A 72089-nucleotide genomic window follows, 5' to 3' on the forward strand; every position below is an offset into this window, starting at 1 on the left:
CAGAATCAATTAATTCAATGCAGTCCTTGTTTTTACCTTTTGACACTTTTGTTTAATAATTCAGAACCTCAAACGTTCACTCAACTTTTTAATCAGTTACCAACTAAATAAGTATTGTCACAAGCAATGAATTAATCAACAACACTCGCAGTAGCACAGTGATTTCAAGAGTAAACTAAAGTAGTACAGAAGCAGAAGTACAAATTTGAGCGCCAACCCAGTTTCAGTGGTGAATTATCTACTTCAAACTAAAGGTTCTGCTTACTGCATTTATGGGCTCTTCCTTCATCATGGCATTGTCTTTGAGGTCCAGTTCTTAAAATTTCTGTGTTTACTATTTTTTTAGAAGTACTCTAATCCCATGTTTCTCTCTCTTTTTTTTTTTTTTTGCAGTACATCTTAACAGATGAGCTGAGGTATTATGAATGATGATGACTTTTAAAGGTCCTATATTGTACACATTTCTGGAGGTTTATTTTAGTTGTTGATGTCCTTAAGAATACTGTATATATTTGCGGTATAAGTGCCAAAATCCATCTCAATACATTTTTACAGCTGCTTTTTTATGAGCTCTGTCAAAAACAGGTCGATTTTGACCATCTAATTAATATTCATGAGCCTCTCTTCTGATTGGCCTGTTGTTTTCTGAGTGACGCACAGCCAAGCCAACCACAAGTAACTACGGTCATGTATATAGGGCTGTTCGATTCTGAAATTTTTGGAATCGATTCCGATTCCGATTCCAATTTGGATTTGGGGCAGCTGTGGCCTATTGGTGAGAGAGTTGGGCTGGTAACCTAAAGGTTGCTGGTTCGATTCCCACACCGGCAGGAATTGAAGGTGGGGATTGTGAATGAACAGCACTCTTTCTACCTTCAATACCAAGGGTACTTTTCATTTCTTATTTTTGCATCCTCGTTTCCTTTCCTTGCTTCCTTTCCTTGCTTCCTTTCCTCGCTTCTTAGCTCCACCCCCTTAGGATACCAGGGAAGGATTTAAGGAAAGGAGATGAGGACGGAGGAATCAAAGGAGGAACATTGGAATATTCTTGACCACTCAAGCGTCAATTCAAAGCGTCATCAGCTGCGCTAAAGAGATCTGCCCACATGTTGTTAAAGTTCGTTATTTAAGGCATTCATAATTATTATTAACAAAGCAAGATGCCCTGTTTAAAGATACAACATTATTTACACTGCAAAGGTAAAATATAAATGTAAATTATTATGATATATCTGAAGGGGGAGGAGTGCGTCACGTTTAGTCGATAAAACACTTCCGCATAGGATACACCCATGTATCCTCGCTCAAGACTCCTCAGGAAGCCTCCTCACTCCTCGATCCTTGCCTCCTCACAGTGCAATTAAAGAATTGAGATGTCCTACAAGATGGCTGAGCTCGATCGGTTTCCGGGTCATAGGATGGAGGACGGAGGAGCGAGGAAACGAGGAGGGATATTGAAAAGCACCCCATGACTGAAGTGCCCTTGAGCAAGGCACTGAACCCCCAGTTGCTCCCCGGGCGCTGGAGCAATGGCTGCCCACTGCTCCGGTGTGTGTTCACAGTGTGTGTGCGTGTGTTTGTTCACTTCTCACTGCTGTGTGTGTGCACTTGGATGGGTTAAATGCAGAGGGCCAATTTCGAGTATGGGTCTCCATACTTGACAATACGTCACGACTTTCACTTTTCTTGGTTCAGGAATCGATTGGATTCGATTCCAGAATCGATTCCTCACTGTTGTTTTCGATTCTTGTTTTTAAGATCGCAATGAATGCAGGATGTAATGGTCATAGAAAGTTGCCTTCTCACAATATGAAGCTTCATTTGAAAAAATAAATAAATCTGTAGCTCTGTCTGATTTTAAATTGTAATTTTGTTGCATTGCCCATGAAATTAGTCATAATCCACAGCTCAGCAGTGGACATGCATTTATTGCATGAATAAAACAAGACATGACATGTCTAAAATTACAAAATTAGCAAACACTGAAACAAAATAAACAGAACTTTAACAACAACACTGATATAAGATCTTGTGGCGTAGCTGTCAATCAGATGCGCTCTCGGCCACTGATATCATGCACTCTCTGCGTTTTCTTTCATTTGCTGATAGAACGGTTAAAATAGCATTTATTCTAGATGTAAATAATATCAAGGCCCTCGATCACGTCATGATCTATTCTGTCGTGCAGCGCTCAAAATTATGGACAACATGAGCCAGTTCCCTGTAAAAAAAAACTTTGGAATCGTTTTTTTGAACTGGTTCATTTAAATAATCCATCCAAATGATTTTTTTTTTTTTTCGTGGAAACGAATCAGACTTATAATAACTATTAGCGAGCAAGAGGCAAATTGCATGCATCCTTGAACTCAGACGAGTTTAGAAATGACTCGTTTTTATTGGTGACCGAGATTTGCAGCCTTAATGGGATGTTTTGCTGAAATGAAAACGGCTCTGAATGAGGAGTCAATGCCTCGGAATCGATTCTTTTTGGAATCGATTCCCAGCCCTATGCTGTAGCCTAGCCCAGAGCCTAGCTTGCTGTGGCTTGATGATACTCAACAGGATATTTCTGAATGATCATTAATGTTTTTTTCTTTTTCAAACACCGAATGCAGTAAGCTACGTAACTGTTGCTTTAGTAAAGCCCCTTTCACAATGCGCGCTGATTCTGGAAAATTACATTTTACATTTTTTTTTTGAAAGGTTCTGCATTTGAAAGGTGTCATGGATGTTCAAGGTTCTTCATAGAACCATTGATGCCAGTAAAGAACCTTTATTTTTAAGAGTGTACATTATAATAATACGGCAAGACATACCAGTTTGCAATATCAAGCAGAAAAATAAGCTGTTTTATACAGCTAAATTGCCATTTCTGAAGGATCATGTGACACTGAAGACTAGAGTATGACTAATGATGCTGAAAATTTACAATAGAAAATTTTTAGATTTTAATATTACTGTTTTTACTTATTTTTTACTTATTATTTTTTTAATCAAATACATGCAGCCGTGGTGAGCAGAAGAGACCCCGAATGAGAACAAATAATATGTTTACCAAGGGATCTAGAAAACTTCGGATTGTGATTAAACTATAGATAATAGCAAAATAAGCAAAATTAGGGGCAACAGCACAGAGCCATGAGGTCACAAAACTCTGGACTATTGATAGCAAACATATATCAACGTCCACTAAAGGAAGTTGAGCTTATTTGTATTTTACTCCTAAACTTTGAAATAGCCATCCTGATAATGTTTGGGGCTCATACACACTCTTTTAGTATAAATTTGATTAAAATACATATTTTTAGCTAACAACACATCTCATAACCTTGCAGTCCAGTTAAATGTGAAGGCATCTTGTTTTGTTCTGAAATAATATGAACAGCAGCTATGCTAATCTTTCTTCTTCCTGTTTTTTTTATCTCAGGATGCCCATCCCAAGGTTATTAGAGATTAGGCTAGTTCCAGTTTGGATCCAGACTCACTTTTAGTCATCCCAGCGACAAACAAACAGGGGTCTAAAGAGTTCACGAAAAGCATTGTAAACCTAAGTTTAAAGTATAGCTCAATTGGTGACAATGGATTTACGATAATCTTAGTCTTACAATGTTTTTTTGGGAACAAGTTGATCGCCACCCTTTTCCTCCAGGCAAACAAGACAGGAATCTTTTAATACACTCCATATTATTTGAAGGAATGTCTTTGTTAGTGATCAACTATTGTCTTTATTTGTCTTCAGGCCATTTAAAGAGTGTGTTGTTTATAATGACAATCTGTAATTGTCACATAACTTATTAACATATTAAACATATTAAAAAGTAAATTCCATGAAAAATCATTACATAAACTTAAACAGAAAGCAGAAACTAGATGACATGTTCCTTTAAAAATGAAAACTTAAATATAACACTTCTCTTTTTTTTTTTCTCCGAGTAGTGCTACGGAAGAAAGAGGTTTCATTTTATATTTATATTTTTTAAGGAACATCGTTTCCGCTTTCTTTTTTAAATGTTAAAGATTATCTCATTATGTGATCCAGGGTGGGAAAACATGTCAGCTAAATTTAAACTTGACAAGGCATAAAACTATGAAAAAGGTTATTTTCTTAACATTACTCTTTAATGAACTTGATTTTTGTAGATGCATGTCAGTTGTCTATATATGTTTTTAAAAACCAACAACATGAAAACATTTGTTGCAACCATCTGACAACATTAACTCTGAAGAAGTCACTCTGAACTTCAAGTAGATGCAAAGAAATAAAACCAAAAACTAAATAAAAACAACAATGCAGTTTATATGGTAATGATGGTTATTGGCCATTTTATTCAAAGAGAAAGCAATTCACCTCAAAAGCAGATTACAGACACTCAAAATCAGATTGATGTGGAGAATTAGTGACACTTTTAGATTCTTAATAATGATTCCACAAAACAAGTACAAACATGACAAGACTGATGGACCTTATTTCTCACAAATCCCTTTTTTCATCTCAGAGCAGGAGACATCATTCCAGTTCTCCAGGACAGAATCTGACGGTCTCATTTCAATACAGTCCTCATCATTACCACGATAGTTATTCGGCTCACCTACGACCCAAAACCTGAATAAAATGTGTCAACGTTTTCATTTATTTAGCAGCTAAATGATGATTGTCACAAGAAATTTATTCAAACAACACATGCTCTAGCACAATAGTTTCCTGAATAAACTAAAGTAGTACAGAAGCAATGGTAGTATAAAAGAGAAGATAGACTTATTTTTTAAAAATAAGAATAAAAAGCTTAAACCCACAGTAGTTTTCTTTGAGAGTTTTTGCACTTACCCTTGTTTCATTGGTGAATTATCCACCCATTTCATGTTGCCTTCGTTCTCCGTGTCAGACAAACCAATCCACATTCTCTCCTTGACGAATAAAGATATGTGCCTCTGTAAGTAAAAACAGGAATAAGTGTGATTCTTCACATTCAGTAACAGACACTCACACAAACTCACCTGCTTCTCTTCACTGTCGATAATGATCAGATCAGCACCACGATCTCTACAGTACTGCCTGCTGTCAGACCAGCTCTTCAACTCATTGCATATGAACAAGCCATCTGGACCCCACAGATATCCTGCCAAGGACAGAGTTTTTAAAACTATATAAATAAAAGAATATAAGTAAAAATAAGGAAAATGAAACTACTTGCACACAAGGTATTTGTTCTAACCTTGCTTAGAAGTGGTCAGAAAGTGCTGCAGTAGGATGACAGCAATCAGAAGAAGACAAATGATCCCAAGGCACACAATGATTGCCACCAAACATCGACTTCCTCCTGTCAGACAGGAAAAAGGCACAACAATATTTATTTATACACTTCATATTATCAGGATGTACATTTCAAAAATACAGTATTGTTTTATAATGACGAAAGTCTGGAATTAAATATGCAAACAAAAATATAGAATTTAATATAAAGGAAAATTGACAATATTGTTCTTCTTACTGCGACTTTGAGCTGTTTCTTCATAACTGCAGTGTCTTTGAGGTCCACTTGTGTCCATAACATTATTGCGTTTAGCTTTCTTATACAAGTCCTCTAATTCCATTTTCTGTTCCTGTGTCTTGTAGTACGTCTTTACAGAGGGGATATGGTCTTTAAGATCACGCCTGCTCTTGTTTTAATAGTGCTAAATCTACACAGGAAGTGATTTTATCAGACACTGGCATTCCTAAAAAAAATATTGACTTTCAGTATGAAACTCCTCACACCCAAACTATGACTGTGTCTTACATTTAAACATTAAGGTGAAAGTGTAACATGGATAATTTGTTATAAATCCTTTTTTTTTTCTCCAGTTTAGCATTTTGTGTGTGAAGACAAAAATAAATCTGGAACTGCTACAGTACACCATAAAATATGTAACCACAGCTTCTTAAAGACATAAATAAAAAGATAGTTATCAGTTCATATATTAAATGTAAAAGCAGAAGCTTTGAGAAGTTGTTGCTAGAAACCAACTATTAAACTTTATTGAACAATTTTCAGTTTCTAAAACAAAGTTTATCCACAGGCCAACTCATTTAGAAACATTCTTTCAGAATTACACAAATCCGTTTATTTAATCTACATTTGCATTTTCTGACTGAAAGAGTTGAAGTTGAAATATCATCATTTTCATTTCTACACAAGTCTTCCTCACAGCTTTTGTGTGTGAGACACATACAACCAGGGGCTTTTTTCACTTGTTATATAACTTTTGGCAGCCTGTAGACTCCACATGTTTTTCCCGACCAGACCATTAGTACAGAGCTATTTTTATAGTGCAAAATCTACACAGAAAGAGATTTCATCGGACACTGGCATTCGTGAAGAATACTGACTTCCAGTATGAAACTCCTCACACCCAAACTATGACTGTATCTTACATGTAAACACAAAAGTAAAAGCATAACATGAATAATTTCTTACAAATCCTTTTTTTTTTCCAGTTTAGCATTTTGTGTGAGAAGACAAAAATAAATATAGAAATTGCTACAGTACACCATTAAATATGTAACCACAGCATCATAAAGACATAAATAAAAAAATGTTATCAGTTCATATATTAAAAGCTTAAGCTTTGATAAGTTGTTGCTAAAAAAACAACTATTAGAACTTTGAACAATTTTCAGTTTCTCAAATAAAGTTAATCCACAGACCAACTAATTTAGAAACATTCTTTTAAAATTACACAAATCAGTTTATGTAATTTACATTTGTGTGTTCTGATTGAAAGAGTTGAAGTTGAAATATCATCATTTTCATTTCTACACAGGTCTTCCTCACAGCTTTGTGTGTGTGTGTGTGTGTGTGACATACAACCAGGGGCTTTTTTCTTGTTATATAACTTTTGGCAGCCTGTAGACTCCAAATGTTTTTCCCGGTCCGACCATTAGTCATTCAGCAGCAATTATCAGCGAAATATGCGAGTTTCGTTCAGTTCAGTGGCATTGTTGACGTTCACAGCCGCCAATATGGTGATTGTGTCTTTTTGAGGAAGTTAAATAGTCAAGTCACCTTTATTTACAGAGCGCTTTGTACAATACAGATAAACAGGAAAATAACGATAAGAGGAATTTAAACGAACGCGGTTCATGGTTCGGATGGGAAGCGTGCTATCGCTTTCTTATGCACCATGTTTGTTTCACTTTCGCTTTTAACATCGATCGGAGGAGGGGTAGAGGGCACAAAACCTTGTGGGAGAATCATCTTTGGGCCCTCTAGCGTATGAAACTTTCTAGCATCGAGCTACATCGGTGGTCCTTTTATTTGACACATGAGCTGCCTCTAATTACTTCAATAGTGCATTATTGGTTTCCTTTGATTACTTACATTTTTAGGCTTTCTCTTTAGCATGGGTTGAGGACTTTCTATACCTGGAAAAGATTCAAAGCCTCCAAGACAACAGCGCCATCTGTTGGTGCTTAAAACTTACAACAACATTAGATACTGGACAAATTGTAGATATTTGACCTGATTCTTTTTAGCAGATGATACTTGTATTGTAAGTATATACGCTTTGTAAGCTTTCGTAACAAAAATCCCTCTCACTAAACACCAACACTAAACTACACTTAACAATCCACAGCTCAATAACTCACAGCTCATGTGGGAAAAAAAACCTGAATAAAATGTGACAGATCTTCAGTAATACAGAACCCCAAATCTTTAGCCCAAAGTTTTTCTGTATTAAATAACCAACTTGGATTGTGCACTTGAAGTGGCACATCTGTGAGGCCCTCCCTCCAGCAGTGATGTTGTGCATGAAACAGTTACCTGCTGCAACATAATCTACTACTAATGCTGTCTTCATAATTGCATAACAGTAATGAATGTTGTGAATTGTCATTGCATTGATGCATTTGATGTTTTTATTGAACAACATTATATAGGCTATATAACCTAATGTGCGGAATTGATATTGATGTTTAGTCAGAATGTCCTTACAGGAATAAATACTTAGTGTATGAACTACTTCCTCCTGACAAACACAACAAAACAGCATTTTAATGACAATGATCACTACATATTATTAGATATAACATCTCAAATCAACCTTTACAATTAATTACCTTGGTCGGTAGATAAATGATAAGCCTTTTTAAAGAGCATTCTATATTTTCTTTTATATTCTCATCCTCTCAGACATTAGCGAAACTACAACACCGTCTCTACTTTAAAATAAATGTTCTGTCTACTTTGCATTCAAGCTTTTCCTTCATCCTGACATTGACTCTGTGTTTGAGTTCCTGATTCCATGATGTGCTATTTCTTACAGTAGAGTACAGTCTGTGTGCACAGATGAGCTGAGATCTTTATAATGTGTACCGTGTTTTTAAATAGTGCAAACCCTACACAGGAAGTGGTTTCATTAGTTCAGACTCAGAAAAATCTAGACTTTCATTCTCATTCAAACTCTCTGTAGACTCATATTACGATATAATTGAATATTTATTGCATATTTATCATGTGTGTACAGTCCTTATTTGCATGTGTCATTTGGCTCATAATCCATGAATTAACAAAACTGACTGTCAGTTTTGTTAATTCATGGATTACACAGTTTTGTTAACTCACAGTAGAGTCTTTCCCACTGATCTCCCTGTTGAAAAAAAAAAAAAAAAAAAAAAAAAAAAAAACCGGCATATACTGGTTGCGTAGGTCCTGAAGCATGGATGCTGGTTTAAGATGGTCATGTGCTGGTCCTAAACTGGTCCTAAACAGAAGCTAGTTGCTTAGGCCCAGTTTAGGACCAGCACATGACCAGCATCCATGCTTCCAACCCTACTCAACCAGGATGTGCTGTTTTGTTTTTTTATTTAGCAGAAAAAAAACACACTTGAGCATCACTTTGGAGCTCATATTTATCTATTTTCCTGTCTAGTCACATCAGTTTGCTAAACCTGCTCTCTGCTGTGTCCTGCTGGCCTGGAGGAAATCTCTCCATAGAGAAATTAAGCAGAAACTCAAGAATGAAGTATTAAATGAAAACAAAAATGCCAAGTTTACTATGGAAATGATGGTTAATTGCCATTTTATTTGAACAAAAAGCAATTAAACTCAAAAGCAGTTTTACAGACATTCAATATCAGAATAACAAGGTAAATTAGGGCAATCTGGACACTTTAGACTTCTGTAGTTTACTGTGATTGCCACCTCAACACTTCAGATCAACAAATGAGACTCATGATAACAGCTAGAATAAGAGCTGCTTGTGATGGGGCGGTATAATAGCTAAAAGCGGACTCCCCTTGTTTTGTGTGAATCCTTGATATTACTAACTGACTCGATCCTAGTGATCTGAGTTGTCTTTTGGGTTTGTATTCAGTGAGCATATCTGCAGTGTATTTAGGTCCTAGGCCATTGAGTGCTTTATAAACGAGTAAAAGTACTTTAAAATCGATCCTAAACATAACTGGAAGCGAGTGTAAGGACCTGAGGACTGGTGTGATATGCTCTGATTTTCTGGTTCTAGTCAGAATCCTGGCAGCAGCGTTCTGTATGAGCTGCAGCTGTCTAATGGTCTTCTTGGGAAGGCCGGTGAGGAGACCATTACAATAGTCTACCCTGCTGGTGATAAAGGCATGAACAAGTTTCTCCAAGTCTTGACGGGAAACAAAACATCTAATTCTTGCAATGTTTTTGAGATGATAGTATGCTGATTTAGTTACTGCTTTGACATGGTTACTGAAACTGAGGTCTGACTCCAGAATCACACCCAGATTCTTGACTTGATTTTTTGTTTTTTTGACCCCTAGTGTCAAGGTACGCATTTACCTTATGAACCTTCATCTTTGTTTCCAAATGCAATGACTTCTGTTTTCTCCTTGTTTAACTGAAGAAAGCTTTGGCACATTCAACTGTTAATTTCATCAATGCATTGGCAGAGAGAGTCAATGGGGCTGAAGTCATTTGGCGATAAGGCTAGGTAGATCTGGGTATCATCTGCATAGCTGTGATATGCAATTTGGTTCTTTCTCATTATTTTACTTTGTGGGAGCATATGCAGGTCGAACAACAGTGGCGCTAGAATTGAGCCTTGTGGGACTCCACATGTCATGGATGTCCACTTAGACTTATGTTCCCCAATACTCACATAATAACCTCTCCCTTCTAAGTATGACCTGAACCATTTAAGTACCATCCCAGAAAGCCCAACCCAGTTTTTCAGTCTCTCTAGAAGAATGTTGTGATCGACAGTATCAAACGCAGCACTGAGATCTTTTGACACATAAACACATCTATAAATTAGTAGAAAAACACTTGAGGAGCCAACACTTGAGGAAATGCTGTAAGTTTACTATAGTAATAATGGTTATTGGCCATTTTATTCAGACATATCATTATAATAGGGTGAATTAGGGCAACCTGGGACACTTTACACTTGTATTTTCAAGAAAATCATAAAATGCATCTGATATCAGGAAAGCACAGTTGATATAAAATGAAAGCGGGGGACTGTTTTAAAAGACCTTAATCAGAAATGTAGCTGATCACAATTGATCCCATACAATAATGCAATAAAAAACACAAGACGGGATGAACCCTATTTCTCACAAATCCCTTTTCTCTTCTCTGAGCATGGCAGATCATCCCAGCTGTTCAGTATGGTCTTTGAAAGCACCACTTCAATACAGTCCTCATTTCCACTTTTGTCATCCGGCTCACCTTTAATCCAAAACCTGAATAACATATAGAAGTTTATCTGTTAATTAACAAAACAAAACTAAAAAACTAAAAACAGCAAATTGAAGTTATAGAACCTACAGTAGTATTTTTACCCTTGTTTCAGTGGTGAATTATCTATCCATTTCATGTTGCCCTCATTCTCTATGTCAGACAAACCAATCCACACACCCTCCTTGATGAATGAAGATATGACCCTCTGTGTGAATAAAAACAGGAGTAAGTGTGATTCCTCTCATTCAGTAACAGACACTCACACAAACTCACCTGCTTCTCTTCACTGTTGATAATGAGTAGATCAGCACCACGATCCTTACAGAACTTCCTGCTGTCAGACCAGCTCAACTCATTGGACATGAAAACCCAACCTGAACCACACAAACATGCACTTTATGAAACTGTACATGAAAGATACAAAAGAAACAACAACCTAAAAAACATGTGCACTGACCTTGTTTAGTTGATTCTTTCTTCACTTCCTCACTCAGAGATGTGCCATTGATTTCTAACTCCAGGTTTCTCTGAGTCAAAGAGCTGAAGTTGTTCTGCAGTTGGTGTTTTTCAGTCATTAGATCAGTGTAATTGTCCTGTAGGCTGTTGATGGTTTGATTGAACTCTTCAACTGTGTTCTTGTAACTCTTTATCAGGTCTCTCTCTGCTGTGATGGTGATGTGCTGCAGTATGATGAAGACCAGCAGAAGAGCACAAATGAGCCCGAGACTCACTGCCATCAACACCAAACATCTACTTCCTCCTGACAAACACAACCAAAACACACAAATATCAATTAATACCATTCATATAATTAGAAATCAAGTCTCAAACTAGCCTTTAAGACAGTGGTCGCCAACCCGTAGATCGCGATCGACTGGTAGATCTTTATCACTGTCCCGGTAGCTCCCGAAAATAAAAACGTTTTGCAAGCATCTGTATTTCTTAATCCAACTGCTTTATTTTCAATGAAGTGACCAATCAGATAAAAGAAGAGCACCCGTAAATTAACTGTCGCAAACGTCAATATGGATCTCCATGGTGATAGCCCGCGCGAGGTAACATACTACAAACTAGAATGGCGGAGGCTCCACGAAAGAAGGCAAAAACAGGAATTTCTGTTTACCTTGGTAAAAGAGAAGTGTGCATGTATGTTGTGCCACCAAAAACAAGCATTATGTAAAAGAGGGAATCTGGAGCGGCATCACAATACCAACCACCCGAAATTTAAAGACCGCTACCCGCAAAAGAGCGCGATTCGTGCACGGAAAGTTGACAAGCTGAGATCTGAGTTGAAGGCCCAGCAATCACTTTTTACAAAATCTGCTGATCAAAATAAGGCTGCTACTGAAGCATCGTTTCGTGTAAGTCACTTTCTGGCTAAAAACAAAAAGCCTTTTACGGATGGCGAATTATTTAAGGAAGCCATGGCCATTACTGCAGAGACTATTTTCAAGGATTTCAAAAACAAAGACGACCTAAAAGCCTCACTCCGTGCTGTGCCTCTCGGCCCTGCATCAGTGGCAAGGAGGGTCGAGTCACTGTCAGAGGACGTGGATCGACATTTGTTAAAGGACTTGTCACTCTGTGAATATTTTTCACTGCAGTTCGACGAATCTCTGGATGCAGTGGACATAGCTCAGCTTGTTGTTTTTGTCAGAATGGCTTTCCAGGATTCTACAACAAAACTTCCTCACTCTTTTGCACTTAAAGGAGAGAACGCGAGGTGAGGATATTTACACTGAGTTTAAAAAATATGTAAGCGAAAATGATATCCCCATTCATAAACTGGTAGCAATTACCACCGATGGAGCACCGGCGATGTGTGGCGTGCGCCTGGCTTTCATAGCACTGTGCCGTAATGACCCTGATTTTCCCGAGTTCAAGAATTATCATTGTGTCATTCATCAGCAGGCCTTAGCAGGGAAAGTCGTAGATTTTTCACACGTAATGGCATTGGTGGTCAAACTGATAAACTCGATACGAGCAAAAGCACTTCAGCGTCGCTTATTCAAGGCATTACTGGATGAGCTCGATGCCGCGTATGGAGACCTACTACTTCATGCTGATGTGCGGTGGTTGAGCCGCGGGAAAGTGCTCCAGCGGTTTGTTGACTTACTGCCTGAGATAAAGACACAAGGAACTGTCAGATGATGCGTGGCTGTGTGACCTGGGGTTTCTGACAGACTTGACCGCAAAGCTGAATACACTCAATAACGAGCTCCAGGGAAAAGACCGACACCTGCCACACATGACCAGCGCAGTGAATGCTTTTAAGTCTAAGCTTGGTGTTTGGATCACACATCTTAAAAACGGGAGGCTAACACACTTTCCCAACCTGGAAAAAAGTGTCAAAGAGCATTAAAGACAAGGACGTTTTTCACCCTGAGGAATACTGTGCTCACCTGGACAAAGTTGCAACAGAGTTCAATATGCGTTTTGGTGAGTTAAACGAAATGGAATGCATTGCTACATTTGTCTCAAACCCATTCATGCTCATTGATATAGAACAGGTTGCAGCCAAATTCCAGCAAGTATTTTCTTTGTCAAGTGGAGTTGACATGGAGATGGTTGATTTGCAAAATGACATTGAGCCGAAAGCCAGATCAAGGGACAGTGACTTTTGGGCACTTGTCAACAGAGAAAAGTTTCCGCTCCTCACTGCATGTGCACTAAAAGTGAGTGCCTATTTTGGATCAACTTACCTCTGTGAAATGGCATTTTCACAGATGAAAATAATCAAATCAAAATACAGGAGCCGCCTTACTGACAGACACCTCACAGACTGCCTCAAACTGGCTGTCTCTAGCTATGAGCCAGACTTCAGAGGACTCACAGAGAGTGTTCAGTCACAGCCATCACACTGACTTGAGTGAATAACATTACTTCAGCAGTTTTGCCTTCTGGTGGCATTGAGAAAAGTGATGTTGCATATGATGGGACATAACTACACTTAGCTTAATTTGAGATTGTTGATAATTTTGTTGATAAAACAGTTCATTTATAAAATGTTAAGGGTAGGTAGTACCGTCAAAAACTTCAGTGAATAAGCACTTTACTGCTGACAATGGCATTTTTCTTGAGTTCAGTGCCACTTCATATGATCTGATTATATGATGGTTGCTTCCGAGTTAAGTAAAAAAAGAAAAAGAAAAGAACATTTAATGTATATTAAATTCAAATACAATTCAAATACTAAATAAAATGCCTCAAGTTGGAAGTACAATCTGGGTTGTCTTTTTCTATCTATTCTTCGATAGGTAGATCTTGCCTTTCATTAAGGCCGAGGTCAGGGATCTTCGGCTTGAAAAGGTTGGTGACCACTGCTTTAAGACAATCTATCTTTCTCTTTGTCTCTTTTTTTTTTTGATAATGCTGTAGAGCTTTTATATTCTTTTGTAAGACACACAGTGCTATGCAGTAACAATGTTGCTATACAGTAAAATATCCAAACAAAATATGTTTAAAAAGTAAATAAAAATGGTACATTTAATATAAATGCAAAACATTAACATATTCTTCTTAGAATAAATATTTTAAATGGCATGTAACCGTTCTCATTTCCTGACACCATTAAAAACGCCTTCTGCGACACCATTTCTGCTTTAAGTAATTTTTTCTTACTGTGCATTAGATCTTTTCCTTCATCCTGGCCATGACTCTGAGTTTGAGGTCCAGTTGTCTTCCTAACATCTTTGCATTCAACATTTCCATAAATGGCCTCTACTTCCATTATTCACTTTCTTACAGTACGTCTTCACAGATGAGCTGTGCTCTTTAAAATGCTGATTAGTTTTTTTTCAAGAGTGCTAAATATACACAGGATGTGGTTTCATTTCACACTGGCCTTTGACGAGAATAAAGTCCTTCAGTCACACTTAAAAACTCACTGCAGAGCGGTACATTCAAACACGCTTCAAAAGCCAACAAGAGGAGTCTGTGAACACGCAAATGGACTCAAACAGCTTTAAACAGACCAAACTGGATCTTTATATTGATGATCCAGGAAACACAGCAACAAGTGCTCTGGATCTGATGTTTGTCTTCCTCTCTGATCACTTCAATCCTAAATAAACCTGCTTTCTACTGCATCCTGCTGGACTGGAGGAAATCTCTCCATAGAGCTATAATGGAGATACACCCCTTTTAGACTTGCACTAACTAACTGCTTGTTTTCAACAAAAATTACAGTACTAAATGACTACGGACTTGTGGTTAACATTTGAGAGGCTGGTGTTGGCCTATCCGAAGGACATTGCTGGACCCTTATTGGACCTCCTGCAGTTTGCTAACTGAGCAAACAGGTCTTTGGATGATGAACATGGGACTGTATTATATTCTACAACACCTTGGCAAACCAGGGATGGAGGATCCTGTTTGTGGACTTCAGTTCGGCTTTCAATACAATCAACCTAACATTACTGCAGACTAACTCAGCTTTCTGTGTAGCTCTATCTGTCAGTGGACCACCAGCTTTCTGACAAAAACAGCAACAGCTAGTGAGACTGGGGAAATTCATGTCATGCAGCTGCACCATCAGCACTGGCACCCCTCAGGGTTGCATCCTCTCCCCACTGTTCTTCTGTCTGTACACTAACGACTGCACGTCTACTGACCCCTCTGTCAAGCTCCTGAAGTTTGCATATGACACCGCAGTCATCGGTCTCATCCAGGACAGTGATGAGTTGGTAAAAGAAGTGAGGTTGAGCAGTGGGTTGTCTGGTGTAGTCTTAACAAACTGGATCTCAACACCCTCAAAACAGTGGAGATGATTGTGGAATTCAGGAGAAACCCACCTGCACTTCCCCCACTCACCATTATGAAGAGCACTGTGGCAGCAGTAAAGTCATTCAGATTTATGGACACCACCATCTCTCAGAACCTGAAATAGGTCAATCACATTGACTCCATGGTTAAAAAGGCCCAACAGAGTACTTTCTTCGCCAACTGAGGAAGTTCAACCTGCCACAAGAGCTGCTCGCACAGTTGGTAACTGTCTAGTTTGTCTCAGTTACAAAGTCAAGACTACAGAGGATGGTTCGGACTGCTGAGAGGATCACTGGTGCTCCTCTGCCCACCCTTCAAAAAACTGGATTATTTCAAAGGGCTCAGAAAATCACTCTGGCTCCCTCATATCCAACCCATCTCCTATTTGAACTTTTGCTGTCTGGTTTTCCCCCAGGCAATCTACCTCATAAACAGTCAAATGTTCTCCCCTACTGTTCAATAAAAATATGTGCCACTTTTATTTACTTTATTTTATATATATGAATAGTTAATTTGCAAAAAGGTAACTCAGTTTTTAACAATTTTCAAAAATCATGTTTTTTTCATTGTGCATTCCAATTCTCCATTCTCAATCAAACTGCAGTTTTTTTTTTTTTGTTTTTTGATTAGGTAAAAAATAAATAAATAACTCTTCATTTATATACAGACCAAAATCCATATCTGGTGTGACCACCATTTGCCTCACGCAGTGCAACACATCTCCTTCACATAGAGTTGATCAGGTTGTTGATTGTGGCCTGTGGAATGTTGGTCCAGTCCTCTTCAATGGCTGTGTGAAGTTGCTGGATATTGGCAGGAACTGGAACACACTGTCGCATACACCGATCCAGAGCATTCCAAACATGCTCAGTGGGTGACATGTCTGGCCATGCAAGACATGTGATGTTATCAGCTTCCAGGAATTGTGTACAGATCCTTGCAACATGGGGCCATGCATTATAATTCTGCAACATGAGGTGATGGACGTGGATGAATGACACAACAATGGGCCTCAGGATTTCGTTATGGTATCTCTCTGCATTCAAAATGCCATCAATAAAATACACCTGTGTTCGTTGTCCATACCATAACCCCACTGCAAACATGGGCCACTTGATCCACAACGCTGACATCTGCAAACCGCTCACCCACAGGATGCCATACACACTGTCTGTCATCTGCCCTGTACAGTGAAAACTGGAATTCATCCGTGAAGAGAACGCTTCTCCAAAGTGCCAAATGCCATCGAATGTGAGCATTTGCCCACTCAAGTCGGTTACGACGACAAACTGCAGTCAGATTGAGACCCCGATGAGGACGATGAGCAAGTTGATGAGCTTCCCTGAGATGGTTTCTGACAGTTTGTGCAGAAATTCTTTGGTTATGCAAACCGATTGTTGCAGCAGCTGTTCAGGTGGCAGGTCTCAGACAATCTTGGAGGTGAAAATGCTGGACGTGGAGGTCCTGGGCTGTGGTGGTTACACGTGGTCTGCGGTTGTGAGGCCGGTTGGATGTACTGCCAAATTCTCTGAAACGCTTATGGCTTAAAGAATATTTAGAGAAATGAACATTCAAATCACGGACAACAGCTCTGGTGGAAATTACTGCAGTTAGCATGGCAATTGCACGCTCCCTCAAAACTGACGATATCTGTTGCATTGTGCTTTGTGATGAAACTGCACATTTTAGAGTGGCCTTTTATTGTGGCCAGCCTAAGGCACACCTGTGCAATCATCATGCTGTCTAATCAGCATCTTGATATGCCACACCTGTAAGGTGGATGGATTATCTCAGCAAAGGAGAAGTGCTCACTAACACAGATTTAGACAGATTTGAGAGAAATAGGCCTTTTGTGTACATAGAAAAAAATCTTAGATCTTTAAGTTCAGCTCATGAAACATGGGTGCAAAAACAAAGGTGTTGCGTTTGTAATTTTGGTCAGTGTATGTGCAAACCAAAAATTATTCAGACATTACATTCTTTTTTTCCTAGTGGGTGCAGGACACTATAGTTAATTTATATAAGTGAGGATAGCAAAATAAAGTAAACTGTGACATATTATCCCCAAAAATAGTTCATACAGTGGACTACTAGTAAAATTGATACGGATTTGGGACCAAACATTATTCATTCACTTTGACCTGACCATGTTTTGGTTAAGTGTTTTTTCTTTAATTGCTGATGTGACCTTTTTTCTCCACAGACTGAACAAAATTAAGCATTGCTTCGTAATTGGTCAACAAAGTTTTGAAAGTTGTGTAAATACTGTCATTTTTACATTTTGTCATATTTACATATCTTTATTGTTATTATCTTTGTTGTTGTCGTTTCTGTATATTAGAAGCTTCTTTTACCCAAAACTCTTTGTATGTGCAAACACACTTGACAATAAAGCTCTTTCTCTTTCTAATTGAACATTTTATTCAAACAAAAAAAGCAGTTAAACTCAAAAGCAGTTTTGTAAACATTCAATATCACAATAACAGGGTGAATCAGGGCAATCTGGCTAATTTGAAAGCAACATGGTACAGTATGTGTGTTGGAGCAGTGCTGGAACTAAACTCTCCAGAGTATGCGGCCCTCCAAGAACTGAGTTTGACTGTGCTTTATGTGACGGGTTTTATTTTTAGAATCTCGCGGTAATGTACTAAGGGCAGGACACACCTATTGGCGTCGGAACGTCGTTTTATTGTGCACACCTGTGCAGCTCATTACTGGGAGCGCGTAGATATTCAGCTTTTTAAAATGTGTCCGTGTGAGCATTGTGTGCGACTTCTCGAGTGCATGTTAAGCTTCCGTGGTCAGAGACCGTTCTTTTCACCTTAATCCTTTGTTTGCCTTCTCCTGGTGAGTTGTTTGCCTTTAGTTTCTTTCATTAGTTTTAAGTGATAGTCTAAAGCAGTGGTTCTCAATCCTGGTCCTGGAGGACCCCTGCTCTGCATATTTTGCATGTCTCTCTTATTTAACACACCTGATTGAGATCATCAGCTTGTTAGTTCAGTTCATGGATCTCTACTAATGAGCTGATGATCTCAATCAGGTGTGTTAAAGAAGGGAGACATGCAAAATGTGCAGAGCAGGGGTCCCCCAGGACCAGGATTGAGAACCACTGGTCTAAAGAATGCATTTATCATTAGGGGAGTGTGTGCGTGAAGTGACGAGCGCCGTTCGCAAAGTCTGCTCTAGTCTATGAAATTCACCTAGGAGGTAAGGAGTCTGTTTGTGGGTTTTAAAGAAGATTTCATTTTTAAAATCCCTCATCTGTCTTAAATTTATATTTTAGGTGCGGCCTGAAGGTGCTAGCTGTTGTTTCATATCCCGTATTTGTGGCTGTTCTTTAAATTTGTCTCATCTACCGCTGTCCTTGATGTTGCCGTCACCGTTTTGATCTGGATCTAGCGTCTATAGATATTTAATTCAATTGATCATTACGCTGCATTTTGAACTTACTTTTTATGTGATTCTTTCAGTTTGTTTCCTGTGAAAGTATCTTGGTCTGAGTGTGTATATCCACAGGTGAAGGATGAGCTGTAATATTGACGCTGAACTGAAGGGGAGTTTGTATTGATTTTTATTGGTTTGATTTTTCACTTGCTTTAATCATCTTTATACACTGATTTGCCGTGTGGAGTGTCCCCTATATTGCGGTCCCTTTGTGACTGTGGGTAATTAATTGGTAATTGTGATGAGACCATTTTAAGACTGTCTTTTTAATATTGAGGTGTGAATTAATAAATGTGTATCTTTTTGTACGTCACGTCTCTGTCTTGAATCAAAAACGAATCAACAGGGTCCTTCATATCGTTGTAACTTTTGTGTTAATCAACAAGTGTTTCCCGTATATTTTCCTGAGTAATAACCTAGGTGGCGTAGTCGGTTTTATTTTAATATCCTATAGCCAAGGGTTACATTTAAATGAGACTCATGATAACAGCTAGAATAAGATCATATTAATATAGAGCTGCTTGTGTTGGAGTTTCAGTGACCCAGATCACTCTAATTCACATCAAGAGAAACCGAAATTTTACTATAACATATGTAGTTTTAAATACATTTATTACCTATTAAACATTTAAACTGCATATATATATTTTTTTTTTATGCAATACAAATATATGTAGCTACAGCAAAAGTAAAGGCAGAGAAAAGTTAAGTTTTGTTTTGCTGAAAATCTTTGTGGTGTTTGCGTAAGAGTTGTGTCTTGAAGATATTGTGAGTTTATAGCAATAAGTAAAATAATGGCAATTTTACATTTTACTTACATACGAATATCCATAAATTTTAAATTATCAAGAGCAAAAATCAAAGAGGAATAATGCAGTCACAATAAAAAAGAACATATTATATAATAGAAGCAAAACCACATCAAGACTAAATTAACCCTATTTCTCACAAACTCCTTTTTTTCCGTGTGAGCATGGGATATCATTCCAGTTGTTCAGGACAGGATGTGAAGGAATCAGTTCAATACAGTCTTCTTTTCCACCGTGATCATTCGGCTCACCATTAAGCCAAAACCTGAATAACATATATCAGATTTTCTATTAATCAACAACAAAACTCAAAAGAGTTTAACAAAGTATAGTAGTACACTCACCCTTTATTCAGTGGTGAATTATCCACCCATTTCATGCTGCCCTCGTACTCTATGTCAGACAAACCAATCCACACTCTCTCCTTGACTAATGAAAATATGTGTCTCTGTGTGTGAATAAAAATAGAAATGAGTCTAATTCCTCTCATTCAGTAACAGACACTCACACAAACTCACCTGCTTCTCTTCATTCTTGATAATGACCAGATCAGCACCATGATCCTTACAGTACTTCTTGCTGTCAGACCAGCTCTTCAACTCATTGGACATGAAAAACCAACCTGAACCACACAGAAACATGAAATTTATAAAACTGTGTACATTAAAGATAAAAAAGCAGTGAAACAACAACAAAATCATGTGTGCACTGACGTAGTTTAGAAGCTTTTTTCCTCAGTTCCTCATGTAGAGAATTGACTCTGGTCTCCAGCTTCAGTTTCTTCTGAGTCAAAGAGCTGAAGTTGTTCTGCAGTTGGTGTTTTTCAATCATTAGATCAGTGTAATTGTCCTGTAAGCAGTTGATAGTTTGATTGAAGTCTTTAACGGTGTTCTTGTAACTCTTTATCAGGTCTCTCTCTGCTGTGATGGTGATGTGCTGCAGTATGATGAAGACCAGCAGAGGAACACAAATGAGCCCGAGACTCACTGCCATCAACACCAAACATCTACTTCCTCCTGACAAACACAACCAAAACACACAAATATCAATTAATTCCCTTCATATCATTAGAAACCAAGCTTTAAATTAGCCTTAAAAACAATCTATCTTTGTCTTTAGATAATGTTGTAGAGCTTTATATACATTTGCATGACTTGTATACTTGTATGTTGCTATATGGTAAAATAGCCAAACAAGAACATGTTGAAAAAGTAAATAAAAAATAATTAAATGTTAATACATTTAATATAAATAATAATAATAATAATAATAATAATAAAAACATTGATATATTGTTCTTGGAATAAATATTTTTAATTGTATGTAACCGTTCTCATTTCCTCAAACATTAGTGACATTATTAACAACACCATCTGTGACACTATTTTGGATTTAATGTAATTTTCAGCTTACTGTGTTTTAGATCTTTTTCTTCATCCTGGCCGTGACTCTGAGTTTGAGGTCCAGTTGTGTTCTCAATATCTCTGCGTTCAACATTTTCATAAATGTCCTCTAATTCCATTATTCACTGTGTCTTACAGTACGTCTTCACAGATGAGCTGTGATCTTTGCAATAATCACTAGTGTTTTTCAAGAGTGCTAAATACATGCAGGAAGTGGTTTCATTTCACACTGGCCTTTGACGTGAATAAAGTCCTTCACTCAAAATTAAAAACTCTCTGCAGAGCTGTACTACTATATTTGTGTATTGTTCATTCAACCACATGTTATCAACTTCAAAAGCCAACAAGAGGAGTCTGTGAACACTCAAATGGACTCAAACAGCCTTAAAAAGGCCAAACTTGTTGACCTTTATATTGATGATCCAGGAAACACAGCAGGAAGTGCTCTGGATCTGATGTTTGTCTTCCTCTCTGATCATTTCAGTCTGATAAACCTGCTCTCTGCTGCGTCCTGCTGGACTGGAGGAAATCTCTCCATAGAGCAACAAAGCAGATTCACAAGGAGGAAGTAAGAAATAAAACAAAAATGCTGTGATAATACTGTGAGCTGATCATTTTATTAAAACAGAAAGCAATTAAAATCAGAAGCAGTTTCATAACAGCTAGAATAAGATCATATTAAAGGAGCCACTTGGGATGAAGCAAAAAGACTGCCTAATTTGTCTTGCTTGTTAAAATGGACTGGGTTTATATGGTAATGATGGTTATTGACCAATTTAATCAAAGAGAAAACAATTCACCTCAAAAGCAGATTACAGACACTCAGAATCAGATTGAAATGGAGAATCAGTGATACTTTTAGATTCTTAATAATGATTCCACAAAACAAGTACAAACATGACAAGACTGATGGACCTTATTTCTCACAAATCCCTTTTTTCATCTCTGAGCATGATACATCATTCCAGTTCTCTAGGACAGAATCTGAAGGTCTCATTTCAATACAGTCGTCATTAACACGATATAGTTATTCGGCTCACCTACGACCCAAAACCTGAATAAAATGTTAAATAAATATAATATATAAAATTTAGCAACTAAATGATGATTGTCACAAGCAATTTATTTAAACAACACATGCTGTAGCAGAATAGTTCCCAGAATAAATTAAAGTAGTACAGAAGCAACGGTTAAAATTCAAGAAATGTATGAAAGACAAGATGGCAAGATTAAAAATAAGAATAAAAACCTTAAACCCACAGTAGTTTTCTTTGAGTGTTTTTGCACTTACCCTTGTTTCAGTGGGGAATTATCCACCCATTTCACGTTGCCTTCGTTCTCCATGCCAGACAAACCAATTTATTATTTATTTTTTGTAGCATGCCTCTTCTGCCTTTCAGATCAATTTAAATATTTACTAGGGGTTTAAATATAGTTTTGTAAATTAGGCCTCAAGAGAGTTCAACCGATATGAATAAATTGAATTAAATTACATTTTTAATTAAATAGTTTAGTACATCAACCAATTCACATAAGAACTTTGTCATGGCTCAGTTATTTGACAAAGTTAAGTGTTCTCTCATGTCATTTTTGTTGTAGCAAATAGGGAAAAACACAGCCTAAGTACAGAATATTTGGGCTTTTGAAACTATTTTGTCATGAACTCACCAAATATGTCTTAGTTTTTCAGGGTCTTCATTTAAGTAGATGCAGAGAGACTTGATGACAGGCTTCTCTGGTATGTACAGTGTAATCCTGTAGGGTGGGGACAAGATTAACTCAAACTTCAGCAGCGGCACAGCGTAAGAATCCTGAACATGTTGCTGTCTGTGTAGAATGTAACGGGTGAACTCTACTAGAACTTTTGAGTCCTGCCCATGTGTTAAATGTGCATGCATAATTTAAATATATGTGACCCTGGACCACAAAACCAGTCTTAAGTCGCTGGGGTATATTTGTAGCAACAGCCAAAAATACATTGTATGGGTCAAAATTATTGATTTTTCTTTTATGTCAAAAATCATTAGGAAATTAAGTAAAGATCATGTTCCATGAAGATTTTTTTGTAAAATTCCTACTGTAAACCTATCAAAATGTAATTTTTGATTAGTAATATGCATTGCTAAGAACTTAATTTGGAGAACTTTAAAGGTGATTTTCTCAGTATTTAGATTTTTTGCACCCTCAGATTCCAGATTTTCAAATAGATGTATCTCGGCCAAATATTGTCCTATCCTAACAAACCATACATCAATAGAAAGCGTATTTATTGAACTTTCATATGATGTATATATCTTAGTTTTGTAAAATTTAACCTTATGACTGGTTTTGTGGTCCAGGGTCACATATAGTAGTCAACATTTGAAGTGGATCAAAAAAGCTAATCAAAGTTGTCCTAAGACAAGAATGGATATTGTTTTGTTTCAGTACAACTTTAATGAGGTTTTGATCCACTTCAAATGTTGACTACTGTACACAAACATAACGACTGCCGCTTTCAAAACAATGGTTAGTTTATAATGCTTAAGTAATCTGTACCTACAACTCTCCTTTGCCACACACTTCCTGCACTGCCACATACATGTCACTAAAAGAGAAAGAAAAGAAAAGTTCAGTAATCAAGAATAGTTAGTTATACATTACTGTACGTGAGTGTTAAGAAAAACTACTTACCGTGTAATAAAGGTGAGGTTCACACCAGAAGAGCATGGGGACAGCTTTGTATTGCGATGCATTTCTTTTTTTTCCGCTGTGGGGAGAATTTTTTTTTTATAAAATTTTTATGCTATATTCCTTGAATAAAACCATGTATACTTATTCAATATTAAATGTAACTGCAATTTGTTAGGACTTTAAAATATATGGTAGACAGCAACATAGATTTTACTTTTTATCTCAAAAAAAAAAAAAAAAACCTCTATAAACGTTAGCTAGACTGAAAAAAAAGATGAGATGAGAAGGTCACATTGATTCAACAGTAACTTCTGGTGTTTCAGATATAACCGATAGGACAAGTTACATAAATGTACCTCGTGTATATCGTAAAAATGGCACAATAAGCTAGCTAGCTACATTAACTTACAAACAGAAAAAAAAAAAAAAATGGGTGCTGGGTGTTCGACTCTGCATTCACTTTTCCTCCCGTTCTCCCCTCCCATTGTTGGGGTAGACTTCATGTTTAATGTTGGTTATGTAGTTAATAGTTGGGCGTAGTTACCATTGAATTGTGACAGAAATGCACAAATTGTAGCGGATATATTAACATTAAGGTGAAACTCGTATCGACAAAGACAACGGTATTTAAATAAGCCTGCTTAAAAACATTACCACAGTGTATAATAACTTATTTTTAATCTATAATCCCACGTTACTAATTACAAACAGGTACATATCAATAAAGTACTTACCCTCAATATCAAGGAAGAAGAACGATTAGAACTTCAAACCGCCGGCGTTTACACAACTCCACTTCTTCCAATTGACTGTACCCATGTGTTTCCGTCGCAGTGCTGAGCATGCACAGCAAAGTCCCTTTAAGGCAAGTAATGTCACTTGGTGGCCATCTTTGAAACACCTTTCGGGCGTGCAAGTGCAGCTCCTATCTATTTGAATGGGGAAACATCAAATTCTCCAAAACTGTTCACCAAGCTTACGATTAAATTTCATATTTTAAATCACCAAATAAAACTGACAAGAACTGCCCCATAAATATGGTTCCTTGTGCTCAAATAGCGTTAAAAATGCTTATTGTTCAGGCTAGATCAACCAGTGCGCATGCGCAGTACTGAGCTCACGTCTTAAGCTGGGACACATGCCGCGTTCCAGGCAATCCGTTACCCGTGTTTTTCCAACAATCTTTTTTTTTTTTAATCTTATTCAGTTCCTCAATCCGCCATAAATCCCATAAAATTGCCATTAGCTCAGTAGCAATTTGAAATACGTAGACCAATTTTCGTCCCTAGTACCTCAGTCCCATTGAATAAACAAGTGCTGATCTAATTCATTTGATTATTTCTTAATTTAGTTACAAATAACAAGAATGATTCATTTAACAGAAGTAAACTCGTTATATTCTTATTAATCAGACATATTTGTATTTTGCAAATCAAGCAAGCGGCTAGTTGACTTTTTAAAATGTTGCTGTATAATGATGAACAGCTGGATTTACTACACAGCAAAATACGCAAGCAAAAAAATAAAATTTTATATAAAGTGAAATTTAATATTGTTCTTCTTACTGTGACTTTGAGCTTTTCCTTCATAATTGGAGTGTCTTTGAGGTCCATTTGTGTCCTCTAATTCCATTTTCTGTTCCTGCAGTATGTCTTCACAGTTGTCACGATGTAGGCAGGAACACACGAACAACGACGTAGTAAAAGACGAATATTTAATAAATCCAACGGAATACAAGCAGACACAGGAACAGCAGGGTAAGACATCCATATAACATTAAAGACCAACAAGAGTACAGGGGAAAACACACACCTTAAATACACAGACTGATTACACATCCAGGTGGAGACAATGAAGGAGGAACCAAACACACACTGAACTGCGGGGGAGAATGGGAGAAACCAACATGAATGTCCGGGGATGTGACAACAGTTGTCTTTAAAATGATGCCTGCTCTTGTTTTAATAGTGCTAAATCCACACAGGAAGTGATTTCATCTGACACTGGCGTTCCTGAAAAATATTGACTTTCAGTATGAAACTCCTCACACCCAAACTATTAATAGAAACCAGTTATTAAAACTTTATTAACAAATTAACAAATATTTTCCAGGTCCTACTGATTAGTACAGCCACTTTCAGCAGCAATAATTAGCAAAATATGCGAGTATCGTTCGGTTCAGAGGGATTGTTTACGTTCTGTGCTGCCAATATGAACACTCTAACATTAACTGATTGTGTCAACATTTTGAAGTTAAAAAAAATTCAAGTCACTTGCTTTATACAATCATTTTTACAAAAGCGGGCAATCACTTTCGTATGCGCCGTTTTATTTAGTTTCACTTTCCATATCGATCACGTTCAGCAAGTAGGGGAGGCGAGAAGAAGAGCCCTGTTGAAAAAAACAGCTAAAACCAGCCTAGGCTGGTTGGCTGGTATTGGCTGGTTTAAGCTGGAAGTAGTTGGTTTTAGCTGGTCTCCCAGCCTGGCCAGGCTGGTTTTAGCTGGTGGTTTTCCAGCCTGACCAGCTAAGACCAGCCTGACCAGCCTGGCCAGGCTGGAAAAATGGCCAAAACCCCTCTAAAACCAGCCTGCCGACCAGCTATGACCAGCTAAAACCAGCCAACCAGCCTAGGCTGGTTTTAGCTGTTTTTTTTCACCAGGGAGGGGCACACAACCTTGTGGCAGAATCATTTTTCTGCCTCATTCTTTTATCTGACACGAGCTGCTTCTAATTACTTAAATTGTGCATTCTTGGTTTCTTTTGTGCACTTCCATTCCCCTTTCCCGCTTTCTCTTCAGCATGGCTTGAATGCTGATTGTACCGGAAAAGGTTTGACGTTTTGCGCGCCATCTGTTGGCGCGCAAAACTTACAACAACCATAGAGACTAGACAAATTGTAGATTTTTGACCTGATTTTTTTAGCAGATGATATTTGTATTGTAAGTATATACGCTGTAGTAACTAAAATCCCTCCCACTAAACACTAAACTAAACTTAAACTTAACAATGCACAGCCCGATAACTAAAAAAAAGTAGTCTAAAAAGCAGTTTCACAGACACTTAATATCAGAATAATACCCAAGAGAAACAGAGGTTGTTGGTTTATTTTAGCAATAATAATGACAAGTTTACATTTTCACTTTCAATTGAATATCAGCTTCTGATTTTTTAAATTGCCAAACAAAATTAATAACATGAAAGTGCAGTAAACATAATGAAAAGGTACAAACAATTAAAATGTTTCAAAGATAGAATCCTCAATCAAAAACTCAAAAACGTATTCACAATAACATGATTCCAAAAAAAAAAAAAAAAAGAAAGTCAAAGCATAACAAGACAGGATGACCCTATTTCTCACAAACCGCTTTTTTTAAATCTGAGCATGGGAGATCATTCCAGGTGTTCAGTTTGGAAGAACAGTCTGTGCAAAGCTGCGTTTCAACACAGTCCTCAATTCCATATGCATCATTCGGTTCATGTGGGGAAAAAAACCTAAATAAAATGTGACATTTTCAGTTATTCAGAACCCCAAATCTTCAGGTATCCCAAAGTTTTCACTCATTAAAGTAACCAACTTGGATTGTGCACTTATAGCCGCAGCTCACACTGTCTTTAATTATTTATCAGATGAATTAGCAACATAAAAGTATATTGAAAGGAAAAATATTATCTCATGCTCCTACCCTTGTTTCAGTGGTGAATTATCCACCCATTTCAAACTGCCCTCATTCTCTATGTCAGACAAACCAATCCACGCTCTTTCCTTGACTAATGAAGATATGTGTCTCTGTGTGAATACAAACAGGAATAAGTGTGATTCCTCTCATTCAGTAACAGACACTCACACAAACTCACCTGCTTCTCTTCACTGTTGATAATGACCAGATCAGCACCATGATCCCTGCAGTACTTCCTGCTGTCAGACCAGTTCTTTGCCTCAGTGGACACGAACAAGTCACCTGGACTCCAAACATTGGCTAAAAGGAACACACTCTTTTTTTAAAGCATACACATACAATGTATATTTGCACAAAAAAAGGTAAGTGGCATACCGCACATCTGTGAGGCCCCGCAAACAATGAGATGGGGCCCCGCCACCAGTGATATTGTGCATGAAACAGTTACTATGCACCTGCTGCAACACAGCCTACTAAGTCCATCTCTCCATTTACATAACAGTAATGACTGTTGTGAATTGTCACTGCATTGATGCATTTGCTGTTATTATTGAATAATATTATAATGTAACCTAACATGCATAATTGATATTGATGTTTAGTCAGCCTGTCCATGCAGAAATAAATACTCAGTGTATGAACATTGAGGCAAAAGTATTGAAAAGTACTGACATCTGTTATAGGTCCCCAGTCTACATATTTAATTTAACAGTAAGCTCAATAAAATGTGTTTAGGCTAATAGGCTAGAACACATTTCATTTCAAACAATGGCCTACATACACACACACACACACACACACACACACACACACACACACACACACACACACACACACACACACACACACACACACACACACACACAGACAGACAGAGAGAGAATAATTTGTGCTTACCTCTTTTAGATTGTTCTTTCTTCAGTTCATCACTCAAAGACCTGACTCTGCTTTCTAACTCCGTTTTCTTCTGACTCAAATAGTCAAAATCTCTCTGTAACTGCTCGTTCTCAGCAGTGAGATCTTTGACTCTGGTCTCCAGTTCCAGGTCCTTCTGACTCAAAGAGTTGAAGCTGTTCTGCAGTTGGTGTTTTTCAGTCATTAGATCAGCGTAACTGTTCTGTAAGCTGTGCTGGAGTATGATGAACATCAGCAGAAGAACACAAAAGAGCCCAAAACTCATGGGGATCAACACCAAACATCTACTTCCTCCTGACAAACCCAACGAAAACAGCGATTAATGACAATGATCACTACATATTATCAGATTTAACATCTCAAATCAACCTTTACAGTTAATATACCTTGGTTGGTAGATAAATGATGCGCCTTTTTAAAGAGTATTCTATAGTTTCTTTTATATTCTCATCCCTTCAGACATTAGCGAAACTACAAGACCGTCTCTACTTTAAAATAAATGTTTTGCTTACTTTGCTTTTGAGCTTTTCCTTCATTCTGGTAGTGACTTTGAGGTCCTGATTCCATGATGTGCTCTTACTTACAGTAGAGTACAGTATGTGTGCACAGATGAGCTGAGATCTTTATAATGTGTACCGTGTTTTTAAATAGTGCAAACCCTACACAGGAAGTGGTTTCATTAGCTCAGACTCAGAAAAATCTAGACTTTCATTCTCATTCTAAAACTCTCTGTAGACTCATATTATGGTATAATAAAATATATATTGCATATTAAACCTAATAACTGCTGTCAAATCATCATGTTAGCAGCTACGACATCCAACAAGAAGAATCTGTGACCATCAAAATAGACTCAAACACCCCTAAAAGAGGTCGAACTAGGCCTCTGTACCAAAGACAATCGACTGGAACTGGAATTATTATGGGAATTAATAATGTTTGTAAACTGCACCACTGTGGCATTAAGAAACAGACAGGATGGTGTTAGAAAATACAGATTGTAAGATAACGATTTCCTGTTTACAGCTGTTAAACACAAATGGGTGACAACAGGATATTCATATATTTTCATTTGCTCAGTAGATGTCACTGTTCTGCTATTTTAACTAAAATGATGTAGCTAAAACATTGGAGCTTAGATCCTTCTTTATGGTTAGGAAACTCTAAATGAATATATTAATGGCATTTCTCAACCATTGTAATCATTAAATCTCATCTTCAAATAAAGTTTCTTTAGACTTAAAGGCCCGGGTTTCACAGACAGGGCTTAGACTAAGCCAGGATTAGGCCATAGATCAATTAGGACATTTAAGTCATTTTTATAAACATGCTTAGAAAAAAAAAAAAAAACATTACTGGTGTGCATCTTAAAACAAAAAAGGCACTGATATATTTTTCAAATCAGTCAGTGCAAGTTTATTTCAGTTGAAACAGCTCAGACTTACATTTTAGTCTAGGGCTAGGCTTAAACCCTGTCTGTGAAACCGGGGGAAAGAGTTGAAGATGCAGCTGATATTTTTAGTAGTTTGATCACTTTAACTGGCATGCAGTCTGAAACATAATCTGAGCATGAGAGATCATTTATCATGTCAATACAGTCCTAATTTGCATTAGTATCATTCTATTTATAATACACGAATTAACAAAACTCACAGTAGAGTCTTTCCTACTTGAAAAAACAGCATATGCTGGTTGGGTAGGTTCTGAAGCATGGATGCTGGATTGAGCTGGTTTAAAATGGTCATGTGCTGGTCCTAAACTGGTCCTGAGCAGGAGCTAGTTGCTTAGGCCCAGTTTAGGACCAGCACATGACCAGCTAAGGACCATCTTAAACCAGCATCCATGCTTCAAAACCTACCCAACCAGTATATGGGAGATCAGTGGGAAAGACTCCCAATCCACAGGGCTGATTTGAGCCAAAACAATTTGTGTTTTTTATTCATTAATATTCAGTGAGACAATTACTTGTTTAGTGTCGAAAGCATTTATTTATTTATAGAGGTTGAAACAGAAAACAATCTCCTGGAATATGAATTTTACCAGGGAAACCCCACCAAAAATGTGTACTTTACTCTCCAGTAAGCAATTTTAAAAATGATACCCCCATCCAAATGCGATTGGGCTAGTTTTGAGTAGCAATTGGGCAGGATTTGTTTAGACCTTTCTTGACTGAGTATCAAAACACACTTGCAGCCAATCAGTAGCGATTGTGAAATGAAGCTTTGCAAAGCACCAAGGTTTTCAGTTAAACAGTTAATGAATCAGAGTTTGATTCAGAGTATTGTTTGCAGGTCTTCCTCAGCTGCTCTTTTGCCGTTATTATATTAAACGTCTCCATTTCCATCACTTTGCCATAGACACATCTTTATTTATGCCACGTTTAAAACATGTTATATGCACAATGAAACAGCATTGTGAATTTGTGTTACTCTCTGTGTGTAATAAACTTAAAATGGATACAATTTCTCTATTAAACCATATTAATCCAATGATCTTTAGCACGCTCTAGTGTATGAACCTTTCTAGCCCTGAATCGAGAGGTGGACACTGACACAAGATCGTTTCTCATTTCATAAATGGTACATCCTCGTTTGATTTCTTTACTTTATTTTCTTGCATCCTCTAAGCATGGAGAAATGCTGCACCAAGATGCCTGTCTGATGCTCTGCAGTTTCCTGATTGTACCGGTGAAAGATTAGTTTGCTAAACCTGCTCTCTGCTGCACCCTGCTGGACTGGAGGACATTTCTCAATAGAGCACTAAAGCAGAAACGCAAGAATGAAGTATGAAATAAAATAGAGTTTACTGTGGTACTTGACAGTTTTATTAAAAGAGAAAGCAATTCAACTCAAATCTTACAGACACTTAATATCACAAGAAATATAGTCATTTATGGCAATCTAGGACACTTTAGATTTCTGTAGTTTACAGTGATTGTCACTTTAACACTTCAGACCAACAAATGAAATGCATGATTAAAGCTAGAATAAGATCATAGTAAAATAGAGCTGCTTTTGATGAAGCAAAATATGAACACACCAGAGGCTGTATTATAGACAAGAAAATAATGATTGTGACAATGAAAATCACGGTAAGAATGATTTCATAAGAAAATATAATGCAAGCAAAGCCGAAATAAGACTGGATGAACATTATTTCTCACAAATTCCTTTTCTCTTAAATGAACACGGGAGATCATTCCAGTTTTCCAGAATGGAGGCGGTAGAAGAAACCATGATTTCAACACAATCCTCATTTCCAAATAAATCATTCGGCTCACCTTTTTCCCAAAACCTGAAGATGGATCAAGTTTTAAATTATTCAGAATTTCAGATTTTTTATAATAACAGTCCTAAAGAATCAGAAAATAAGTGGATGCTTTTATTTGTAACTAACAAATGGGAAAGTCACAAAGAATTCATTATGCACTACAAAAGCCAACAATATTCACAGTACTGTTGTGCGAGTGAGCTAAAGTATATAGAAGTGAAAATGCAGAAAAGTAGAAAAAAGAAGAAAATCTTTAACTAAAGTTTCTTTAGACTTAACGAGTTGAAGATGCCTCACTATTGCATCGCTATTAACTATGACTGTTTTAGGATTTTTAGGATTAGAGATAATTTAGGATTGGGGATGTAGAATAAAGCATTAATCTGTGCTTAATTAATATTAATAAATGGCTAATATTCCAGTAATATGCATGCTAATAAGCAACTATTAAGAGACCATGAAATAAAGTGTTCCCAACATTTTATTAAAAACTAAAGAAACCTGACCCAAAAGCAGTTTAACAGGCAAAATCTGAATTATAGGGTGAATAATTGCTTTCTGCTGAACCCCAAGCAGATAAGCTGCTAGGTGCGTCTGAAGTGCAGAGCGAATTCATTTTCACATAGACACAACATCGCAAGGCTGGTTCTGCCTCCTCCAGGGCAGAGCTTGCAGGTTCACCACCTGACCGCGGAAAAGCGTGGTGGGGAACCTTGGGCACAATAGCCGGGCCGGGGTCTCAGGTAGTAACGTGAGAGTCGCCGGGCCCGAACTTCTTGACACACTTTGCTGGCAAGGAAAGCTTGTAGGTCTCCAACCCTCTTAATAGGAGCCGGGGCAGTCAGGAGCGCTGTCTTAATGACAGGACTCGACTGAGGCCCACTGAGTACCTCTGGGGAACCTTTGCTCATTCAATGGGAGCCAGGGCAGTCAGGAGCGTTTTTCTCGCTCGACTGAGGCCCGAGGCTCCAAGGGAGCGCCCCGCGGCCTGAGAAGGCGACGGGGAAGCTTCCCTACAGAGAAGTTTGTAGGTCTCCTTACCCTCTTGATGGAGGCCAGGGCAATCAGGAGCGCTGTCTAAATGACAGGAATTCTAGCTCGACTGAGGCCAGGGGCTCAAATGTAGCGCCCCGCGGGCCCGAAGGGCGACGGGGGGGTCCCAAGAGGGTATGAGGCGCGGTCTGGCACCTCTGAGGGACCTCACGACCAGTGGGTGCTTACCTATTTTGCTTCATCTACTGCATGTGATATGCGGCTAAGCGGCGGCATATATTCCGAGAGTCGAGGGGACAGCCTGCGCTCCAACTCTCCTGCAGGAAAGGAAGCACTACTGCAATCGTGTATCTCTGGAGGAATGCCAGCGATAGACCTCATCTCAGTGCGTGAGCCAGCTTTTGCCAAGGGAGCCCAGTACCGAGTGATAGTTTGTATCACGGCCTGTGGAAGGCCGGAGAGATCCATGGTGTCAAGCCGTGCCCTTACAGGGAGGGACTGCCGCGAGGGGAAGGTTACTAAGACCTAAGTCCGGGTGGGCCGTCCTTGCAGCGCAACCTCCAGACTTACTCCTCGTCCTCCCTGGACTCGCACAGAGTCTGCGCAAGGAGGCTCACTGGGGAAGGGCGTACTTGAGCCCCAGAGGTCAGCTATGTGCCAGAGTTACTCTGGCAATGGGAGGAATCGGGAGGGCGAGCGGATGTGGCTGGGCCTGCCGATATAACTCCAACTAGCTGCGTCACGGGGTGGAGTCGCCATTCTGCAGGTGGGTGGACTGCCGTGGGAACCGGGGGGCTGCACGGTAGAGTTTCCCTGCTTTAAATGAATGGCAAGTAGCAAAATCTGCCACGTTGGACTCCATGGGAGCAGATGGGAGGAGCTGTAAGCCTCTGTTGTACATGGCAACCCAACCCGTGGTAAGCCACGGGCTGACTTGTCGGCAATACTGCGGGAAAACGCCAGTCCGGAGAGAGCCGAGATGCCATGCCCATCAGAGGACTCGATCGTGCTGCAGCGGTCTCACATGAAACAGCTTAACGGCAAGCGGCTAGAGCTGACATGTGCCCCAGGAGCCTCTGATTTGAGGGGACCGCTGAATAGTTCCTGATTAGCTCAGAGACTACAGCACCAACTGCGCGCTCTTGGTAGCAAGGCGGGCCGTCTTGTGGACCGAGTCGGGCTCCCGACCGAGGAAAGGGATTCCCTCGGTTGGCCTGAAGGACCAGATGGCGGGGGTGCCGAGGCACCAGGTCCCTGTATTCGCACAACGGAACTCACGAGTGGGCTGGTAAGCACCAGTCGAAGAGACGGTTGAAGACGCGAGTACCTGTCTGCCGAAGAGGGGACAGGGGAGCTCCTATGGCCTAAAGAAGGCAGGAAGTAGAGGGACTAGCCAAGTGGAAGCACCTCGCGCTGAGCGCTCGACCCCCGGGGCAGACCGCCGGAGGGGTGTGCACCGGGGAAAGATCGAGACGCGACAGCGGGTGCCCTTCAGGCAGATGGCTGCAACCCAGCCCTGGAGACGGAAACATACTTGTATGTGCGTCGTCGTGAGCATGTGTGCCGACAGCCTAAGAAGGGATCGGAACAGAGCTCCATCCAGGGCGGATGTTAACCCACCACTCTAACTGGACACGTGAAGTCAGGACTCTTATCAAACCCCGACCTCGTCCCGGCCGGAGAGACAGGCTGGATCGCGTCCTTCGCCAGTAGGAACGCGACCTCCGCAGGCAGAACAGAGGCACGCCTGTTTCCGAATAAAGAATGTAAGGGGTACCTGTGAGTCTGGGCGGACGCCTGGAGCCGGGCCGTACCGTCCGTATCAACCAGTGTAGTGGTATCAAGGGAACGTTGACCGGCGTGACCGTGGTGGGGCAGCCTGGGGAAAGACAGGGAAGGAGACAAAACCCAGAAGGATAAACGTCCTGGATAAGTGTCTAACTGCGCTAAGCAGTGCTTACCTACTTCCCTGGTTCCCGCGCTGGCGACATCCGGTCCCGAGTCTGGTTCCGAGGAGTGGAGTGGAAGTGCTGCTCAGGAAGGAAACTCGGGGCCGGGGCCAGAGGTGAGAAAGCTGGGTCTTTCTGTGATTTCAAATGACCGGCTAAGTCCCGCTTCCAGCGGGAGTGCCGACAGAGTAGCTCTCTCCACCTCTGGGGGTGCTCGCATCAGGGACGCTTCGAAGCTCGCCTGCGAGGGTCTTCTGTCGCAGGACCCTGAGAGGCGAGCGGCGTCCCTCTCCCACGGGCGGCTCGACGTCGGCTGCGAGCCTGGATCGTGTGGCTCAGCAGGGGACGGAGCTGCGGGGGGACGCCCTCGGCGACGGCCAGGCGGCGGAATGGTAACTTCGCGGTGGGGCAGGATATGTTGGACGGCCTCCGTCTGCCTCTGGACCGTTGGAGCGCCAGAGGAGACGCCCAGCCCGAACGACGGGGAGGCGTACTGCTCTGGCAACTCGACGGGGTATGCTGATGGGCGGAGGATCGCAGGCTTTTAGGGGCCGGCGATACGCTCGACGCCGCTGAGCAAAAACCCTTCACGGTGTCGCCGAATAGGCCGCTCTGGGGAATGGGAGAGTCGAGAAAGCGAACTTTGTCGGCCTCTGCCATCCGGGCCAGAGTCAGCCATAGGTGGCGTTCCTGGACCACGCAGGTGGACATCACCTGACCAAGGGGACACGCCGCGACCTAGTGGCCCGAAGGGCGAAGTCAGTGGCGGCGCGGAGTTCTTCAAGTACCCCCTGGTCAGGACCACTCTCGTGCAGGCCTTAAGGTGCCTGCACCTGGCACTTTTGCAGTGTTGCAATGGCCTGCAGGGCGGGGAAGCGTGTCGGGGGGCGCAGAAAAGGCCCAGCCGATGGGGGCGGAAGAAATTTCACATGCCCTAAAAGGGAGACGCGGAGGGCCCCACCAGGCGGCCGCGCCCGCGGGCAAAGGTGCACCGCGATGGCGCGCCCGACCTGGGGGACCGCCACGTACCCCTTGGCTGCCCCGCCATGGAGAGTGGCGAGGGGAGAGGAGCTGGAGTGCGCTTCAAATTAATAGGGCGCCATCGATTTTGTTAGCTCCTCATGCACATCCGGTCAGAACGGGACCGGGGGGGAGCGCGGCGCTGCGGCAGGACTTCAGCGTGGTCATGGTCATGTCCTATGATGGGCATGGGCGGCAGGACTTCAGCGTGGTCATGGTCATGCTTTAACCGCATGGACCATTCATGAGCACCACCCCAGCGTGCTCAAAGCCTAAACACGTGAGGCAGCGCTCATGTCCGTTCGCTGAGGAGAGGAAACTACCACATCCAGAAACGCACGGCCGAAAAGACATCCTGAAAAGGACGTCTAAGACGGCCGCTAGAAATTGCTCTTTTGTGATCCCGGTTTGCCCAGGGAGGGGCCGCGGGGCAATGCACTCGCCGGGGCTGCTCGCTGGAATGCAAAAAGGCTTTATATGGCCGTGAAAACGGCCGCCCGCGGGACCGCGCTGACAGCTGCCAAACAATGCTCTTTCTGTGAAACACTGTTTTAGTTATGGCAGCGCAGCAGCAGGAGGGAGCATGAACTCTGAAGAACTCTTCTCGGCTGTTTAGAGGCTCGACACATCGGCTCTGAAAGCAAAAGTCTGACTGAGTGGTGCGCGCAGCCATCTTATATACCCGTATGTACGGGGGCGTGGCCGGCGCGCACGTCCACTCGCCAATTTTCAATTGGCCTTTTTAATAAGGCTCAGAGGTGATCGGTCTCTCAAGCGAGATCCCAATGTAACGTCGAAGTGATTCGACTGAAGGGGTAACCCAATTTCTCACAAATTACTTTTCTCTTCTCTGAGCATGATTGATCATTCCAGCCATTCAGGGGTGACCATCCTGGCTGCTCTTGTTTATAATTCAGTTCAACACAGTCCTCATTTCCACCGTATAACCTGAATAACCTGTATCAGATGTTCAGTTTTATAGGGCCGCAACTATATAAATCAACACACGGTGATTTTTAGTACTCACCCTTGATTCAGTGTTGAATTATCCACCCATGTCATGTTGCCCTCCTGCTCTCCATCATACAAACCAATCCACACTTTTTCCTTGGCGAATGAAAAAATGAACCTCTGTGTGTGAATAAAAACAAGAATAAGTTTGATTCCTGTCATTCAGTAACAGACACTCACACAAACTCACCTGCTTCTCTTCACTGTTGATAATGACCAGATCACCACCATGATCCTTACAGTACTGCCTGCTGTCAGACCAGCTCTTCAACTCATTGGACATGAATAAATAAACTAAACCACACAGAAACAGGCACTTCATGAAACAGTGTACATGGAACCTAAAAGAAGAACATCATAACAATGTCTACATGGACCTCTTTTAGATGCTTCTTTCATCATTTCCTCACTCCTGGCTCTGGTCTCCAGCTCCAGTATCTTCTGAGTCAAAGAGCTGAAGTTGCTCTGCAGTTGGTGTTTTCCAATCATTAGATCAGTGTAATTGTCCTGTAAGCTGTTGATGGTTTGGTTGAACTCTTTAACTGTGTTCTTGTAACTGGTGATGGTAATGTGCTGCAGTATGATGACGACCAGCAGAGGAACACAAATGAGCCCGAGACTCACTGCCATCAACACCAAACATCTACTTCCTCCTGACAAACACAACCAAAACACGTCAATTGATAACCTTCATATTATTAGAAATAAAGTTTGGAATTAGCTTTAAAGATAATCTATCATTGTCTTTTGATAATGCTGTAGTAGAGTTTTATATTCTATTGTAAGACAAACATTGCTGTAACAATGTTGCTGTATGGTAAAATATCTAAAAAAACATGTTGAATAATCAAATTTTTATATAAATCCATGTTAATACAAACGCAGAAACACTGACATGTTGTGCGACTCATTTCCTCAAACATTACTGACACTATTAACAACATCATTTGTGCTTCAGTTTTTGTTCTTACTGCGCTTTTGATCTTTATCTTCATCCTGGCTGTGACTCTGAGTTTGAGGTCCAGTTGTGTTCTCAATATCTATGGGTTTAGCATTTTCATAAACAACCTCTAAATCCATCATTCACTGTGTCGGTCAGTACGTCTTCACAGATGAGCTGTGGTCCTCAGAATGAGTATTGTTTTTAAATTTATGCTAACTTTCAAGAGGAAGTGTTTTAATTTCACACTGGCCTTCAACAAGAATAATGAATGAATAATGAATTATGAAAAGTGCAGCTCCAAAGCTCTCTGCAGAGCTGCAACATTATATATATATTTTTTTCTTATATCTCCCGGAAAACTACTAAGAACTACTATATACAGGTTGATATTAACCGGAACCAGGAAAACTTCCCATAACACCCCATGTACTTGTTATATCTTAAGAAGAATGGCATCCACCCTACTCTATATCCTGAGGTTACCCAGTCACCTGGATCTACTCCATATCCAGACCAGATAGTGGATCAGCGCCTAAAGAGGACCACAACATCCCTTTATATCTGCAGAGATCATAAAAACTAGATGAGCCGCAGAGACAGATGCAAAGGCCTCACTGACACAAGAGCAGATCCTCAGTGATATACTACATCTTCAAGCAGGAACAGACACAGAAATTCAGAAATGTTGTGGTCAACATAATTCCATAAAATAATGTATATGAATGTGGCAGGATAAATTATTTTTGTCTGTTGGCCTGATTGGGGTGTGGTTAGTAGACTAATAAGGGAACTCAGTCTATTTAAGGACCCTTATTTTGATGGACGGGGATGGATGAAACAGAGTTTACTATGTACTTGACAATTTTATTAAAAGAGAAAGCAATTCCACTTTAAAACTTACAGACACTTAATATCACAAGAATATAGACATTTATGGCAAACTAGGATTTCTGTAGTTTACTTTGATTGTCACTTTAACACTTCAGACCAACAAATAAAAAATGCTTGATAAAAGCTAGAATAAGATCATATTAATACAGAGCTGCTTTTGATGAAGCATAATATGAACACATCAGAGGCTGTATTATAGCCAAGAAAAGAATGTCTATCACAATGAAAATCACAATAAGAATGATTTCATAAGATAATATAATACAGGTAAAACCAAAACAAGACTGGATGAACATTATTTCTCACAAATTCCTTTTCTCTTCTCTGAACATGGGAGATCATTCCAGTTGTACAGGATGGAGGTAAAAGAAGAAGCCATGATTTCAACACAATCCTCATTTCCATGTTCATCATTCGGCTCACCTTCGAACCAAAACCTAAAAAAAGTTTTTAAATGATTAAGAATCCCATTTTTTTTTTTTTATAATAGCAGCCCTGTCTCGTTTAGAAACCAGGAAATAAGCAGATGCTTTTATTTGTAATGGGAAATGGGAAAGTCACAAAGAATTCATCCTACAGTACAAAAGCCAACAATATTCACAGTACCGCCGTGGGAGTAAACTAATGTAGTGCAGAAGTGAAAATGCAGAAGAATAAAACAGTTACTCAAAATAATTATAGAATGTTCCTTTAATTGTGGCTGTTGCCATTATTGTTTTTTTAGAAAATATGTCTTTAGCTTTTTTTCTAGATTGTGATAGTCTAATTTTTATAATGATAACACAAACGACTAAAATAAATCCACAGTGGTTTTCTGTGAGTGTTGTAGCAATTACCCTTGATTCAGTGGTGAATTATCCACCCATGTCAAATTGCCCTCGTTCTCTGTGTCAGACAAACCGATCCACAATCTCTCACTGAATAATGAAGATATGAGTATCTGTGCGTGAATAAAAACAGGCTTACAATGTGAAAGTGTGATTCCTCTCATTCATTAACAAATACTCACAGAATCTCACCTGCTTCTCTTCAGTTTTGATAATCACCAGATCAGCACCATGAACCCTGCAGTACTTCCTGCTGTCAGACCAGCTCATTGGCTTTTTGGAAATGAACAAACCATCTAGACTACTCTGATTTCCTAACAGAAACACAAACTTTTTTTTTTTAAACTGTACAAATGAAAAGATCGCACAAACTAATGAAACTACTTACACGAAAACAGACACTAACCTCCATTATAAACTTTTTTCTTCAGTTCATCATTTAGAGAAATTACTCTGGTCTCCAGCTCCAGGTTCTTCTGACTCAAAGAGTTGAAGTTGTTCTGCAGTTGGTGTTTTTCAGTCATTAGATCATTGATGGTTTGATTGAACTCTTCAACTGTGTTCTTGTAACTCTTTATCAGGTCTCTCTCTGCTGTGATGGTGATGTGCTGCAGTATGATGAAGACCAGCAGAAGAACACAAATGAGCCCGAGACTCACTGCCATCAACACCAAACATCTACTTCCTCCTGACAAACACGACCAAAAACATGGAAATATCAGTTTGTATATTTAAATCACCATAATTATGTTATCATAATACAAATTGAAAACAAAATTACTTTGTGTTAATTCACTAAATACAAAGCAGATACTTCAATATCTTATTGAAAAAAGAAAAAAAAACAGTGATTGTAATTGTACAGTTACTCAATTCCTCAAACACTACTGACACAGTTTCTGCTTCAAATTAAACTTTCTGCTTACTGGACTGTTGAGCTTTTCCTTTAGCCTGGCTGTAATTGGTTGTTCGAGGTCCAGTGGTGTCTTCATCACTTACATAAATGGGCTGTAAATCCATGATGTGCTCCTCTGTCTTGTCATACATCTTCACTGTATAGCTGTAATCTTCAGAATAATGGCTGCTCTTCTTATAATAGTGCTAAAATTACACAGGAAGTGATTGCATTGGATTTGATACAGACTTCCAGTGTGAAACTCTCCTCCCAAACTATGATTGTATCTTGTGCATTCAACCACATTTACAAAACTACAAAACCATGCTGACAAAATCCAACAAGAGGAATCTGTGACCACCCAAAGGACCAACCTAAACAGTCTAAACTGGACCTGTATTTTTGTGACTATTAACTGAATGAGGTTGAAAATAATGTGCATGAATGGCCAAGGAAAAAGCCACAATGAAGCAGAAAAAAGTGACAGATCTTTTCTTACATATTGAACACATGGGAGTGTAACGCATAACTGAAATGTTCAATCAACCCTCCATGCAAGAAATAAAGATGAAGCCCTGGGTGCCACGTCTGTATTTTTATTAACTAACATTAACAAAGATTAGTAAATGAACATATTGTTCACTGTTAGTTCATGTTACTAGAACAGAAACTGCTTACTACAGCTTTAACTTTAATCGAAATTGATTGCTCAATAAAAATCCCCCTCAGATCATGTTTTCATGCCCTTTAAAGTTTTACTGTGACAAGCATAAGTTTGTATGTATTATTTTTTTATTTTTATTATTAATATTATTTTTTAGTAGTCCCACTGACTGAATTATGTATTAATTCAGATGAATGTATAGATACGGGAGGAGCATAATAAAGAAAGGCAGGATTGAGTGAAAAAAATTACTAGGTCAATCATATGCAACGTATGGAGGCATTGCTCTTCTGTCATGTGACATTTCCCTATGATTATGTTCTGTTAAATATGAATAGGCTTTGGGAAGGGAAGAGACGTAGCCTGTAACTTTACCTTTCGGTGTCGCTTTGAGTGATTTATCCAGTCTAATATCATATTTGCAATTTTTGCATTTTGTATTTTAGTACTGTTTTTTTTTTTCATCCATTTTCCAAGGAGGCACTGAAATGCCTGTCAGTGCCACAAAGATGAGTTAATCAGAAGTGATAGCAGAAGTGAATAGGCAGAAATGTGAAATAGAGAACAGTTTTCTTTCAGGAAAGTATATTTATGGTTGTGGTTTTTAAAAGAGCTGTCTTCAGCAGTTTAAGGGAATAAAGGAAAAAAAAAAAACGAGTAACTAGAATTTTTATTATTTTAGAATTTAAACTGCAAGTTATGTATATATTTTAATCAAATGCTTAATGCTTTGAAAACAGATCTGTCATTGGTTAAAAAATCTCAATAGTAGTGTAAAAAAAAACTTTCACCTTGTCAAAATCAGGCCTGCAAAATATCAGCTCATTGATCTAATGCAAATGAGCTCTGCTCGCCCCGCCCCTCTCTGCTGGGGGATTATAAACTGTAATGTTTACTTTAGCCACATTTAGCCGTGTTTAGCTGCATTTAGCCACGTTTATCGGCAAAACTTGCCAACAAGCACATTTTTAAGAAAGGCCATTTGCAAAGATGCATAAAAACCCTTATACTCACTTCTGCTGTGGGTGAAGCTGCATCACGAATGATTCACAACAACATAGATGCATATGTAGATCGGGATCGACGTTCTCCTTTTAAAAATGAAACTAATGTTGTCCTCTGCCTCTTAAGTGGCTCAGATGTCGGGAGTAAATGACGACTGCTATGTTCATTTTTACTTTCAACAACAGAAAAAACTCAATCGCTCAATTAGAGTCTTCCTCTGCACCTGAGTCACACAATGGTGATCGTATTTGAACTGTTTCAGCTCGGTTCTTCTATAGCATTGCTGTGAAGAACCTTTTGAAGCAACTTTATTTTTAAGAGGGTAGGCTAGCCTAAGTGGGTCTGTAAAGGGCACATTCTTGTTTGCAGGGAGAGATCGCTGGTTAGGAAAGGAAAAGGAAAGGAAAGGAAAGGAGGTGAAGTGAGGCCAAGTTTGGTGACCCATACTCAGAATTTGTGCTCTGCATTTAACCCATCCAAGTGCACACACACAGTAGTGAACACACACCCGGAGCAGTGGGCAGCCATTGCTGTCGCGCCCGGGGAGCAGTTGGGGGTTCAGTGCCTTGCTCAAGGGTCTCACCTCAGTCAAGGTATTGAAGGTGGAAAGAGCGCTACTCAATTCCTGCCGGACCTGAGACTCGAACCTACAACTTTTGGGTTACTCTCTAACCATGCTTCTCAACTTGAAGTGTCCAACTTCTTTGTTTTAATTGGCCTTCTCAAACGTTTTGACACTGATGAGCACTGTAAGACCATTAAGGCAGACCACTTTAACTATAGCTTTTTAATCTTTTTGTCATCCTAACCAGAAACAGAGGGTTGTGTAAAGAAATACAGCAGAGCAGCATCAAGAATATCAAATATTGGTGGGAGAGTTTGGCCATGCTATACTGAGGGTGACACTTTGTCCCTTAGTGTGGTTACGGCTCTGCTGTAATCAACACCAAACTTCCTCCAAAATATATACAAATATCAATGAATACCCTCCATATTATTGGAAATGATGTTTTAAATCAGCCTTTGTAAGTAATCCACTTTTGTCTTTAGACAATAAACAGGCATTTTCGAGAGAATGTTGTTTACAATGACAAAAAAATCTGTAATTGTCATACGGTAACATATTTAAAAAGTAAATTCCATGGTAATACACTTCATAAGAAAGCAGAAACTCTCATATTCTAGGAAAAAAACTGCATGTAACAGTTCTCATTTTAAATAACCCTAAGCAGGAAGTGATTTAATTTCACTCAGGCCAGTTTTCAAATAGGTGCACCTGTCACACATTTTGTCCAACCCTTACAGACACAAATAACGGTTTTAGTAGATCAGTTTCTTTTAAACACAAAACTGTAAACAAGTCACAATATATTCCTATTCTTTATGTCAACATTGCAGCAGCAGAGCACTCAAAAATGAATTATTACCACATTAGAATCATTCCAAACATCGTGCCATTAAAACTAAGCCAAACAAAGAGTCCACCAGACAATCCTTACAATTTAAAACATGTTACAAGTGGCCCAAAAAACTAAAACAAAAAACCGTTGCCCTCAAAAACTTCACACATGAAGACTTATGTCCATCAATATGATATACTGCAAGCTGGAGAAATTCCCAGGCAACAAGTCCGCTTCAATGGCATGGCCTGGAACAATGGCAAAGGTCTAGAAATGTTGTTGTCTCATCCCAAGGCTCAAATCCACCATGTTGGTCCCCACCTGTTAATTATACGGCATTTAGTCTGGCAACATAACTAACATTTTAAGTTAAGTGTATTTAATGAACACAAACACAGAGGCATGAAATACTGTAAATGCTCATTTTACATCTCAACTTTTCATACAGTTGTGGCGAAAATTATTAGAACACTAGTATTTTCACCAGCTAAATAAGGTTTTAAGTCAGTTATTTCTATCTTTTCCTGTAGTGTGTCAGTAGGAAATATCGGTTTACATTTCCATTCATTTTGCCATTAATTGTGATAATCCAGTGACATTTTTGTTTGCACAACAGCCAGTGCTCCACACAGAGATCTGATCTCATCATCATCCAGAAGAACTGTGACAGCGTCCCCAAGATGCTTCAAGAGACCTACCTGCAAAGCTACAGTACTGTTAAAAGTTTTATGCACTTGTCTAAAAATGTCATAAAATGATGCTGTCAAAAATAATGTCATAAATAAATGTTCTTTATCAATTAACCTTGATTAACTAAATCAACATTTGGTTTGACCATCCTTTTGCGTTTAAAGCAGCTTTTGCCCTACACTAGGTGCACTTGCACATAGTTTTTCAGGTAGCTTTGCAGGTAGGACTCTTGAAGCATCTTGGAGACATTGTCACAGTTCTTCTGGATTTAGTCTGTCTCAGTTTGATCTGTTTCTTCATGTCATTCCAGACAGACTAGATGATGATGAGATCAGATCTCTGTGTGGAGGATTGGCTGTTGTGCAAACAAAAACCTCACTGGATTATCACAATTAAAGGCAAAATGAATGTTGATGAACTGATATTTCCTACTGACACACTACAGCAAAAGATAACAAACACTCAAACACTGACTTAAAATAATTTTTTAGCTGGTGGAAATACTACTGTTATAATAATTTTGGCCACCAGTGTGTTTATATATATATTGTGGCCGGGCGGGGAATAGCACGACAGAACAACATGGGCGATGTGGCGTCTTCGGTGCTCGGTGTCTCGTGAATCCTCTATCCTTTGGTGCTCTTCAGTGACTGTGGCCAGTGAGGGGTGGGTGCAGAAACGTGCGGTCACCCCGAGTGAGAAGGTCCAGGGACGGTGCGGCCCAATCGTCACGGCGAGTCTACGGAGAGAACGATAGAAAGAGACGGTAAGCGTTTCAGCTCTGTGGAGAAGCTTTCCACCCTTCTGTCCTTGGGGATTTGCTTATAAAGGAGATCTCGCCGTGATCGATTGGTCCGTGCTGAGTGTGTGCAGGTGTTCCTGATGAGTTGCCAGGGCGACGCTGATTGATCCTTGGGACTCCCGCCACACCCCCCCCCCCCCCCAAGCGACGTCCTGGTTCTGGAGGAGAGAAGAAAAAGGGGAGACCGGGGGTGGGGGGGAAGTGACCCCTGACAGACCTGCGTATGCTGCCCAGGACCGAGAGAGCCCGTCTGCGTTGGTGTTGCTGGCGCCGGCTCGGTGGCGCACATCGAAGTGGAAGTCCTGGAGCGATAGGAACCACCTTGTGACTCTGGCGTTTGTGTCTTTTGCTCGGGCCATCCACTGCAGGGGAGCATGATCTGTAAAGAGAGTAAAATGTCGAGCCAGTAAGTAATATTTCAGCTCCAGGACTGCCCACTTGATGGTGAGGGCTTCTTTCTCCACGGCCGCGTATTTCCTCTCGGCCTGGGACAGCTTACGGCTGATGTACACGACAGGATGCTCTTCTCCCTTCTGGACCTGGGAGAGCACGGCTCCCAACCCCGTGTCGGAGGCATCCGTCTGGAGCAGGAAGGGACAGCTGAAGTCTGGAGCTCTCAGGACGGGTTCTGTGGTCAAGGCTTCCTTAATGTGTGTAAAGGCCCTCTCGGCGTCATCACTCCAGCGGACCCGCTCTGGCTGTCCCTTCCTGGTCAGGTCCGTCAGGGGGGCGGCTATAGAGGAGAAACTGGGGATAAAACACCGGTTATAGCCCGCCAACCCCAAGAAGGCACGTACCTGGGTCTTGTTGATGGGTCGGGGGGCGTCCAGGATGGCTTTTACTTTGTTCTCCTGCGGTCGTATGAGTCCCCTCCCGACCGTGAACCCCAGGTACCGTGCTTCGTTATAGGCTAGGTGACACTTGTGGGGGTTGGCAGTCAGCCCAGCCCGACGGAGCTCGGACAGCACCCTGCGGAGAAGCTCCAAATGGTCCTCCCACGCCTCCGAGTGGATGACGACGTCGTCAAGGTAGGCCGCTGCGTAGGTCTGATGGGGGCGAAGGACCACATCCATGAGGCGTTGAAATGTTGCGGGTGCCCCATGCAAGCCGAAGGGAAGGGTCCGGTATTGCCAGAGGCCAGATGGAGTGGAAAAGGCTGTCTTTGGTCGAGCTCATGCACAAAGGGGGACTTGCCAATAGCCTTTTGTCAGGTCGAGCGTCGTAATATACCGGGCCCTTCCCAGGCGCTCCAGGAGTTCATCCACTCGGGGCATGGGGTAACTGTCGAAGGCAGAGACTTCATTTAGGCGCCGGTAGGACAAGGACGATCGGGCTGGACCAGGGGCTCCGGGATGGCTCAATTACCCCCAGTTTGAGCATTTTTTGGACCTCCTGCTCTATAGCCTGCCGGTGGGCCTCTGGGACTTGATAGGGCCGTTGCCGGACGACGACGCCTGGAGGAGTATGAATGTCATGGGAGAGGACGTTAGTCTGGCCGGGGGTGTCGGAGAAGACATCTTGGAACTGACCAACAAGGTGCCGCAGCTCCGTCTTCTGGGCGGCCGAGAGGCTAGGGTTGGCGTCCACAACCGCAGGCTCTTGGACGGCCAGGGCGGCCACTTGGTCTCGGTCCCCGACCCATTTTTTTAGCAAGTTGACATGATATAGTTGTACCGCTTGTCTTCGGCCGGGCTGTCTTATCCTGTAGTTCATCGGGCTGATTCATTCCTCCACCATATTGGGTCCTTGCCACTGTGCCAGGAACTTACAGGCTACGTTGGGGACCAAGACCATTACCTTGTCACCTGGCTGGAACTCCTGCGGTTGGGCCGCCCGGTTGTACAGACATTGCTGGGCTTGCTGGGACTTCACCAGATGTTCCCAGACTAATGGCATGACGCGGTCGATTTTACTCCTCATATCTTGCACATGCTCAATGACGGTCCGGTAGACTGCCGGCTGCTGCTCCCAGGCCTCTCGGGCCACGTTGAGGAGACCGCGGGGCTGTCGTCCAAACAGGAGCTCAAAGGGGGTGAACCCCGTGGATGCCTGGGGTACTTCTCAGATTCCAAATAACACATAGGGGAGGAGGAGGTCCTAGTCCTTCTTGTCCTCTGCAGCTACTTTCCACAGCATCTGCTTTAAGGTCTGATTAAATCTCTCGACGAACCCGTCGGTCTGAGGATGGTAGACTGATGTGCGTATTTGTCGTACCTTCAGCAGCCGGCAGAGGTCAGCCATTAGCCAGGACATGAAGGGCGTTCCCTGGTCAGTCAGTATCTCCGACGGTAGCCCCACCTGGCTACACAGCAGGAACAGCTCCCGGGCGATGGCTTTGGCGTTGGCTTGGCGTAGCGGGACAGCCTCTGGATACCGGGTGGCGTAGTCTACAATGACGAGAATATGCTCGTGGCCCCGGCCAGACCTCGGCAACGGCCCTACGATGTCCATCCCGATCCGCTCAAAGGGCACCCCAATGATGGGTAAAGGGATGAGTGGGCTGGGGGGAGGTTTCCGCGGGGACGTCCGTTGGCATGTTGGGCAGGCCTGGCAGAACCTCCTGACTTCTGCTTCGAGTCCCGGCCAGTGGAACCTATCACGGATACGTTGCACGGTATTCTGGGCGCCCAGGTGTCCAGCCATGGGGTGAGCATGCGCCAGCTCCAGGACCGTCTCGGTTTTTCCCTTGGGGACAACAAGAAGACGTTTTACCTCCCCCCGCCGCTCCGCGACACAGTACAGCAGACCGTTTTGCACGACGAAGTGTGGGAGAGGGGGAGGGGCCGGAAGGACCTCCTGGCCTTCGAGGAATAGAGTTGCATATTGTTTTTATAGATTGACATATAAGAAAAAGCTTACCTTAAGTCATGTCACCCAGCTCTGAATGCACCTCTCTGAGCACTTGCAAGAATTAGGTCTGCAACTGTAGCCCAGTCTTCAAAAAGTCTGCCTCTGGATATAGCTTCCTAAAGTCTTGTGAAATCTGATAAAATCTGAAAAACAAATGTGGTTCAATAAGTTTAAGGTTTATACTGGTCTCCTAGTTTGTAATGCAACACAGGCATTCACTAAAATAGAGGAAGAGTAAGGGGCCGTTCACATGCCGCGCCTAAAAACGCAAGGCGCGTTGCTTTCTCATTCTTTCCAAAACGCTCTGCAGCTGGCTCTCCCATGGCGTCTGCCGTTGCTAAGCAACCATGTCCCGCGCCTGGAAAAAACGAGCTTCCATTATGAGCGTATATTGGCATCTACATTTGAAATAACAAACTTCAGCGCGCAAAAGACGCGACATATGAACGGCCACATACACCACGAGAGATTAAGTCTAACTTTACATTCTGTAGCTAAGACAACATTACATTTAAGTAATAAACAATAGTACATACCAGTCATATTGTGGTTTAAAATTATTAAAGTAAGGGACATAGCGTTTTAGCTAATGCAGATACCTCAAGGAAAAAAGCGTGAAATTGTTCAACATAAAACATATAGATCTATCGTTGGATTCGGCACGTCGCCGACATTTACTTGAAAAAATATGCCCTTAAAAGATCAATTTTTGTATGAAATTATCTACTTTTGACAAAACATTACAAAGCCATACAGTATGCAGACAGTAAAGGAACTTACCCCCGTATTTCTGACCTACTCTTTCCATAATGCGTTAAAATAAAGGCCATATGTATACTGTAAGTTATACAAATAACACTACACACACATACACACACACACACACACACACACACACACACACACACACACACACACACACACACACACACACTTTATATAACAATAAAGCGATTGTTGAGGCAAAAAAAGTACATCGCTAGGCTGCTTAAGTTACAACGTTCGTCATTCACGGAATAAAATGCCAACCCCGCACAGCGACATATCAAATATTGCATTAAACAGTGAAATCAGTGTGCTCTAAAACACAACTTATTAAAAATAAAGGTAAATAATTATATAATCATATTATTAATTTACCTTATAATCCTGCTTGCTGCGAGGTGCGTGACCACCTGGCGAGGAGACGAGTGAAGAATCCAGAATTCTTGTTCGATGAAGTGAAAAAAATAAACAAACCGGTTGGGTCAAAATAACCCAACCCAGGTGTTCATAGTGAAAGAACCCCTTATAGTCCATTTGACCCAGCATGATCAACCCAACTGTGTGTTTATAGTGCCTCAAACAACCCAGAATTTTGACCCAGCACAATTAACCCAGCAATGTGTTTTTAAAAATAACCCAGCACTTTTTAGAGTGTATCAGGTCTCTCTCTGCTGTGACATCAATCTACTTCCTCCTGACCAGGGGTGGACTGGGACAAAATGTCAGGCCGCGCTGGTGCCGCGCAAAATAATTTAGCTTAATTTTACTGACATCTCTCTGTCTTTCATGTGTGCCTGTTTTCACTTATTTTCTTGTACCTGTCACTTTTTCCCTCAACGTGTCTACCACCTTGTTGCACCTTATTGTAATTTGTTTGGATTCAGTATACATTTATTTTACAAAAATATAAGTATGGCATTAGGACAATGCTCTATTGTTTAATCTTGCCTAAATGTCAAAATCATTAGCCTATAATAATAGCTAAATCTTGAATAAATCTTTATTATATGTTAGTATTATTATGTTTTTGAATTATCATGTCATGTTTTGTCCTTAGGGAAATTAACCATGGTTTTATTAGGCCTTTGGTAAAAGTATAGTAGTAACCATGTTTTTTGGCAGATGGATTACCATTAAATTAAGCATAATTCAATTTAGTTCTTGATTTTAATTAATAAGTATTAATTGGTTTTAATCGAACTACACGTGTTTTGAATCCAAGCCATGTGAATTAATTAAATTCAGTTAGAAAATATTAAGTAAATTTTCTGCGCATGCGCACAAATGCACATTCTCCCTGGCGCCAAAAGGAGCCTCCAGTTATGACTCAGGTTCACGGTGGGAACTTTTCATTCCGGACCCGGAGTTTTCATCACTCGGTTGATTTACACGGTGAGTAATATTTATGTGAGTAATAATGTAGTGTAGCACTGTTTATTACAGTAAATAGTTTGTTCGCTGTATAAATAATATCTGCAGAACGAGTCTTTGGGGTAAATTCCACAGCGACCAACGGTCACATATAACTTACACAAATAACACAAATATTACTTTTTTATGTGACGGAATGTACTTTTAAGATATTTTTGGATGAAAGTGTAGTTTTATAAGCCTAAAATACCCCGTTTATTTGTAAGGATAGCGTCTATTTAAATGCTTAAGTGCTTTTGGTGATGCTCCCGGCCGCTTGGTGTTCCCGCCTAAGTTACGTCTGCTTTAACTTTACCACAGCCAGTCCTTCGGGAATCTGCCTAATGTGGTTAAACATGATATATAACGTTAAATCCTTTTGGACGGGTAATATTTAATGTCCTTAACTTGTTTGTTCAAGAGCAGTTTGTTTTGGCGGAAGGTAAGGTCACTTAGTGCTTGCGTGATACCGAAAAAACAATTAACTTTATTTGCGACTATTGCATTATAAAGCAATTATGGGGGGATCGTATCCTTAACTGCGTGTTTGTACTGTAGAATTGTTTCCACAGACTCAAACTTTATTTGTGGTGTAATGTTAGATGTATGCTGTATATAGATGTGTTTCGTTCATACTGGACATCACATCGAAACTCCAAATATGCCCCATAATGTAAAGTTAAAATATGGACGAAGGCATATAAGTTATGAGGGGAATTTCCAGTCAGTTCCTATCGATAAATCTCACAATATAACATTGGATTTCTAAATGTTTTTAGTGACGCATGTTCACAATTGTAATCATGAACTTTATCATGAGCTTTAATGGTGCAGCATGTAAAATGTGTCTTAATCTAACAATATTAATTATTGTGTGCTTGGTTTCTTTTTAGGGACTCTCTGCATGTGCGTGTGAACAGACTGAACACATACGATTTCCTTGATGCCAAAGGAAGTTTCCAGGTTCGCCACTTTCCTGAAGTTGTATTATTCCAGCAATATGCACAGCAAGTATTTTTAGTACTAAAGTATTTTACAATAAACAGTTGACTTTAATGAAATATATCATATAATGTAATATGTTATGTTCCACAAAAATAGTTATTCACACTTAGTCACACTTAAAAACTCTCTGCAGAGCTGTACTACTATACTTGTGAATTGTTCATTCAACCACATGTTATCAGCTTCAAAAGCCAACAAGAGGAGTCTATGAACACTCAAATGGACTCAAACAGCCGTAAACAGTCCAAACTGGATCTTTATATTGATGATCCAGGAAACACAGCAGAAAGTGCTCTGGATCTGATGTTTGTCTTCCTCTCTGATCATTTCAGTCTGATAAACCTGCTCTCTGCTGCGTCCTGCTGGACTGGAGGAAATCTCTCCATAGAGCAACAAAGCAGATACACAAGGAGGAAGTATGAAATAAAAACAAAAATGGCAAGTTTACAATGGTAATCGTAATAATTGAACATTTTATTAAAACAGAAATGCTATTCATGACACTCACTACTAAAATAACAGAGTGAATCAGGGCAATCTGGACACTTTAGACTTCTGTAGTTTATTGTGATTTTCACCACTTCATTTCAACACTTCAGATCAACAAATGAGACTCCTGATAACAGCTAAATTAAGATCATAGTAATACAGAGCTGCTTGTGATTGAGAAAAACAGGTTTGCTGTCTCAGATCACCCTGAGAAACAGATGTTTATTATAAAACATTTGTGTGGGAGTTTGTGTTGGACAGCTTGTTTTTTGCACGATTTTCAAAGTAGTCGCGTCACAGATCTTTTCACACTGCATGCCTATCTGGGGTAGCATTCTGTCACTGCTGTGTTCACACTGCATGATGGATCAGCGACAGGGGGTTTCACACTGCATGACTTTACAACAGGAAGAATGGCCGACAACTTTGTCCCGGTCCGCAAACTACGTCTCACAGCCAAACGTGCGAGAAGTGACATGAAAACAATACAAGTTCTCATGTGAGACTGTGATTATTATTAAAAATGGTAGCCTGCAAGAAGCTTGCCATACAAATTGCATGTGCACTCATTTGCAGCGAAAAGAAGAAAAAGAAAAGAAGCCCTTTTCTAAACCAAAGCCATGCTAACTCCAACTTTCTGGCCTGGATGTTGCTCTCTCATTGGCTGTAGGTAATCGCCGATGTTATTTTCAGTCAGAACACATTTCACACGGCATGATCTTAAATCGCAGACAGGTCTAGATATTTACCATGCCAAATATCTCACGGGTGTCAGCGACTTGTCGGCTATTCTCTCAGATCGCGTCTTTGATAGTTCACACTGTGTGATTGTCACTCGCGTGAACGAGCACCGATTTGCCTGTGATTTCGGCATTTGTCTGCGATTTCTCAAAACCTGTCGGCGAGTCAAAATCGGGGCTAAAATTGTGCAGTCTGAACATTATGTACCTTTGGGCTCATGCAGGTTTTGTGTAGGCAGCCCTGTAATGCAATATTGACTGACCATTCTTTAGCCACTCAACTAAACTGGAATCCATCAAACCAAAAGAGACCTTTTCAGAACCTGTTGTTTCATATAAGGCAGGAATCCTCAAATCTGGTTCGCAAGATCCACTTTCCTGAAGAGATAAGCTCTAATCCTAATTAAACACACCTGTGCATGCTAATCAATGTCTTCAGGATCATTAGAGGTGGGTGAGTTTGATTAAAGTTGGAGCTAAACTTAACTTCCACATTATTTGGCTGTTCTTCAAAGCAAAACCTGAATATCATGTATCAAAATTAGGTTGGGAACAGAAGCTACAGCAAAAGTGAAGGAATGACATTTTTGTTGGTGGTGTTTGTAGAAGAGTTGTGTCTTGAGGATGTTGTGAGTTTATTATAGCTATAAGAAAGTAATGGAAATTTTACATTTCTTTTGACATGAACAGAAATTAACAAGGAATAATGCAGTCGAAAATAAGAATGATTATATTAGATAATAGACAAAACACAAGACAGGATGAACATTATTTCTCACAAACCCCTTTTCTCTGCCCAGAGCATAAAAGATCATTCCAGTTGTTCAGGACTGGATATGAAGGAATCAGTTCGATACAGTCTTCATTTCCACCTAGATTATTCGGCTCACCTGTAAGCCAAAAGCTGAATAACATATATCAGATTTTCTATTAATCAACAAGAAAAAAAAAAAAACAACTAAAAACTAAAATAGCCTAACAAAGTACAGTAGTACACTAACCCTTGATTCAGTGGTGAATTGTCCACCCATTTCTTTTTGGCCTCTTTCTCTATGTCAGACAAACCAATCCACACTCTCTCCTTGACAAATGAAGATATGTGTCTCTGTGTGAATAAACAGGAATAAGTTTGATTCCTCTCATTTAGTAACAGACACTCACACAAACTCACCTGCTTCTCTTCACTGTTGATAATGACCAGATCACCACCACGATCCTTACAGTACTTCCTGCTGTCAGACCAGCTCTTCAACTCATTGGACATGAAAAACCAACCTGAACCACACAGACACATGAAAGATAAAAAAAAAAAAAAAAAAAAAAAGGAAACAGCACCATAAAATCGTATATGTGCACTGACCTTGTTTAGATGCTTGTTTCTTCAGTTCCTCACTTAGAGAATTGACTTTGGTCTCCAGCTCCAGGTTCTTCTGACTCAAAGAGCTGAAGTTGTTCTGCAGTTGGTGTTTTTCAATCATTAGATCATTGATGGTTTGATTGAACTCTTCAACTGTGTTCTTGTAACTCTTTATCAGGTCTCTCTCTGCTGTGATGGTGATGTGCTGCAGTATGATGAAGACCAGCAGAAGAACACAAATGAGCCCGAGACTCACTGCCATCAACACCAAACATCTACTTCCTCCTGACAAACACGACCAAAACACACAAATAATTGACTAATAAAAATATTTTAAAATAATTCCATGTTATTACATTTAAAAAAAAGCAGAAACATTTACTGTTTTTTAAGAAGAAAAAAAAAAATGATGTGTATCATTTCTCATTTCCTCAAACATTAGTTACACCATTTCTGCTTCAAATTAAACTTTCTGCTTACTTTGATTTTGAGCTTTTCCTTCATCCTGGCAGCGACTCCATGTTTGAGGTGCACATGTGTCCTTAATAACTTTATTTTCAATATTTTCATAAATGTCCTCTAATTCCATAATTCGCTCTTATGTCTGATGGCATGTGTTAACAGTTGAGTTGTGGTTGAATGATGGGCATGGTTTATTTTGTCTTTTAAATGACTAACCCTCAACAGGAAGTGGTATAATTCGTTTAGACACAGAGAAAAATACAGAACTTAAAGTTTTTAAGCTGGGACAGAGAGGATGATGGTAGGAAAAATGGAGAGGCTTTCATGTTTACAGTTGACATGTTTACACAAGTGGGTATCTATTCACATAGACATTTCCTAAGTGTATATGCAAGGGTTAGTGTTCAACCATTTATTTAATAATATAGTATACATATAACAGCTGATATAATGTGAAAAAAAAACCTTATTCACTATATGAAAACTGTATATTTGGAGTTTAATAGTTATTCGTTTACATTTACCTACAAACAGATTTAATCTGAACATTTTGCCCATTACAGACAATAGTAAAACAAAATGGATTTCATGATGGAGATTTATACCATTAAATCAGCTGGCAGTGACATGGCACAGACCTCAATCAAAAATGGTGCAATTACAATAGCAATGATTGCATGAAATATAACATAATAAAAAAAAAGTCAACACATTATGACATATCACAACATTTTTGGGTGGAAACCTGAAGTTTCACAAACCCCTTTTCTATTTAGTGAGCATGGCAGATCATTCCAGTTGCTCAAGACAGATTTTTCAGGCCTCAGTTCAGTACAGTCCTCAATTCCTTGATCATCATTTGGCTCACCATCAGCCCAAAACCTGAACAACATGTGTCAGATTCAGTTCATGTTTTAGTTATTAGGACTCCTTATTTCAATTTAAAACAGAACCAAAGTTCTATTCAGCATCTAAGCATAATTGCTTTTACGTTTATTTATTTAGCAAAAATCAACTAAAGAACGATATTCACAATACCACAATGACAAGTTTCCAGAGTATGCTAAATATACAGAAGTGAAACTACAGAAAAGTGAAATAAACATTTTTACAGCAGCATTTTTAATAAGAAGTGCTTTCAATTGCATTCGCAAGTTATGTGTTTGCAAAACAGGTGTATCTTCAGCTGTGATAGTTTCACTGCTCGTTTTTTTAAACAAAAAGGGAGTATTAAAAAAAAAAAAACTAAACTAACAAATAAAGTATTAGCACTTACCCTTGTTTCAGTGGTGAATTATTCACCCATTTCATGTAGCCCTCGTTCTCTCCGTCAGACAAACCAATCCACACTCTCTCCTTGACGAATGAAGATACGAACCTCTGTGTGTAAAACATAAATAAGTGTGATTCTTCCATTTTCTCTCCTTTTACACAAACACACACAAAGACAGTAGTCCCTATGATAAAATAATTGGAAAATAAAGAAAATGAGAAAATGCAAAAGGCAAAAAGTCACATGATTGGGCAATTTTACTGTGTTGCTGATTTAAATGAAGTTCCAAACGTAGGTCCGGGAGAAGCCTATCATCAAGCATCATTACAAGCCTACACTCTTGAAAATAAAGTTGCTTCACGATGCCATAGAAGAACCTTTTTTGTCTAAATGGTTCCATAAAGAATCTCTAACATCTGAAGAACTTTTTTGTTTCACAAAATGTTCTTTGTGGCGAAAGAAGGTTCTTCAGATTATAAAAAGGTAAGAAAGAGATGGTTCTTTAAAGAACCTTTCACTGAATGATTATTTGTGGAACCAAAAACAGTTCTTCTATGGCATTGCTTGAAGAACCTTTTAAAGCACCTTTATTTTAAAGAATGTATATAAGCAGCTCTCACTGCACCATCCCAGCATCAATTCTTCCGACAGCCCTCCACCTCCTCTTCTCCTCTATTTCTGTTATTCTCCCTCTAGGTAGTACACTCAAGCTGAGACTTGGGTTCGAGCCTCCATTAAGGACAGCAAGCCAAGTTTGTTTACCATTAACTGGATAGGCAAAACAGACCTACAATGTTCTATGTTCAGTCTGAATGGCTGAACCTGTAAAATCGATCACATGTGCACACAATAAAAGATGCTCATTCCCAACAGAATCACCTTGAACTAGTTGTATTTGCCATTGATCTCACCTGCTTCTTTTCACTGTTGATAATGACCAGATCACCACCACGATCCTTGCAGTACTGCCTGCTGTCAGACCAGCTTTTCTCCTCAGTGGACATGAAAAGGCAGCCTGTTGCTTTCAAAAACAAACATATAATTGCATTTATTTATTTATTTTGTGTAAAATGCAACACAAACAAATGGCATAATACCTACACAAATACATTTTTACAAACCTTGCTCAGATAACTTCTTCAGCTCAGTCTCTAACTCCACTTTCTTCTGATTTAGAGAGTTTAAACTGTTCTGTAACTGGCTCTTCTCAGCAGTGATATCATTGACTCTGGTCTCTAGCTCCAGTTTCTTCTGATTTAAAGAGTTGAAGTTGCTCTGTAACTGCCTTTTCCCAGCAGTGAGATCATTAAGTCTGGTCTCCAACCTGCTTTTCTCAGCAGTGAGATCTGTGACTCTGGTCTCCAGCTCCAGTTTTTTCCGACTTGAAGAGTTTAAATTGCTCTGTAACCGGCTTTTCTCAGCAGTGAGATTATTGACTCTGGTCTCCAGCTCCAGTTTCTTCTGACTTAAAGAGCTGATGTTGCTCTGTAACTGCCTTTTCTCAGAAGTGAGATCATTAACTCTGGTCTCCAGCTCCAGTTTCTTCTGACTTAAAGAGTTGAAGTTGCTCTGTAACTGGCTTTTCTCAGCAGTGAGATTATTAATTTTGGTCTCCAATTGGCTTTTCTCTGCAGTGAGGTCCTTGACCCTGGTCTCCAGCTCCATTTTTTTCTGACTTGAAGAGTTTAAATTGCTCTGTAACTGGCTTTTCTCAGCAGTGAGATTATTGACTCTGGTCTCCAGCTCCAGTTTCTTCTGACTTAAAGAGCTGATGTTGCTCTGTAACTGCCTTTTCTCAGAAGTGAGATCATTAACTCTGGTCTCCAGCTCCAGTTTCTTCTGACTTAAAGAGTTGAAGTTGCTCTGTAACTGGCTTTTCTCAGCAGTGAGATTATTAATTTTGGTCTCCAATTGGCTTTTCTCTGCAGTGAGGTCCTTGACCCTGGTCTCCAGCTCCATTTTTTTCTGACTTGAAGAGTTTAAATTGCTCTGTAACTGGCTTTTCTCAGCAGTGAGATTATTGACTCTAGTCTCCAGCTCCAGTTTCTTCTGACTTAAAGAGCTGATGTTGCTCTGTAACTGCCTTTTCCTAGCAGTGAGATCATTAACTCTGGTCTCCAACCAGCTTTTCTCAGCCTTGAGATCTTTGACTCTGGTCTCCAGCTCCATTTTTTTCTGACTTGAAGAGTTGAAGTTGCTCTCTAACTGACTTTTCTCAGCAGTGAGATCATTAACTCTGGTCTCCAATTGGCTTTTCTCTGCAGTGAGGTCCTTGACAATGGTCTCTAACTGGGTTTTCTAAGCAGTGAGATCTTTGACTCTCATCTCCTGCTCCAGTTTCTTCTGACTTGAAGAGTTGAAGTTGCTCTGTAACTGGGTTTTCTCAGAAGTGAGATTATTGACCCTGGCCTCCAGCTCCAGTTTCTTCACTGTAAAATCCAACAGTTTACCTTACTTAGATATAATTAGTTATTTTTACTTAGTTGTTATGTTTACTAGGTTTTATTAAGTTACAGCTACTTTCAAGGCAAAATAAACAATTTACTTACTGTTTTGAGTGACACTTACTTCAAATAATTAAGTAACCACAAAGGAACCAATGACATTAACACAACAGTAAGAGGCAGCAGTGCGCTAATTTGTTGCTAATATGTGACATAACAACAGAAGAAGAAAAGAAAAAGGAGGCGGGGCAATTCTTAGCCTAATAGACTTTTTACTAATTTCCTCCACTTTCCTCATCTTTTTCTAGTTGCATTCAGTTTTTTCACAAAGTTGTCTTGAATGTTAAATTGTCAACACAACTGAAAAATTAGAGAGAGCTCACTTAATAAATTGATGTGAATTTTCCTAAAATATTTTTTTTTTATCTCACCATTATAGTGGTTAGTGATCCCTTTAGTTGGTCACTTGGAACTTCATTAATATGTTTATAATTCTCTTTCTATTGATGCAACATGAAGTCAAAGTTATTTGGTTTCACAGAAAGAGAAATAATAAATAAGATTGCTTTAAAAAGGTGATCTTATTTAGAATTAAAACATTAGCTTGTGTGCTTTTGATGTTGAATAATAATAAACTAAGGCTTTATAATAAACACCATGTGAAGCTTTAATTGGGATTGTTATAATCCTTTACTATTTGTGGCAACATCTTGCAATCAGCCGCATTTGAGTCAGACACAGGTTTTAACATTCAGCACACTAAACGCAACAATGGTAACAATTCCATTTCATTTATTTTTATAAATTGTAACAATAATCATTTTATTTGCTCTTTTTGTTGTGCTACTGACACAAGACAAATAAAAATCAAATAAAATAAAAGCAAATAAAAAACAAAAAATACAAAAACAACAGTAAAACAAAGCAATTGTGTAATTTATTCATGCCCCAATGCATTCTGGGAGTCAGTCATTCTAATTAGCATAGTTGCTCTCAATGTTGCTCAGATTACTGATTCGATTAAGTTAACAAAACTTAAATGACTCAAGCTAATTTAAATCAAAGTGAGTACGGAATACTTTAACTATATTAGTAGATAATACTTAAATTACACTAAATAAAGTTAAGTTAACATTACTTAATTTAATTAAGGCAACGAGTTTGCACAATTTAATTAAGTAAGATCAACAAATCACTTTTTACAGTGTTCTGACTTAAAGAGTTGAAGTTGCTCTTTAACTGGGTTTTCTCAGAAGTGAGATTATTGACCCTGGCCTCCAGCTCCAGTTTCTTCTGACTTAAAGAGTTGAAGTTGCTCTGTAACTGGGTTTTCTCAGCAGTGAGATCTGTGACTCTGGTCTCCAGCTCCAGTTTCTTCTGACTTAAAGAGCTGAAGTTGCTCTGTAACTGGCTTTTGTCAGAAGTGAGATTATTGACTCTGGTCTCCAGCTCCAGTTTCTTCTGACTTAAAGAGTTAAAGCTGCTCTCTATCTGGCTTTTCTCAGCAGTGAGATCATTAACTCTGGTCTCTATCTGGCTTTTCTCAGCAGTGAGATCTTTGTCTCTTATCTCCAGCTGGCTTTTCTCAGCAATGTGATATTTGATTCTGTTCTCAAGTTCCAGTTTCTTCTGACTCAAAGAGTTGAAGCTATTCTGTAACTGTTCTGTTGCTTTGTCTTCCTTTGTTTGATCTCTTGAACTGGACTGTAACATGTGTGTAGCTTCTTCTCTCTTTGCCTTGAGCTTGAGAAGCAGTACTGCAATGCCAGCCACCAGGAAAATGCATGTGAGGCCAAAGCACACGGTGCTCAACACAACACACTTATTTCCTACCAACAAACCTCCTGCCAAACAGGAAAACATCAACATTCAAAAAAAAGTTTTAATTGAATTTATTTTTGAAATAGATAGGCTTTTAAGAAACATGTTTACTATTACATATATGGATCTTAAAGTGCACTTCTGCATCACACTAAATGTCTTACTGTTCTTACGGTTTTGTGGTCCAGGGTCACATATGTGAGTAATGATCAGAACAGATGATCTTGCTAGACCATATTTATTATGAACTTTTGCTTAGATATGCATGCGTCACAACACCGCCTTGAGAAAAGTGGTGTAATCAAGTCATGATTTGGTATACATAAATTCATCACAGAGTAACAGGATAATTGCTAAAAAAGCAACAGTCAAAATTAACTCAAATCTTATGTTTAACATACATTTAAAGTTGAAAATGAAGCTATATTGATTTTTCTGTTTTATAATATTTAATTTTGCCTATGAGCATCTCAAAGCAAAAGTCTGGCGTTAGACTTGTTAGCTGCAGCCAAAGAGCAGATCCTGCTGGAGACTCAGCATGCCGTTGTATTTTTCTTTGAGCTCGGCACTGGTCTTGCTTTGCTCCAAGCTGGGCCAAAACTCCAACCACGTCCTCTCGCCCAAAGCATACTGACCACTGAGGAGATACCAGAGGAAGAGCATGTTAAAGAGGGGCTTACATGACAATCTGAATCCTGTAAGCTCTAAAAAGGCACAATTAATTATGGCTACACATGCACTGTCCATGCACATAGTATAAACACTAAACTAAACTTAAACTTAACAATGCACAGCTCGATAACTAAAAAAAGTAGTCTAAAAAGCAGTTTCACAGACACTTAATATCAGAATAATACCCAAGAGAAACAGAGGTTGTTGGTTTATTTTAGCAATAATAATGACAAGTTTACATTTTTTCACTTTCAATTGAATATCAGCTTCTGATTTTTCAAATTGCCAAACAAAATTAATAACATGAAAGCAGTAAACATAATGAAAAGGTACAAACAATTAAAATGTTTCAAAGATAGAATCCTCAATCAAAAACGTATTCACAATAACATGATTCCAAAAAAAAAAAAAAAAAGTCAAAGCATAACAAGACAGGATGACCCTATTTCTCACAAACCGCTTTTTTTAAATCTGAGCATGGGAGATCATTCCAGGTGTTCAGTTTGGAAGAACAGTCTGTGCAAAGCTGCGTTTCAACACAGTCCTCAATTCCATATGCATCATTCGGTTCATGTGGGGAAAAAAACCTAAATAAAATGTGACATTTTCAGTTATTCAGAACCCCAAATCTTCAGGTATCCCAAAGTTTTCACTCATTAAAGTAACCAACTTGGATTGTGCACTTATAGCCGCAGCTCACACTGTCTTTAATTATTTATCAGATGAATTAGCAACATAAAAGTATATTGAAAGGAAAAATATTATCTCATGCTCCTACCCTTGTTTCAGTGGTGAATTATCCACCCATTTCAAACTGCCCTCATTCTCTATGTCAGACAAACCAATCCACGCTCTTTCCTTGACTAATGAAGATATGTGTCTCTGTGTGAATACAAACAGGAATAAGTGTGATTCCTCTCATTCAGTAACAGACACTCACACAAACTCACCTGCTTCTCTTCACTGTTGATAATGACCAGATCAGCACCATGATCCCTGCAGTACTTCCTGCTGTCAGACCAGTTCTTTGCCTCAGTGGACACGAACAAGTCACCTGGACTCCAAACATTGGCTAAAAGGAACACACTCTTTTTTTAAAGCATACACATACAATGTATATTTGCACAAAAAAAGGTAAGTGGCATACCGCACATCTGTGAGGCCCCGCAAACAATGAGATGGGGCCCCGCCACCAGTGATATTGTGCATGAAACAGTTACTATGCACCTGCTGCAACACAGCCTACTAAGTCCATCTCTCCATTTACATAACAGTAATGACTGTTGTGAATTGTCACTGCATTGATGCATTTGCTGTTATTATTGAATAATATTATATAGGCAATGTAACCTAACATGCATAATTGATATTGATGTTTAGTCAGCCTGTCCATGCAGAAATAAATACTCAGTGTATGAACATTGAGGCAAAAGTATTGAAAAGTACTGACATCTGTTATAGGTCCCCAGTCTACATATTTAATTTAACAGTAAGCTCAATAAAATGTGTTTAGGCTAATAGGCTAGAACACATTTAATTTCAAACAATGGCCTACATACGCACACACACACACACACATATATATATATATATATATATATATATATATATATATATATATATATACACACACACTCAGAGAGAATAATTTGTGCTAACCTCTTTTAGACTGTTCTTTCTTCAGTTCATCACTCAAAGACCTGACTCTGCTTTCTAACTCTGTTTTCTTCTGACTCAAATAGTCAAAATCTCTCTGTAACTGCTCGTTCTCAGCAGTGAGATATTTGACTCTGGTCTCCAGTTCCAGGTCCTTCTGACTCAAAGAGTTAAAGTTGTTCTGCAGTTGGTTTTTTTCAATCATTAGATCAGTGTAACTGTTCTGTAAGCTGTGCTGGAGTATGATGAACATCAGCAGAAGAACACAAAAGAGCCCAAAACTCATGGGGATCAACACCAAACATCTACTTCCTCCTGACAAACACAACCAAAACAGCGATTAATGACAATGATCACTACATATTATCAGATTTAACATCTCAAATCAACCTTTACAGTTAATATACCTTGGTTGGTAGATAAATGATGCGCCTTTTTAAAGAGTATTCTATAGTTTCTTTTATATTCTCATCCCTTCAGACATTAGCGAAACTACAAGACCGTCTCTACTTTAAAATAAATGTTCTGCTTACTTTGCTTTTGAGCTTTTCCTTCATTCTGGTAGTGACTTTGAGGTCCTGAATCCATGATGTGCTCTTACTTACAGTAGAGTACAGTATGTGTGCACAGATGAGCTGAGATCTTTATAATGTGTACCGTGTTTTTAAATAGTGCAAACCCTACACAGGAAGTGGTTTCATTAGCTCAGACTCAGAAAAATCTAGACTTTCATTCTCATTCTAAAACTCTCTGTAGACTCATATTATGGTATAATAAAATATATATTGCATATTAAACCTAATAACTGCTGTCAAATCATCATGTTAGCAGCTACGACATCCAACAAGAAGAATCTGTGACCATCAAAATAGACTCAAACACCCCTAAAAGAGGTCGAACTAGGCCTCTGTACCAAAGACAATCGACTGGAACTGGAATTATTATGGGAATTAATAATGTTTGTAAACTGCACCACTGTGGCATTAAGAAACAGACAGGATGGTGTTAGAAAATACAGATTGTAAGATAACGATTTCTTGTTTACAGCTGTTAAACACAAATGGGTGACAACAGGATATTCATATATTTTCATTTGCTCAGTAGATGTCACTGTTCTGCTATTTTAACTAAAATGATGTAGCTAAAACATTGGAGCTTAGATCCTTCTTTATGGTTAGGAAACTCTAAATGAATATATTAATGGCATTTCTCAACCATTGTAATCATTAAATCTCATCTTCAAATAAAGTTTCTTTAGACTTAAAGGCCCGGGTTTCACAGACAGGGCTTAGACTAAGCCAGGATTAGGCCATAGATCAATTAGGACATTTAAGTCATTTTTATAAACATGCTTAGAAAAAAAAAAAAACATTACTGGTGTGCATCTTAAAACAAAAAAGGCACTGATATATTTTTAAAATCAGTCAGTGCAAGTTTATTTCAGTTGAAACAGCTCAGACTTACATTTTAGTCTAGGGCTAGGCTTAAACCCTGTCTGTGAAACCGGGGGAAAGAGTTGAAGATGCAGCTGATATTTTTAGTAGTTTGATCACTTTAACTGGCATGCAGTCTGAAACATAATCTGAGCATGAGAGATCATTTATCATGTCAATACAGTCCTAATTTGCATTAGTATCATTCTATTTATAATACACGAATTAACAAAACTCACAGTAGAGTCTTTCCTACTTGAAAAAACAGCATATGCTGGTTGAGTAGGTTCTGAAGCATGGATGCTGGATTGAGCTGGTTTAAAATGGTCATGTGCTGGTCCTAAACTGGTCCTGAGCAGGAGCTAGTTGCTTAGGCCCAGTTTAGGACCAGCACATGACCAGCTAAGGACCATCTTAAACCAGCATCCATGCTTCAAAACCTACCCAACCAGTATATGGGAGATCAGTGGGAAAGACTCCCAATCCACAGGGCTGATTTGAGCCAAAATAATTTGTGTTTTTTATTCATTAATATTCAGTAAGACAATTACTTGTTTAGTGTCGAAAGCATTTATTTATTTATAGAGGTTGAAACAGAAAACAAGCTCCTGGAATATGAATTTTACCAGGGAAACCCCACCAAAAATGTGTACTTTACTCTCCAGTAAGCAATTTTAAAAATGATACCCCCATCCAAATGCGATTGGGCTAGTTTTGAGTAGCAATTGGGCAGGTTTTGTTTAGACCTTTCTTGACTGAGTATCAAAACACACTTGCAGCCAATCAGTAGCGATGGTGAAATGAAGCTTTGCAAAGCACCAAGGTTTTCAGTTAAACAGTTAATGAATCAGAGTTTGATTTAGAGTATTGTTTGCAGGTCTTCCTAAGCTGCTCTTTTGCCGTTATTATATTAAACGTCTCCATTTCCATCACTTTGCCATAGAAACATCTTTATTTATGCCACGTTTAAAACATGCTATATGCACAATGAAACAGCATTGTGAATTTGTGTTACTCTCTGTGTGTAATAAACTTAAAATGGATACAATTTCTCTATTAAACCATATTAATCCAATGATCTTTAGCACGCTCTAGTGTATGAACCTTTCTAGCACTGAGTCGAGAGGTGGACACTGACACAAGATCGTTTCTCATTTCATAAATGGTACATCCTCGTTTGATTTCTTTACTTTATTTTCTTGCATCCTCTAAGCATGGAGAAATGCTGCACCAAGATGCCTGATGCTCTGCAGTTTCCTGATTGTACCGGTGAAAGATTAGTTTGCTAAACCTGCTCTCTGCTGCACCCTGCTGGACTGGAGGACATTTCTCAATAGAGCACTAAAGCAGAAACGCAAGAATGAAGTATGAAATAAAATAGAGTTTACTGTGGTACTTGACAGTTTTATTAAAAGAGAAAGCAATTCAACTCAAAACTTACAGACACTTAATATCACAAGAAATATAGTCATTTATGGCAATCTAGGACACTTTAGATTTCTGTAGTTTACAGTGATTATCACTTTAACACTTCAGACCAACAAATGAAATGCATGATTAAAGCTAGAATAAGATCATAGTAAAATAGAGCTGCTTTTGATGAAGCAAAATATGAACACATCAGAGGCTGTATTATAGCCAAGAAAATAATGATTGTGACAATGAAAATCACGGTAAGAATGATTTCATAAGAAAATATAATGCAAGCAAAGCCAAAATAAGACTGGATGAACATTATTTCTCACAAATTCCTTTTCTCTTAAATGAACACGGGAGATCATTCCAGTTTTCCAGAATGGAGGCGGTAGAAGAAACCATGATTTCAACACAATCCTCATTTCCAAATAAATCATTCGGCTCACCTTTTTCCCAAAACCTGAAGATGGATCAAGTTTTAAATTATTCAGAATTTCAGATTTTTTATAATAACAGTCCTGTAAAGACCAACAGAGTAGTTGAGCACTATTTTGATTACAGTAAGTTATAATGTTTTATTATTACCGTATCGGGCTTTTATTTTGATAACAAAAGAAACCGGAAGTATGGTGACGGAAACGAAACGGAAAAACGGCGCAAAGGACGAAAGGAAAGTCTGAAAAGGTTCACGGTTAAAAACAGTAAAGGCCACGGAGAAACAGTTAAAATTACAAGGTTTAGCTTCGGTCAATTGGGGAACAAGGTTGGTAGAGTTAATGAGAAATATATTTGAGTTACTTGAAATGTTTATCGTAAAATGCATAATTTGGTAATGCTATCAGATTGAAACTAATGTAATGAGCTGTGTAACCTTTGAAATGTGATGGTAATGCATGATTTATTTGTTTATACTCAGCTCTTACGTTGGTGGAAAACACGGTCGGCAATAAAAGTCAGTTTCACCATCAGTTCTGGCCTTCTCAATATTGACTGGATGCTACAGTAAGAGCTTGACCACCGCCGCACGCTGCACAACGGGCTACGAGATCCAACGGCATTACCCGTGACGTCCAGCAGATGGCAGAAGTCGGTCAGGAAATAAAACAGTTCAAGGAAAAGTGCTCAAAATGGAAGAATCACAGGCTGTTTCAGTAAGTCAAATGGACATAAATGAACAGATCACAAGTTTACAACAAGAAATTCAAGATTTAAAAGACTCACTTAAAGACGAAAGTGAGGAGAGACAAAACATTAAAGATTCAATCACATGTAAAGAACAAATCTTAACAGAGCTTCAAAACAAAGCTCAAAGCATGTCAAAGTTGCCAAGACGTTCTGAAAGAGTTAAAGTACAAACGGAAAGGATGATAACATTCCAAAAGGAAGAAATGAGTAAAAGGGAAAAAAGACTAATAACCTTTTATGAACAATGGAAAGCACAGGTACGCGAAACAAGAGAAAGATTAAAGTTAGATATCACAGACACGGAGATGTCAGAACTCGCAGACATGATAGAACGAAAGAGAGATGATGTACTGAAGTTATATTCAGAAATAAGAAACCAAATGGCACCATCATCGGACATAAGGAGAAAGATGGATGCATGCGATGCAATAACTCATGACATCGTAAGGATAATTCTGGAAAGATTAAGTGGTGTTGTTGAGGAGTTTGATGCAGAGCGTGAAAGAACTCGTTTACGGGGACTTTTAGAGCACGACTACGCCCAGTCCATATACGGCTCAACCGCAGCATCAAAGCGCAGCCAACGGTCCTCAGTTTCACAGCTCACAGCAAAACGAGCCGACGCAGCAGCAGAGTTAGCTGCAAAAGAGGCTGAATATGAGATCGCACTAGAGGAACAAAGACAACAGGAAAGGATAAAAGCTCTAGAGGAGGAGCACAAGAAACAAATGGCAGCTCAAACATCAGAGTTGGAACGCTTGAAAGCACAGAAGGACGTGAAAGCAGCTCGAGCCAGGTTTGAAGCATATGACAGAGAGTTATCACAGGTGGATGATGTACAGTCAATTAAAGGTGAACAGGAGAGCCCATACTTCACACCCAAACAGCCCACACCAGCACTCTCTTTCATTCCTGTGCAAACAGCTCCCCCTAGTGTCACTCAACTAGCTCAAGCAGTGCAAGACAGCATTAAACTGAACAGACTTCCCGCGCCAGAACCGACAGTGTTTAATGGTGAACCAATAAGCTTTATTGAATGGAAATCCACATTCATATCACTGATTGAACAAAGGGGCATCTCAGCGGCAGACAAGTTGTACTATTTGAAAAGATATGTTACGGGCCCAGCTCGAAAATGCCTTGAAGGGACTTTCTTTAGAAACGATGAGGAGGCATACAGTGACGCTTGGGTCAAACTAAACCTAAGGTACGGCCAGCCATTCGTGATTCAGAAGGCATTTAGAGAAAGGCTATCAAACTGGCCTAAAGTGCAGGCTAGAGATGCCGAAGGACTAAGGGCATTTGCAGATTACATAAATGCATGCATGCTTGCAATGCCTCATGTAAAGGGGCTACAAATACTCAATGACAGCGAAGAAAACCAAAAACTGTTGCACAAACTACCAGACTGGATAAATGCGAGATGGAACAGGCAGGTAACCAAGACTTTAATGGAGGGCGGTGAGTTTCCAAGTTTTATTGCCTTTGCCTCCTTCCTCTCATTAGAAGCTGAAGTCGCCTGCAACCCAGTCACCTCCATTCATGCACTTCGCTGCACTGAAACAAACAGCGACAGAAGGAACACAAAGGAAATCAAAAGAAACAAGGCAAGTGCATTTAACACAAACACAACTGAACAAAGTGATAAAAGGACAATAACAAAAACACCTACCGGCTCTCCATGCACAATGTGCCAAGGCACCCATCAACTTCACAAGTGCCCTGACCTCTTGAAAATGTCTCTAGAAAACAGAAAGAAGCATGTGAAAGACAATAGACTTTGTTATGGCTGTCTAAAACAAGGACACAGTGCTAAGGACTGCAAACGCCGCCTCACTTGTGGAACTTGCACAAAGCGACACCCGACATGTCTTCACGATGAAACCTACAGGGACGGTCTGCAAAGAGAAACACGTGCGAGCACAAACTACGCAGCCCGAGATGGCTCACCTGAAACAGCAACAGCCATGTCACTTAATGTTGCCAGATCTGAACAGTCAGTCAGCACCTCAATGATAGTTCCAGTGTGGCTGTCCACTACCACTAACCCACTCAAGGAAAAACTGGTCTATGCGTTATTAGACACACAGAGTGACACTGTATTCATTGATCAGGATGTCACACATGAGCTGCAGGCAGATGTTTGTCCAGTAAAGCTAAAACTAACAACTATGATGGGTAGAAATGCAGTTTTAAGCAGTGGAAAGGTGTCTGATCTCTTAGTGAGAGGTTACAACTCGGCCACAGTCATAAAGCTCCCCACTGCATACACAAAGGATTACATACCTGCTAACAGAGAACACATACCTACATGTGAAACAGCCAAACAGTGGAGTCACTTGTTATCGATTGTAGACGAGGTCCCTCCACTCCTCAGTTGTGAAGTAAGTCTCCTCATAGGTTATACTTGTCCTAGAGCTCTCGCACCAAAACAGGTAATCTTAGGCAAAGGAAATGAGCCCTATGCCATTCATACTGATTTGGGATGGAGCATAGTTGGCAACTCGACACCATGCAACGAAACAGACTCGGCGAGCAGTCTCTGTCACCGGATCATTGTTAAAGAAATCCCTCCCTCCACTCCAGCAGATGCAATACGTGCTTTGGAGAGAGATTTCAAAGAGACCGATGGGAAGGAAAAGACTGTGTCGCAAGAGGACTTAGTATTCCTTCAGAAACTCGAGCATGGTATAACACAGACGGAAAATGGACATTTTGAAATGCCATTACCATTCAAAGAAAGACCACAGATGCCAAATAACAGACAACTCGCTGAAACCAGGCTAAACCAGCTCAAACGCAAATTCATGAAAGATGAAAATTACAAAAGAGACTACATGAAGTACATGAACGACATCATCAAAAGAGGGGATGCCGAAAGGACTGATGATAATGGACCGCCCGGAGAGACATGGTACATACCGCACCACGGCATCTACCATCCAAAGAAACCTGAGAGGTTGCGCGTGGTCTTCGACTGCTCTGCAAAACACAAAGGCACCTGTCTTAATGAGCATTTATTGAACGGTCCTGACATGATCAACAACCTAACTGGTGTGCTTGTGCGCTTCAGACAGCACCAAGTAGCTCTAATGTGCGACATTGAAAAGATGTTTCACCAGTTCCAAGTCAAAGAAAATGATCGCAACTACTTGCGCTTCGTATGGTGGAAAGACGGAGACATGAACAGCCAACCACAAGCGTACAGGATGACAGTACACCTCTTTGGCGCTGTTTCTTCACCCGGTTGTGCGAACTATGGACTCAAACATTTAGCCAAAGAGAACAGTTCTGCATATCCAGCTGGTTCACAGTTCGTAGCAAGAGATTTCTATGTAGACGACGGAGTCACCAACGCAGAGACAGTAAAGGATGCTATACGACTGGCAAAGGAAGCACGCAAACTATGTGCAAAAGGTGGACTAAGGTTACACAAATTCGTGTCCAACAACTCTGAAGTTTTAAAAAGCATTCCAGCTTCAGAGCATGCAACAGATACAAAAACAAAGGACTTGTCGTTTAATGAAACACAAACAGAAAGAGCACTTGGCATTTATTGGAATGTGGAGAAGGATAGCTTTACATTCAACATCACACTAAAGGACCAACCACCAACCAGGCGGGGCATCTTGTCCACGGTCGCAGCAATATACGACCCCCTTGGTTTCATTGCTCCCTATGTGCTCAAGGGAAAAGGGATTCTCCAAGAAATGTGTCGTGAAGGAACAGACTGGGACGACCCGCTACCGGAGCGTCTTAAACCACGGTGGGAGTGCTGGAAAGGAGATCTACACAATCTAAAAAATGTGCAAATCAACAGATGTTATGTTCCTGCAGATTTTGGAGAAGTGGTAAAAAGGGAAATACACCACTTTTCTGACGCAAGCACCACAGGATATGGACAGTTTTCTTATCTCAGACTCATAAACAAAAGGGAAGATGTCCACTGTACCTTCCTCATGGGCAAAGCACGCGTCTCTCCAACAAAGGTCACTACGATCCCAAGATTAGAGCTTACCGCAGCCACAGTATCAGTCGCTATAAGTAACATGCTAAGAGAGGTACTGCTTTATGACAAAGTTGAGGAGTTCTTCTGGACAGACTCAAAGGTCACTCTAGGATACATAAACAACGATGCAAGGCGGTTTCACACGTTCGTGGCTAATAGAGTGCAGAAAATCCGCAATAGTACCTCACTGCAACAATGGTTTTATGTGCCCACCAGCAAAAACCCAGCAGATATGGCGTCCAGGGGCACATCTGTAAATGAACTGCTCTCATCTAATTGGTTCACAGGCCCTCACTTCCTGTGGGAAACGAAAATACAGCTTCCAACAAAAGAGACCATTGTACTTACGGTAGGAGACCCTGAGGTGAGAAAGGTACATACGCTAAACACAGAAACGGTTGAACAGACCAGCCTTAGTGACCGGCTCACAAAGTTCTCATCCTGGTCCCGTGCAGTCAGGGCAGTCGCACGTCTCAGACGATACGTGCTCAAAGACAAATCAAGGACACTCACAACTGTAACTGAAAGACAAAACACAGAAACTGTGATCATCAAAGATTTACAAAGACAAGCATATCAAAACGAAATAGAGACATTAAACAAAGGCAAACAACTTTCAAAGAACAACAAAATGTACAACTTGGATGTTCTCTTGGACAAGGACAATGTGCTTAAGGTGGGAGGAAGGCTCCATCACTCATCGCTTCCCTGCTCATTTAAACATCCAACAATCATTCCGAGAGAACATCACGTCACAAAACTGATAATTGCTCACTGCCACGAAAGGGTCAATCATCAGGGAAAGGGCTTCACGATGAATGAGATACGAGCCAATGGCTATTGGATTCCAAAGTTGAGTCAAACGGTTGCATCCTACATTCGCCAGTGTGTGTTTTGTCGGAAACAAAGGAGACCTGTGGAAGGACAAAAAATGAGAGACTTACCCACAGAAAGAATTGAACACTCTCCACCTTTCACCTACTGTGGTATGGACGTTTTTGGACCATTCCTGACCAAACAAGCAAGGAAAGAATATAAAAGGTATGGCCTCCTTTTCACATGCTTTTATTCACGTGCAATTCATGTCGAAATGTCAGAAGACCTATCAACGGACACTTTTATAAATGGACTCAGATGCTTTATCGCTCTAAGAGGCTCTGTCAGACAAATAAAATGCGATCAGGGTACTAACTTTGTAGGTGCCAAAAACGAACTGAGTGCAGCACAAGGTGAAATTGACACTGACAAACTGACGAACTTCCTTGCAGAAAGCCAATGTGATTTTGTCCTAAACACACCTCATGCTAGTCACGCAGGTGGAGTATGGGAACGACATATACGTACTGTAAGGAACGTTCTTAATGCAACATTGACTCTCACACCAGGTCGACTCACCGACTCTTCACTCAGAACCTTCTTGTATGAAGCAGCTGCTATAGTAAACAGCCGCCCCCTTACAACAGACAATCTCAACGATCCAAACAGTTTGGAGCCGCTAACTCCAAATCATCTTGTCACATTGAAACCCTCAACTCCTCTACCTCCCTCAGGACAGTTCGTTAAAGAGGACTTATATGCACGAAAACGATGGCGTCAAGTACAGTACCTGCTTGAACAATTTTGGAGCAGATGGAAAGGGGAGTACTTGCAGAACATAATGGTCAGACAAAGATGGCACAAGCCTAAAAGAAACATGCAAATAGGTGACATAGTAATGGACAAGGATGAAATGCAACCACGATCACAGTGGAAACTTGGACGAATCTTGGACACTGTAAAAGATACAGATGGACTTGTCAGAAAGGTCAAAATAGGCTTTGCAGACAGAAATCTTACCAAAGGGGGTCAACGTGTGAACAAAATGTCTGTAGTAGAACGTCCAGTACATAAGTTAGTTCTGCTACTAGAAGATTGTGAAAGGTAAATTTACAATGCTTAAGTGTATTGAAATGTTGAAGTTACAGTTGTAACATGTTTACAAGTTATTTCTGTATTCTAGTTAAGTGACTTGGAGAAATTATTTACGTTTTTATTTTTTTATATGTGTAATAGCAAATAATTTGGTGGGAGTGTAAAGACCAACAGAGTAGTTGAGCACTATTTTGATTACAGTAAGTTATAATGTTTTATTATTACCGTATCGGGCTTTTATTTTGATAACAAAAGAAACCGGAAGTATGGTGACGGAAACGAAACGGAAAAACGGCGCAAAGGACGAAAGGAAAGTCTGAAAAGGTTCACGGTTAAAAACAGTAAAGGCCACGGAGAAACAGTTAAAATTACAAGGTTTAGCTTCGGTCAATTGGGGAACACGGTTGGTAGAGTTAATGAGAAATATATTTGAGTTA

The 72089-nt window shown here is 39.8% G+C and overlaps 2 protein-coding genes across 2 annotated transcripts; both read right to left on the minus strand.

Annotated features, from left to right (window-relative positions):
* Positions 1-4306: 4306 nt before the first annotated feature.
* On the minus strand, positions 4307-5619 carry LOC141336015 (C-type lectin domain family 4 member E-like). Its single transcript, XM_073841523.1, has 5 exons — positions 5490-5619; positions 5214-5318; positions 4996-5117; positions 4826-4929; positions 4307-4603 (listed from the first exon to the last, which is right to left on the minus strand). Exons 1-5 carry the CDS (start codon positions 5590-5592, stop codon positions 4465-4467), a joined length of 573 nt encoding a protein of 190 aa, XP_073697624.1. The 5' UTR covers positions 5593-5619; the 3' UTR covers positions 4307-4464.
* Positions 5620-38469: 32850 nt separating this feature from the next.
* On the minus strand, positions 38470-39974 carry LOC141336044 (CD209 antigen-like protein C). Its single transcript, XM_073841554.1, has 4 exons — positions 39705-39974; positions 39491-39612; positions 39308-39411; positions 38470-38908 (listed from the first exon to the last, which is right to left on the minus strand). Exons 1-4 carry the CDS (start codon positions 39961-39963, stop codon positions 38767-38769), a joined length of 627 nt encoding a protein of 208 aa, XP_073697655.1. The 5' UTR covers positions 39964-39974; the 3' UTR covers positions 38470-38766.
* Positions 39975-72089: the final 32115 nt, after the last annotated feature.

This window comes from Garra rufa, chromosome 6, assembly GCF_049309525.1.
Source record: "Garra rufa chromosome 6, GarRuf1.0, whole genome shotgun sequence".
Taxonomy (NCBI): domain Eukaryota; kingdom Metazoa; phylum Chordata; class Actinopteri; order Cypriniformes; family Cyprinidae; genus Garra; species Garra rufa.

What these genes read in the sequence shown, in the direction of transcription:
- LOC141336015 (XM_073841523.1), bottom strand. Translation starts at nt 5,592, where the DNA reads ATGGAATTAGAGGACTTGTATAAGAAAGCTAAACGCAATAATGTTATG. An exon ending in AGAAACAGCTCAAAGTCGCA is followed by an intron (nt 5,319 to 5,489) that starts GTAAGAAGAACA and finishes CCTGTCTGACAG; the next exon opens with GAGGAAGTCGATGTTTGGTG. An exon ending in TCGACAGTGAAGAGAAGCAG is followed by an intron (nt 4,930 to 4,995) that starts GTGAGTTTGTGT and finishes TTTTACTTACAG; the next exon opens with AGGCACATATCTTTATTCGT.
- LOC141336044 (XM_073841554.1), bottom strand. Translation starts at nt 39,963, where the DNA reads ATGGCAGTGAGTCTCGGGCTCATTTGTGTTCTTCTGCTGGTCTTCATC. An exon ending in GAAAAAAGTTTATAATGGAG is followed by an intron (nt 39,613 to 39,704) that starts GTTAGTGTCTGT and finishes TGTTTCTGTTAG; the next exon opens with GAAATCAGAGTAGTCTAGAT. An exon ending in TCAAAACTGAAGAGAAGCAG is followed by an intron (nt 39,412 to 39,490) that starts GTGAGATTCTGT and finishes ATTCACGCACAG; the next exon opens with ATACTCATATCTTCATTATT.